At 43.5% G+C, this 72089-nt stretch overlaps 1 protein-coding gene across 1 annotated transcript; it reads left to right on the top strand.

The window, feature by feature from the left end:
- The first annotated feature begins 36923 nt into the window (after window positions 1–36923).
- Window positions 36924–65705, top strand: SAR1A (secretion associated Ras related GTPase 1A). Its single transcript, XM_073685726.1, has 7 exons — window positions 36924–37096; window positions 52810–52882; window positions 53191–53310; window positions 58617–58682; window positions 59508–59611; window positions 63472–63603; window positions 64591–65705. Exons 2-7 carry the CDS (start codon window positions 52825–52827, stop codon window positions 64705–64707), a joined length of 597 nt encoding a protein of 198 aa, XP_073541827.1. The 5' UTR covers window positions 36924–37096; window positions 52810–52824; the 3' UTR covers window positions 64708–65705.
- The last annotated feature ends 6384 nt before the right edge of the window (window positions 65706–72089 follow it).

The raw sequence follows: 72089 nt of genomic DNA, 5'->3' as shown, positions 1-72089 counted from the left end.
AACTATGAATTAACACATGTGGAATTATATACTTAACAAGAAAGTGTGAAACAACTGAAAATATGTCTTATATTCTAGGTTCTTCAAAGTAGCCACCTTTTGCTTTGATGACTGCTTTGCACACTCTTGGCATTCTCGTGATGAGCTTCAAGAGGTAGTCACCGGAAATGGTTTTCATTTCACAGGTGTGCCCTGTCAGGTTTAATAAGTGGGATTTCTTGCCTTATAAATGGGGTTGGGACCATCAGTTGTGTTGTGCAGAAGTCTAGTGGATACACAGCTGATATTCCTACTGAATAGACTGTTAGAATTTGTATTATGGCAAGAAAAAGCTGCTAAGTAGAGAAAAACGAGTGGCCATCATTACTTTAAGAAATTAAGGTCAGTCAGTTTGAAAAATTGGGCAAACTTTGAATGTGTCCCCAAGTGCAGTTGCAAAAACCATCAAGTGCTACAAAGAAACTGGCTCACATGAGGACCGCCCCAGGAAAGAAAGACCAAGAGTCACCTCTGCTTCTGAGGATAAGTTTATCCGAGTCACCAGCCTCAGAAATTGCAGGTTAACAGCAGCTCAGATTAGAGACCAGGTCAATGCCACACAGAGTTCTAGCAGCAGACACATCTCTACAACAACTGTTAAGAGGAGACTTTGTGCAGCAGGCCTTCATGGTAAAATATCTGCTAGGAAACCACTGCAAAGGACAGGCAACAAGCAGAAGAGACTTGTTTGGGCTAAAGAACACAAGGAATGGACATTAGACCAGTGGAAATCTGTGCTTTGGTCTGATGAGTCCAAATTTGAGATCTTTGGTTCCAATCACCGTGTCTTTGTGCGACGCAGAAAAGGTGAACGGATGGACTCTACATGCCTGGTTCCCACCGTGAAGCATGGAGGAGGAGGTGTGATGGTGTGGGGGTGCTTTGCTGGTGACACTGTTGGGGATTTATTCAAAATTGAAGGCATACTGAACCAGCAAAACTATGAATTAACACATGTGGAATTATATGCTTAACCAAAAAGTGTGAAACAGCTGAAAATATGTCTTATATTCTAGGTTCTTCAAAGTAGCCACCTTTTGCTTTGATGACTGCTTTGCACACTCTTGGCATTCTCTTGATGAGCTTCAAGAGGTAGTCACCGGAAATGGTCTTCCAACAATCTTGAAGGAGTTCCCAGAGATGCTTAGCACTTGTTGGCCCTTTTGCCTTCACTCTGCGGTCCAGCTCACCCCAAACCATCTCGATTGGGTTCAGGTCTGGTGACTGTGGAGGCCAGGTCATCTGGCGTAGCACCCCATCACTCTCCTTCTTGGTCAAATAGCCCTAACACAGCCTGGAGGTGTGTTTGGGGTCATTGTCCTGTTGAAAAATAAATGATAGTCCAACTAAACGCAAACCGGATGGAATAGCATGCCGCTGCAAGATGCTGTGGTAGCCATGCTGGTTCAGTATGCCTTCAGTTGTGAATAAATCCTCAACAGTGTCACCAGCAAAGCACCCTGACACCATCACACCTCCTCCTCTATGCTTCACGGTGGGAACCAGGCATGTAGAGTCCATCCGTTCACCTTTTCTGCGTCACACAAAGACACGGTGGTTGGAACCGAAGATCTCAAATTTGGACTCATCAGACCAAAGCACAGATTTCCACTGGGATAATGTCCATTCCTTGTGTTCTTTAGCCCAAACAAGTCTCTTCTGCTTGTTGCCTGTCCTTAGCAGTGGTTTCCTAGCAGCTATTTTACCATGCAGGCCCGCTGCACAAAGTCTCCTCTTAACAGTTGTTGAAGAGATGTGTCTGCTGCTAGAACTGTGTGTGGCATTGACCTGGTCTCTAATCTGAGCTGCTGTTAACCTGCGATTTCTGAGGCTGGTGACTCGGATAAACTTATCCTCAGAAGCAGAGGTGACTCTTGGTCTTCCTATCCTGGGGTGGTCCTCATGTGAGCCAGTTTCTTTGTAGCGCTTGATGGTTTTTGCAACTGCACTTGGGGACACTTTCAGAGTTTTCCCAATTTTTCGGACTGACTGACCTTCATTTCTTAAAGTAATGATGGCCACTCGTTTTTCTTTACTTAGCTGCTTTTTTCTTGCCATAATACAAATTCTAACAGTCTATTCAGTAGGGCTATCAGCTGTGTATCCACCAGACTTCTGCACAACACAACTGATGGTCCCAACCCCATTTATAAGGCAAGAAATCCCACTTATTAAACCTGACAGGGCACACCTGTGAAGTGAAAACCATTTCCGGTGACTACCTCTTGAAGCTCATCAAGAGAATGCCAAGAGTGTGCAAAGCAGTCATCAAAGCAAAAGGTGGCTACTTTGAAGAACCTAGAACATAAGACATATTTTCAGTTGCTTTACACTTTTTTGTTAAGTATATAATTCCACATGTGTTAATTCATAGTTTTGATGCCTTCAGTGTGAATGTACAATTTTCATAGTCATGAAAATACAGAAAAATCTTTAAATGAGAAGGTGTGTCCAAACTTTTGGTCTGTACTGTATATATATATATATAGTATAGTACATAGAAAAGTTTCACGGTAATGCATATGCACCATCCACTGTTTGATAAATGGTCTTTTTTTGAGATTTCAGGATGGGAACATTATACTTACCTATCTGCAGATCCGTGGTGAGCGCATGTGCGGGTGGTTTTGTCTGTGGTCTCCGTCCCCTTGGGCATCTGTACGGAACCGTGCGTTCCACGTGACGTCACAGGAAGCACTTCTTCCTGGAACGCACAGTGCTCCGAGATTCGCCTTCGGCTACACTATGAGGTTAGTTTGTTATTTGTTACTCCATCCACACATTCCATTGCATGTGATGCCACTATGGGTTGTACCTGGATTCAATTAGGAGGGGATATATACAGACAGACTGACACAGTTGATATTCAGGTCCCTTGAGGAAGCGAGGTACGCGAAATGCGCATCGGGGCTGCGTGACATCCAGGACATATTTATTACTCTGAGGATAAGCATGTCTAAATAATAGTTTTGGTCTTGTTTTCCGCTGCTCCATGCTTAGCGTATCATCATTTTAGCCGATTTTCATACATACATATACATGCACTTGCTACTTTTTCAGATAAAAACACTCTAAATTTACTTTATATCTGAAAGTTTGGAGCATAGTTTACATTAGGTAGGACCCTTTCTTCAAACATTTTGAAGGAATATATTTTTCTAGCAGTGATAACTATTTTTTTGACTTACTGCCTATTATCTTGTCTACTATTAATTCTATGTTACTCTGATTTACATGATTCACCTGTAATTGTCACGCGTTTTTTTCTTGTCATTACCGTGAAACTTTTCTATGTACTATACTATATATATATATATATATATATATATATATATATATATATATATATATATATATATATATATATATATATATATATATATATATATACACCTTTTCTATTCTTGATGAAGATTTTAATGTTTAATGTTTATGTATTAATAAAAAGGATATTTTTTAATTCATTCATTCTGATAATGTCTTTTTATACTGTGGGATGTTTGGCTCCAGCTCTTTTTCTCTGTATTTGTAATATACTGGTGGTTGTCGACTATGCCACCCGGTACCCGGAGGCTATACCGCTACGCCACACCTCGGCGAAACTGATTGCACGGGAGCTGTTTGCCATGTTCTGTCGCCTTGGACTACGTAAGGAGATCCTGACGGATCAAGGGACCCCTTTTGTGTCCAAGGTGACAAGGGAACTGTGCAAACTGCTAAAAATTGCGCACATCGGTGTACCACCCTCAAAAGGACGGGATGGTAGAACCGTTCAATAAAACACTCAAGTCCTTGCTAAAAAAGGTGGTTTCTAAGGACGGAAGGGATTGGGACATGTTGCTACCCTATTTGATGTTCGCCGTCCGGGAGGTACCCCAGGTACCCCTACTCGGGATGTTCGGCGAGCACTGAGCATTTCCGGGTTACTCGGGCGGGAGCTCGGGTCTCCGCCCTGCATGTTTGGCGCTCTTTACAGAGCCAATGAACATGCAGGGATTGCCAGCCAGTCACTGTAGTGCCGCAGCCATGTTGGTTGTGGGCATTACAGTGATTGACTGGCCGCACAGCGTCACCTCGAGTATTTAAAACCGGGCACCGCCATCTTGGACACAGTCGCTCCGGATCAGACAGTGTAGGGACAGCGCTGCTGATTTAGGGAGAGATATAAACTGCGAAATAGTTAGTGTAGGGTCTGTAAAGGCTGCCAGATCAAACAAACAGTCCTTCTCAGGACTAATATCCATCCCAGATATCAGGCAGGCAGGCTGTATAGGAGACGCAGTGGTTACACCAGCAAACGCTGCATTACAGTCCTGTGTGCAGCTCCTGTTGCTGAAATTGCTGGACTTAGCTCCAGGTCTCAGGGGACAGGAAAAATCCTTTTTTTTTTCATCTAAATCCTCTTTTTTTTTTCCTCCTTCACACTGTACAAATACCCGTCTTATTAACCTTTTGGTGCCCCCCCCCCCCCCAAAAAAAGCGTGTCTCTGATTTTTCAGACACAAATATATCTGTTGAAAATAGTCAGGTGTAGGCTAGAGAAACAGAAGTGTTGCTTTGCACTTCCATGGTTCAAACCTCTGTATTATCCACTTTTGGGCCATTTGTATCTAAAAAAAAACAGTTTGAGTGTGTCGCTCACAGTTCAGCCGCAAATATATCTATTTAAAAAAGTCTGGTATACCCCAGTGAACAATAACTGTGGTTTTGCCATCCCACGGTAAAAAATCTCTATTATTCAGGTTTTGGTATATTTCCGTAAAGAAAAACAGTAGTGTCTCCTGACTGTTGTGACACAAAAATATATCTGTTGAAAATAGTCTGGTGTAGGCTCGACAAATCCCAGTGTGGTTTTGCAGTTCCACGGGTCAAATCTCTGTACTATCCAGTTTTGGGCCTTTGGTATCTAAAAAAAAAACAGTTTGAGTGTGTCGCTCACTGTTCAGCCGCAAATATATATATTTAAAAAAGTCTGGTATACCCCAGTAAACAATAACTGTGGTTTTGCCATCCCACGGTAAAAAAATCTCTATTATTCAGCTTTTGGTATTTTTTACGTAAAGAAAAACAGTAGTGTCTCCTGACTGTTGTGACACAAAAATATATCTGTTGAAAATAGTCTGGTGTAGGCCCGACAAATCCCAGTGTGGTTTTGCAGTTCCACGGGTCAAATCTCTGTACTATCCAGTTTTGGGCCTTTGGTATCTAAAAAAAAAACAGTTTGAGTGTGTCGCTCACTGTTCAGCCGCAAATCTATATATTTAAAAAAGTCTGGTATACCCCAGTAAACAATAACTGTGGTTTTGCCATCCCACGGTAAAAAATCTCTATTATTCAGGTTTTGGTATTTTTTACGTAAAGAAAAACAGTATTAGTTTTTCCCTGATTGTTCAGATTGTTTAAAAGAGTCGGGTGTAGGCCAGAGAAATAGAACTGTGGTTTTCCTCTTCCACGGTTCTAATCTACTTTTTATTACCCTTTTTCCATTGATAGTGCAAGTGTAAGCTATTTTACTTCCTTTACAAGGCGCGTGGCAAAGAACGTGGAAGTGGACGTTCTGGTGATGGTTCGTGCAGAGGACGGGGCCGTGGCCAAGGTGAAAATGTGCCACAACCAACAGCCACATCTTCTCGCTCCCACTTCTTGACCGAATTACTAGGGAAGCACAGAACAACACCAGTATTGAGAACTGATCAGTGTGAACAGGTCATTAATTGGATAGCAGATAATACTTCCAGTTACCTGGGCACCACCACCTCCGGTCTGTCTTCCACACGGTCAACTCTTAGTAGCCGTGAGTCTCGACCGCATACTCCTCCTCACCCTGATGCTCCTTCCTCCCACCATGCCGAGTGTCGTCAGACAGCAATTGATCCCACACTTGGACACTCTGAAGAGCTGTTCACTGGTCTATTTCCATATTTGTGCCCCTCGCCTAATACGCTTGAAGTGGTGGAAGAGGAGATCCCATGTAGCGATGCCCAAATATTTGAACAGCCACGGCCACATGAAGTCGACGCAGGCAATTTGTCACAAGAGGTGGACGATGACGAGACACAATTGCCAGGAAGTGAGGAGGAGCATCGTGGTGCGCAAGTGGAAGATGAGGAGGTGGTGGATGATCTAGTAACTGACCCAACGTGGAAGGAGGACATGCAGAGTGAGGCCAGCAGCACACAGGGGGAGGGAGGCAGAGTACCCCAACAGGCAGGAAGAAGCAGTGTGGTGGCCGCAGACAGAAGGCGGGCAACCGTTCCCCGTAACACCAACATGAGGGACGTTGCCAGTACAACCGGTAGGTCTTCCAGAGTCTGGAATTTTTTTAAAGACTCTGCTGATAACCCCAAAAAGGCCATTTGTACCACCTGCCATGCCAGCATCAGCAGGGGTGACAAAACTACCAGCCTGACCACCACCAGCATGATCAGGCACATGGCAGCAAAGCACCCGACTTTGTGGGGCGAAACCCAGGGTCCATGACCAGTGTCAGCGGGTGTCACCACTGCTTCTTCCACTGTTGTGCGTGCAATAGAACCCCCTGTTGTGTGTGCAAGGCAATCCCCTGTCCATACTGCATATAAAGATGCCCCCTCCTCTCAGTCTTCACTTGTTATGGCAGTTTCTCAAGAAACAGCTTCAACGTCCACGTCCACTTCCCACCGCAGCGTTCAATTGTCCATATCCCAGACCTTTGAACGAAAGCGGAAATTCGCAGCTAAAGCCCCACAGGCCACAGTCCTAAATTCGCACATTTCACGACTGCTTGCGTTGGAAATGCTGCCTTTTAGGCTGGTGGAGACGGAATCCTTCCACAATCTTATGGCGGTGGCTGTCCCTCGGTACTCGGTCCCCAGCCGACACTATTTTGCCCGGTGTGCCATTCCCACACTACACAAGCAAGTGTCCCAAAGCATCTGCCGTGCCCTCAACAATGCAGTTACTGGGAGAGTCCACCTGACAACGGACACGTGGACAAGTGCTTGTGGCCAGGGACGGTACATCTCTCTGACGGCACACTGGGTAAACATAGTGGAAGCCGGGACCCAGTCGGACCTTGGGAGGGAACACGTCCTCCACACCGAGGATTACGGGCCCTATGTCAGTCAGAGTTGCCCCCACAGTTTACAGCTCCTGCGCATCATCCTCCTCCTCCTCCTCATGTTCAGCCTCCATCTCAGATATCACCACATCAGTTACAAGCTGGAAGCACTGCAGTACAGCCTCCGCCAAGCGGCAACAGGCTGTGCTGAAACTCATAAGCTTAGGTGATAAACCTCACACTGCTTGTGAGTTGTGGACAGCTGTGAAAGAGCAGGCAGATCTGTGGCTGAGACCGCTGAACCTACATCCCGGCATGATCGTGTGTGACAATGGCCGTAACCTGGTGGCGACTCTGAGGCGAGGTGAGATCACACACGTACCATGCCTGGCTCAAGTGCTTAACCTTGTGGTTCAGCGGTTTCTTAAATCGTACCCCGAGTTGCCAGATCTGCTCGTGAAAGTACGCCGCCTGTCAGCTCATTTTCGCAAGTCGGCTACAGCTTCCGCCGCCCTTGCTGTGTTGCAGCAGCGTTTGCAGCTTCCGGCACACCGACTGGTGTGTGATGTCCCCACACGTTGGAACTCTACCCTCCACATGTTGCAAAGGATTTGTGAGCAGAAGAGAGCAGTTGTGGAGTACCAGATGCAACAAGGCCGTCGATATTCAGGTCAGACTCCACACATAAGACCTCAGAAGTGGACCTGGATGTCTGACATATGTACCATCCTGACAAACTTTGAGGAGGCCACCAAGATGGTGAGTGGCGATGACGCCATCATTAGTGTCAGCATCCCACTTGTCTGTCTTTTGCAATGCTCTCTGCAGAGAATTAAAGAGGAGGCATTGCAGCCAGAGTATGATGAGATGGATCAAGAAGCCGTAGTGGGCGATTACACACAGCCCAGCCTCATCTCATCCCAACGTGCATTGGGGGACAATGAGGGAGAGGAGGAGGAGGAGGTGGAAGAACAGGAGCTGCTATCATGCGCTGTAGACGGTAGTACCTGTACAAGTGTCATACCGTCGGTTCAGCGTGGGTGGCCTGAGGACAGGGGGGAGGAGGAGGAGGAGGAGAGCATGGTCAGTCGTCATCTTGGTGAGGACACGGAATTCTTGCCCGTTACCAGTCTGGCACGCATGGCTGACTTTGTTACGCTGCCTTAACCGTGACCCTCGCGTTGTCAAAATGTTGGGTGACAGTCATTACTGGTTGGTGACACTTTTAGACCCCCGCTAAAAGGAAAACTTTCACTCTCTTATTCCTGAGGTGGAGAGGTCTATAAAAATGGGGCAGTACCAGAAGGCCCTTGCTGCAGAACTCTTAAAAAAATTCCCATCTGAACACGCTAGCGGCAGAGGTCACAGTTCGTTGCCCAGCCAAGGCGTACAGGCGAGAGAGATGCAACTCCAATCCAGCAGCGGCAGGGGAACACTGTCAACGTTCTGGGACAGATTTCTGACACCCGCCCAGCTTACAGGCCCTGAGGTGGGGGGTACTCTCACAAGGAGTGGAAAGTTTCAAAAGATGGTGAGGGAGTACCTTGCCGACTGTATCAGCGTCCTCCGTGATTCCTCTGTGCCTTTTAATTATTGGGTATCCAAGCTGGACACTTGGAATGAACTCGCTCTGTACGCCTTGGAGGTCCTGGCCTGCCCTGCCGCTAGCGTGTTATCGGAGCGTGTTTTTAGTGCCGCTGGGGGAATTATAACTGATAAGCGCACTCGCCTGTCAACTGACAATGCTGCTCCGTCCTAATTTTTGGAAGCTTTTGCTTGGAAGGCATAAGCAAATCCTATGGGAGACCCACTCCCCAATAAGGGGACTTATGTTTGTAATATGCTGTACTGCATGGCTCTTGTAAGGGGCATTGCAGTTCCTCATAATTTTTGGAAAGCCTTCCAGTCACTGCTTAGGCCAACAGTGCACAGGAGACACAGTTGCTATAAATGGAAAAAAAGGTTTAGTTAAGGTCCTCTGACCTCCATGTCATTTCCAAGGGGCATTGGAGTGCCTCGAAATTTTTGGTAGGCATTGCACTCACTGTATGCCCTATAACTGTGTAGCCTAACCACTCCTTTTGTTACAGAAACATATCCTACAAGACATATCTGGTTGACTGGCCTGATATTGATGTGAATGTTCCCTGTTCCTCCTGCTCTTTCTCCTTTGCCACTACCTCATCCATCATTTATCACCTGAAGCTTTGTTTTAGCGGGAGTCATAGAACTTGGATAGTAGCAGGAAAACATCCAGCAATCCTCGGAGGAGGTAGGATATGCGCCAAAACGCTGACCACCTCAGGCCTAGCCGCTACTACATACATGCGCTTGCATTCCAACAAAACAAAGCAGATGCTAACTTCTATCATCCTCATCATGCTCCTCACCTTGGCACTCTCAACTCCCCTGATGGAGAAGCCAGGGCCCACCGGAGGAGTCTGGTTGTCTGGTGGGCTCGGCCAATGCTGCCCTAAAGCAGGCCAGGCTAAGAAAAGTGTGAGAAAGGTTATCGGGACAAATAGGGGTGGCTGGGGACCGAGTATGGACACCCGGCCGCCCCCTGGAGGCTGGGGAGCAAGCTGGGACATCCGGCCACCGGGCGGCTGGGGACTGAGTATGAATACCAGGCCGCCGACGCAGCCATGGCATGGTGGCCAGATTCCGCCTCCACATGCCTAAAAGGCCAAATTTAAAGTGCAAGCAAGCAAGCAGTATGGTATTGCAGCCTGGGGGTGGGTGGGTGGCAGGCTGCATACTTGCGCTTGCATTGCAAGGAATGGGAGAGGCACAATTGAACACTGCCCTGGGACAAGGACTTGAACGGGGATAGTTGCAAGTCTGCAACGACAGGTGCAGGGTGGGAGGCATCTTCGCATGTACCATGAACAGGGGTTTGGCATGCACACACTACAGCGGAATAGGCTCTCCTTCCCACTAAATGCACTGGGGAGGGCACAGGTAATGTTTTGGTATACGCGCTTAATCTTATGTATAAGGCACACCAGGACAAATAGGGGCGGCTGGGGACTGAGTATGGATACCTCGCTGCCGAAGCAGCCATGAGGTAGTGGCCAGCTTCGGCCTCCTTCAAACTAAAAGGCCCCATTTCAAGTGCAAGCTAGCAGTATGGCATTGCAGTCTGGGGGTGGGTGGGTGGCAGGCTGTACACTTACACTTGCATTAAAAGAAAACAAAGCAGATGCTAACTTCTGTCATCATCATCATGCTCCTCACCTTGGCACTCTCAACTCCCCTGATGGAGAAGCCAGGGCCCACCGGAGGAGTCTGGTTCTCTGGTGGGCTCGTCCAATGCTGTCCTAAAGCAGGCCGGGCTAAGAAAAGTGTGTGGGGGGATGTTCCAAGGAGAAATAGGGGCGGCTGGGGACCGTTTATGGACACCCGGCTGCCCCCAGGCGGCTGGGAACCGTGTGTGGACACCCGGCCGCGGGGCGGCTGGGGACCGAGCATGGACACCCGGCCGCCCCCCGAGTATGGATTCCAGGCCACCAACGCAGCCATGACGTGGTGGCCAGATTCCGCCTCCGCATGCCTAAAAGGCCCAATTTCAAGTGCAAGCAAGCAGTATAGTATTGCAGCCTTGGGGTGGGTGGGTGGCAGGCTGCATACTTGCTCTTGTATTGCAAGGAATGGGGGAGGTACAATTGAACAATGCCCTGGGATAGTTGCAAGTCTGCATCTTCTGATGCGGCAAGGATCACTTATGATGGGCACACTTTTAGACAGTGACCTGGGTGTCAGAGATGCTTCCAGGGGTCTTCCCCATGCTGTTCCCATGTCTTTTCAGCACTTTATGCATGTGTCACACAGCACATGGCCAGATAAGGTTGTAAAATGTTAAAATAACATTTCCCGGTGAATGCATTTGTCACAGTAGAAAGCAATACAAAAGTGCAAAAATGCATAAAAAATGCTACTTGTGAACATAGCCCAAGGTGTGGAGGAGTATTTTTGTTTTTGGTTATTTATTTTACCTTATACACAAGTCTTTACCCTGGAAAAGAAATTCCTTAACATATTTCACAGGAAAAAAGTTTGTTTAGTTTTTGAACGTTTTATTGTGAGCCCGTAAAAGTGGCTTAATACCTCTGACCACGTTGTTGCAGCAGTGACCTGGGGGTCAGAAATGCTTCCTGGGGTGATCCCCATGCTGTCCCCATGTCATTTGAGCACTGTCACTATCGTTTTGGGCACTTGTTAGGCTTTTAAAAGACTGCCGGGGGTGCCACCGCAAAAATGCTTGGGTCTCCCATAGACTAACTTTGGGCTCGTTGCTCGGGTCGAGCACCCGAGTATCACGGCGAGCTCGGCCCGAGCTTCGAGCACCCAAGCATTTTAGTGCTCGATCAACACTAGTAAACACTGGTTTGGGCAGACAGTGAGGCTTGCAAGAAAAGGAGCACCATTTTGATTTTGGGACACATATTTTTTTAAATTAATTGTGGAAGTCATTAGCAAAACCCCAAGGCGATAGAACTGTCCTCCACAAATGAACCTATTTAGGAAACTAAATTACTGAAAGAATTCATCTGAGGGTGTAGTGAGTATTTTGAACCCACACGTGCTTCACTGTATATTAGAACATTGGCCTGTGGACATAAAAAACTTACATTTTTTTTTAACACTAAAATTTTTATTTTCACAAGCAGTAATCAGTAACAATGGACAACACAACTTGTTTCCCTATTTCTTCTGAACGCAGGGATGATGGAAGCATTTGGATTTGGGGGCACAGATTTCACAAAATTTTATTTTGAGAGAGGACAGCCATGTCGCTTTTACAGAGCATTTGCACTACCTGTGATCTGGAAACCCCCTATCTTTCCATTGATAGATGATGGACCTGAGTGGAGACTTATTTTTTTGTGCGATGAGTTGAAGTTTTTATTGGTAGCATTTACACAGTATTTTTTCATTGTCTTTATGGCTGCTTTCATACGCTGATTTAAGTTATGGTTTCCTTCTAAATCCCCCAAAAATGAGATTCAAATGAAGCCCAATAAGAAACCACTCACTATAATGATGAAAATGGAGTCACTATGGACTTCACACATTTTTGCACTAAAAAGAAATCTAAAAAGATGGACACCATTCGAACAGAGGCCAGAGCGAGTCCAAAGTGACTCCATCTGCCTCATTATAGTGAATGGTCCTGTCACGTGTTTTGTGTAAATTACAATTTGGGGATTTACACAGATATTCTAAAGTAAGTGCTTGGCATAAAGCACAGAATAAATGTGAGCCTAGCCTAGTACTCAGCTGTATAAGGGCTTTTTTTTTTTTTTTTGCAGAGCGAGATTACATTTTTATTGATTCCATTTTGGAGTACCTAAAATGTTATGATCGCTTTTTATTCAGGTTTTTTGGACACAGAAAGCACAAAACACAGCAATTTAGGCGCTCTTGGCCATGGTGCAGAAGCTACATAGAACAATGTGCCTACATAATGAGAACCCTTTGACTGGCACATAGTCATGAGCAGGGCCGCCATCAGGGCATTACTGCCATTACTGGTGTATGGGGCCCAGTGATCAGAAGCAAAGAGGGGGCCCAGATCTTGTGAGAAACGTGGTGTATGGGGCCCAGTGATCAGAAGCAAAGAGGGGGGCCCAGACCTTGTGAGAAACGTGGTGTATGGGGCCCAGTGATCAGAAGCAAAGAGGGGGGCCCAGACCTTGTGAGAAACGCTGTGCAGCCTGCGCTGAGGCAGCACAGCCGAGCCACTGTATAAGCGGCCTGGCAGACTCCGTGGCATGCTGAGACCCAGGCTAATTACTTTACTTTGCTTTATTAAGCCCCAGGGCCCCAGTCACTCACAGCTGCAGCTACTTACATTGTGTGGCCCAGCAGAGGTCACATAAGTGATGTCAGGTGCTACCGGCCCGACCTCTATTCCTAAACTGCTGGCGCGCCTCGAGCCCTTGTGGCACATTATATGTAGGAGTTGAGGGCCTGAAAGTAATGAGGTGCGTGCGCCCAACTTCCCACTTGCCTGTCCACTCGTCCCTTCGACCTCCCATTCCCATCTGAACTCCCATTCGCCCACCCGCTGGCCCACCCACCCACTACTCTTCTTGTGCACCCCTCCCTGCTCGTGCAGAGTGAATCTGGAGGCCGTCTCTGTCTGCTGCCTACCTCCAAACTACTACTAAGTTCAACCCTACTGACGGCTGACTGCAATAAGGTACAGTTGACTCTCTTAAAGGGGATATTCTATTAACCTAATACTTATCTCCTATTCCCCACAAATGGCATATTAGGGCCCTTTCACATGGCATATCTTCAAGCAGAACTTTGGCTCGGACAGCCACGCCGACTTTCTGCTGAATATCCACAGCGGCCGCTTCCTTTATGCCTTCCATTCTGGTCAAGGGGACAATTTTGCCAAGATGGGGCCCTGAAATTTGTGTGGCAGCCCTGGTCATGAGCACTAGTTACAATGGTCACTGGTCTTCTTGGCTCCAAGTCTGACAGCTGGCCATGATAACTCCACTCTCTCCTGGGGCCCATGTGAAAGGATATGTGCACTCTCTGTCTGATCAATCACAGTGAGTGTGAGTGGATCACAGTTTGTATGTAATTTTCCATCTCTAGAGTCACTGGGTAAGGCCACGGCCCCACTATCAGTATTTGGTCAGTATTTTTTCTAAGGATTGGGAGCCAAAACCAGGTGAGGAACATTCTCTCTCTCATTATTCTGGCATTTGGCAAATATTAAAAATGATGGTAATCCTAATTGACCTAAAACGGGAAAGGTTTATTCTGATTTCATGTCAGATATTGAGAAAAACATTCATATGTGTCTTTTTATATTGTATATGTAAACTTCTGGTTTCAACTGTATCTATCATGCATACCATAAGGGAGGCGTCTGATTAGCTCCAAATTTATTCTGCAGCAAAACAATGTCTGCAAAAATACTGTCAATGTCACTGAAGAGGACCTATCAGCAGAAGTGAACTTTTACTTAAAAATAAAAAAAAATATGTTTTTCTTTGATTTAGATGGATACTGACTTTAAAAGCAGTAAGAATCTATCTAAAACCTGTTGATTTGTATACCTAATTTTTAATGGAAGCGTGTTGTCATCTTGTGGGTGTCACATCTTCTCAATGATCCCTCTACACCAGACCTTGGCAAAGTGTGGCCCATGGGCCACATCCGGCCCTCTAGCTGTTCCAGTACAGAGGCCCAAGAAAGCTGATGGTCTGAAAACACTGGATCACGTACCGCACCATGTGGCCAGCCGCCCCCACCCATGTCCCTATTTTGCCGCTATCTGCATTCTCAGGATGTAAAAAGGGGTAAATAAAATGGAGGAGGGAGTCACTGACTCTTTCTTCCATCATTCAGCGTGTATGACTGAGACAGAAGAAGCGAAGACGTCACACGGTATCTCGTCTGCTGTATGGTGCGTTAATGCACTTAGCAAACACCAGAGCAGAGCACCAGGAGAACGGAAGCAAGGTGAACATGTGTTGTTTTTTTTTAGATTTGTGAATGTGTGTGGGATGTGTGTCTGTAAATTGGAGGGCTATAGCAGTGTTCAAAATAATAGCAGTCCAATATTACTAATCAGATTAATCACTGTTTTTGGTATAAGTTATATTACCACATGTCAAACAATTTACCAGTTGGTGCAGTAGATTCTAAGAAAACCAACAGACTCCGTATTCATGATCTGCATGTTTTTGAGTCTGTGTATTTAAATAATTAATTGATAGGGGGTGTGTTCAAAATAATAGCAATGTGGAGTTCAATTAGTGAGGTCAATCATTCTGTGAAGAAACAGGTGTGAATTAGGTGGCCCTTATGTAAGGGTGAAGCCAGCACATGTTGTACATGCATTTCTTCTTGAAAGCCTGAGAAATATGGGTTGTTCAAGACACTGTTCAGATGAACAGCTTACATTGATTAAAAAGTTGATTGGAGAGGGTAAAACTATGATAGGCTGCTCAGCTAAAATGATCCCCAATGCTTTAAAATGGAAAGCAAAACCAGAGAGATGTGGAAGAAAACGGAACACTATCATTCAAATGGATCGAAGAATAGTCAAAAAGGCAAAGGCTCAGCCAATGATCATCTCCAGGATGATCAAAAACAGTCTCGTTACCTGTGAGTACTGTGACAGTTAGAAGACACCTGTGTGAAGCAAATCTCTTAGCAAGAAGTCCCCGAAAGTCGCACTGTACATGTACTGAAGTGGATAAAATTTGCCAAAGAACACATCAACTGGCCTAAAGAGAAATGGGAAACATTTTGCGGACTGATGAAAGTAAAATTGTTCTTCTTGGGTCCAAGGGCCGCAGACAGTTCGCCAGGCGACCCCCAAACTCTGCATTCAAGCCACAGTACACTCTGAAAACAGTGAAGCATGGTGGAGCAAGCATCGTGATATGGGCATGTTTCTCTTACTATGGTGCCAGACCTATTTAACCCATACCAGGGATCATGGACCAGTTTACATATATTAAAATACTTGAAGAGGTCATGTTGCCTTATGCTGAAGAGGATATGACCTTGAAATAGGTGTTTCAACAATACCTGACCCTAAACACACCAGTAAACAAGCAAAATCTTAGTTCCAGTCCAACAAAATTGAGGTTATGGAGTGGCCAGCCCAATCCCCAGACCGTAATCCGATAGAACACTTGCGGAGTGACATAAAAAAATGCCGTTTCTGAGGCAAAGCCAACAAATTCCAAAAAATTGTGGGATGTAGTCAAAGCATCCTGGGCTGGAATAACAGTTGACAGGTGCCAGAAGTTGGTTGACTATGTAAACTGTGGGTATACAACTAAATATTAGGTTAGTGATTCACAAGAATGCTAAATCCTCAAAAAGAGAGTACATATTATGAGTTTGTAAAGAGAAATGCAGACTGTTATTTTTAAGAATAGCCCGATATTCATTTTTTGTTTTCTGTAAAATACTTAAAAATTATATACATTTCTCTTTATAAGGGGCTATGTGAGGACTTATACTGTATATAGGGGAAGTATGTGAAGGCTCATACTGTATATAGGAGGCTATGTAGGTGTTCATGCTGTATGTAGGGAGGCTATGTGGGCCTCATACTATATATAGTGGGACTGTGTGAGGGCTCATACTTTATATAGGGAGGCTATGTGGCAGCTACTAATGTATATAGGGGGACTGTGTGGGGGCTCACACTGTATATAAGGAAGATATATGAGGGCTCACACTGTATACAGAGACGAGCAAAAGCGCAACACGTAATGTTTTGAGAGCCTGGTGTGGGCGGGGTTAGCTGTTGTGTGGGCGGGGTTAGCTTTCTCAGCTCTGCTTCATTCTAAGTCTAAAAGCTCTGATTGTGTCAGAATGGCTGCACCCAGTAATCTAAGTGATACTTCATTGGATTCAACTTCTACTTGTCAACAGTATGATGCTCTCAGATGGGGTAGCAAAAAGCTGCTGACAGATTCCCTTTAATTAAAATTGAATACATAGAGACATCCCTTGATGACTTGCGACACTTAACCGGTTCCCGACCGCCCACTGTACATAAACGTTGGCGCTGCCTGGGCTCTGTGCAGCGCCGACGTTTAATAACGGTGGGTGGTCCCGCAGCGCTCAGGACCCCCAGGGTCCTGCTAGCGCTGCGGTACCGGTTCAGAGCGATAGCTCTGACATGTGGCATCATGGGGACCTGATTGGATCAGGTCTCCATGATGTTAACCTGTTCCTATCTTCTAGATGCCGCGATCCATAGCGATCGCGGCATTTAAAAGATAGTGACAGCCGGTGGTCGGCGATCGGGACCCCCCACATACCTGCCAGCGGCGGGGATCCCGGTGCTGTGACCTCTGACATCATCGATGTTATGTTCTGCTACCAGAGCTAAGGAAAGAGAGGAGATCTGTCCCTACGATAGAACTCAGCTGAATCCCTACGATGTAACAGGGAACCTGATCCTGCGATCAGACCTGCTAAAGTCCTAAGCTAGTCTGTACGGAGACCTATAGATGTGGGGAAGGAATCCCTACAAGTACTAAGGACTGGGAGGAAAATGGGACACCTCCTAACAGAAACAGTAGCAGACAGACAAACAAACAAAATATAAAGAACAAAGAGGTCCGTAGACCAAGCAAACTAACAGAGTTAGATACAGAGCACAGGCTAGCTAGAAAGTAGTTATACAATGAAGTCCAGCAAAGCCAGAAGGGCGGAGCAGGATTAAATAGGCCAACGAGGTCATGTGACCAGCAAAGGAAAAAACCTAAGAGCAAGGTTCTAAAAATCGAGACCTGATTGACTCAAGTCTCGATGATGTCAGCGTCACACCAGCCAATCAGAGAGATCACCAGGGAAGTTTGTTTTAGCAACAAACTTTCCCGGGCGATCTGCCTGATAAATACATTGTTTCTCCTCCGATCTCAGTGAGAGAGCAGAGGAGAAACACTGTGACAAGAGCTGTCAGCCTTGCCACAGTAAAAGTGAAAAAAATAAAATAAAAAAGAAAGTAAGAGTTAGGGTTAGTCAGTCCTGTCAGATCAGTCAGTCAGTCCTGTCAGATCAGTCAGTCAGTCCTGTCAGATAAGTCAGTCAGTCAGTCCTGTCAGATCTGTCAGTCAGTCAGTCCTGTCAGATCTGTCAGTCAGTCAGTCCTGTCAGATCTGTCAGTCAGTCCTGTCAGTCCTGTCAGATCAGTCAGTCCTGTCAGATCAGTCAGTCCTGTCAGATCAGTCAGTCCTGTCAGTCAGTCAGTCCTGTCAGATCAGTCCAGTCAGTCCTGTCAGATCAGTCAGTCAGTCCTGTCAGATCAGTCAGTCCTGTCAGGTCAGTCAGTCCTGTCAGATCAGTCCGGTCAGTCCAGTCCGGTCAGTCCAGTCCGGTCCCGTCCTTTCAGTCCGGTCCGTTCAGTCCAGTCAAAAAATATAAAAATAAAATGGCCCGTCAGACTTATACCGCAGAAGAGGTGTATGCCCTGCTATGTTCTGACACTGATGACAGTGCAATCTCAGATGGAGATATGGATTTTGAGGGCTTTAGTAGCAGCGACACTGAGAGCTCAGAAATGAGCAGTGATTCTGTTCCATCCTCAAGCCCAAGTACCAGTACAGCAATAGGGGCAAATAGCGCTACTGGAGAAACGTCTCCAAATCAGGGAACACTGCCCAGTACAAGTGCTGTCCCTGCTACTAGTGAATTGGCGCACGCCAGTGTACAAGGGGCGTTGCCACATGATCTAGCATTTCCCAGATGGGAGGCTTCGGATTCGGCTGCTCCATTCAGCCCTGATTTCAACGCCATTCCTGGTATAAATGTGGAGGTGGAAGATTTTGGACCAATTCATTTTTTTAATTTGTTTTTTACAGACAGCGTGCTTGTTTCTGGAAATCATCCATTGAGTTAAAATGGTCACTAAACCCATAGATGAATTCCCAAAGGGGTGTCATTTCCAAAATGGGGTCACTTCAGGGGGGATTCTTTAGCTCTGGTACTCTGAAAAGTGCCAGAACAGCATAATCCCCCCTGAAGTGACCCCATTATGGAAATGACACCTCTGTGGGAATTCATCTATGGGTTTAGTGACCATTTACCTATCTACTTATTTTCCCACCACTAGATTAATTTATACAGAGGAGTAGATTGTAAAATTCGGTCACTTGCGGTGGGTTTCCTCTGTTTAGGCACCCCAGGGGCTCTCCAAATGCAACATGGTATCCAACATGCTATCCATTCCAGTCAAATTTCTATTCCAAAAGTCAAATGGCGCTCCTTACCTTCCGAGCCATGCCGTGCGCCCAAACAGTGGCTTTGCACCACATATGGGGTATCAGCGTGCTCAGGAGAAATTGCAAAACACATTTTGGGGTCCATTTTTTCTGGCTGCCCTTGTGAAAATTAAAAATTTGAGGCTAAAGTAGCAGTTTTGTGTTAAAAATGTGTTTTTTTATTTTCACACTTCAACATTATAAAATTCTGTGAAGCCCCTGGGGGTTCAAGGTGCTCACCACACATCTAGATAAGTTCCTTGAGGGGTCTAGTTTCCAAAATGGGGTGACTTGTTGGGGGTTTCCTCTGTTTAGGCACCTCAGGGGCTCTCCAAATGCAACATGGTGTCCGCTATCCATTCCAGTCAAATTTCTATTCCAAAAGTCAAATGGCGCTCCTTACCTTCCGAGCCATGCCGTGCGCCCAAACAGTGGTTTTGCACCACATATGGGGTATCAGCGTGCTCAGGAGAAATTGCACAACACATTTTGGGGTCCATTTTTTCTGGCTGCCCTTGTGAAAATTAAAAATTTGAGGCTAAAGTAGCAGTTTTGTGTTAAAAATGTGTTTTTTTATTTTCACACTTCAACATTATAAAATTCTGTGAAGCCCCTGGGTGTTTAAGGTGCTCACCACACATCTAGCTAAGTTCCTTGAGGGGTCTAGTTTTCAAAATGGGGTGACTTGTTGGGGGTTTCCTCTGTTTAGGCACCAAAGGGGCTCTCCAAATGCAACATGGCGTCCGCTATCGATTCCAGTCAAATTTCCATTCCAAAAGTCAAATGGCGCTCCTTACCTTCCAAGCCATGCCGTGCGCCCAAACAGTGGCTTTGCACCACATATGGGGTATCAGCGTGCTCAGGAGAAATTGCACAACACATTTTGGGGTCCATTTTTTCTGGCTGCCCTTGTGAAAATTAAAAATTTGAGGTTAAAGTAGCAGTTTTGTGAAAAAAAGTTAAATGTTCATTGTTTTCTTCCACATTCCAAAAATTCCTGTGAAGCACCTGAAGGATTAATAAACTTCTTGAATGTGGTTTTGAGCACATTGAGGGGTGCAGTTTTTAGAATGGTATCACTTTTGGGTATTTTCTGTCATAAAGGCTCCTCAAAGTCACTTCAAATAAGATGTGGTCCCTAAAAAAATGTTTTTGTAAATTTTGTTGTAAAAATGAGAAATCGCTGGTCAACTTTTAACCCTTATAGCTTCCTAACAAAAAAAAATTTTGGTTCCAAAATTGTGCTGATGTGAAGTAGACATGTGGGAAATGTTATTTATTAGCTATTTTGTGTGACATATCTCTCTGATTAAAGGGCATGAAAATTTAAAGTTTGAAAAGTGCAAAATTTTCAAAATTTTCGCCAAATTTACGATTTTTTCACAAATAAGTGCAAGTGATATCGAAGAAATTTTACCACTATCATGAAGTACAATATGTCACAAAAAAAACAATCTCAGAATCAGGGGGATCCGTTGAAGCGTTCCAGAGTAATTACCTCATAAAGTGACAGTGGTCAGAATTGAAAAAATTGGCCCGGTCACGAAGGCAAAAACAGGCTCTGGCGCGAAGTGGTTAAAGTTCTTTGTTTAAAATCACATAACATCATTAACAATTATAACCTGTTACAAAATGTAATCAACTCCTAAAGTTAGCATCCTGCTGGAAAATGTATTTAAGTAATCCATATTTAACTCAAGATCCACCATATAATACACTGTATAATTCAGAAGGCATATAATTATAAATGAGTAGTACATCCAACCTTTATAGTGATGCAATGTTGTCACCAGACGATAAACTTGAAAACACTAACCTTTCCATATAGCTGAAACACAATTCACACTGAAAAATGGCAAGTCAATTTAAAAGGGCCAACACACCTGTCTTGAGACACAAATGGCCGTAGAAAAGATCCAAATATGGTAAATATACTGCAATTAATCCATTACAGTGTGAACTGTGACGGCTTCAGTGTGAGCCCAAATATAGTAAATATACAGCATCAATACCTTATCAGTGTGAACTGTCACGTCCTTAATGAGGACCCAAATATAATATACAGTACAGACCAAAAGTTTGGACACACTTTCTCATTTAAAAAAATTTCTGTATTTTCATGACTATGAAAATTGTACATTCACACTGAAGGCATCAAAACTATGAATTAACACATGTGGAATTATATACTTAACAAAAAAGTGTGAAACAACGGAAAATATGTCTTATATTCTAGGTTCTTCAAAGTAGCCACCTTTTGCTTTGATGACTGCTTTGCACACTCTTGGCATTCTCTTGATGAGCTTCAAGAGGTAGTCACCAGAAATGGTCTTGAAGGAGTTCCCAGAGATGCTTAGCACTTGTTGGCCCTTTTGCCTTCACTCTGCGGTCCAGCTCACCCCAAACCATCTCGATTGGGTTCAGGTCTGGTGACTGTGGAGGCCAGGTCATCTGGCGTAGCACCCCATCACTCTTCCTCTTGGTCAAATAGCCCTTACACAGCCTGGAGGTGTGTTTGGGGTCATTGTCCTGTTGAAAAATAAATGATGATCCAACTAAACGCAAACCGGATGGAATAGCATGCCGCTGCAAGATGCTGTGGTAGCCATGATGGTTCAGTATGCCTTCAATTTTGCATAAATCCCTAACAGTGTCACCAGCAAAGCACCATCACACCTCCTCCTCCATGCTTCACGGTGGAAACCAGGCATGTAGAGTCCATCTGTTCACCTTTTCTGCATCGCACAAAGACACGGTGGTTGGAACCAAAGATCTCAAACTTGGACTCATCAGACCAAAGCACAGATTTCCACTGGTCTAATGTCCATTCCTTGTGTTCTTTAGCCCAAACTTGTCTCTTCTGCTTGTTGCCTGTCCTTAGCAGTGGTTTCCTAGCAGCTATTTTACCATGAAGGCCTGCTGCACAAAGTCTCCTCTTAACAGTTGTTGTAGAGATGTGTCTGCTGCTAGAACTCTGTGTGGCATTGACCTGGTCTCTAATCTGAGCTGCTGTTAACCTGCGATTTCTGAGGCTGGTGACTTGGATAAACTTATCCTCAAAAGCAGAGGTGACTCTTGGTCTTCCTTTCCTGGGGCGGTCCTCATGTGAGCCAGTTTCTTTGTAGCGCTTGATGGTTTTTGCAACTGCACTTGGGGACACTTTCAAAGTTTGCCCAATTTTTCGCACTGACTGACCTTAATTTCTTAAAGTAATGATGGCCACTCGCTTTTCTTTACTTAGCTGCTTTTTTCTTGCCATAATACAAATTCTAACAGTCTATTCAGTAGGACTATCAGCTGTGTATCCACCTGACTTCTGCACAACACAACTGATGGTCCCAACCCCATTTATAAGGCAAGAAATCCCACTTATTAAACCTGACAGGGCACAGCTGTGAAGTGAAAACCATTTCTGGTGACTACCTCTTGAAGTTCATCAAGAGAATGCCAAGAGTGTGCAAAGCAGTCATCAAAGCAAAAGGTGGCTACTTTGAAGAACCAAGAATATAAGACATATTTTCAGTTGTTTCACACTTTTTTGTTAAGTATATAATTCCACGTGTTAATTCATAGTTTTGATGCCTTCAGTGTGAATGTACAATTTTCAAAGTCATGAAAATACAGATAAATCTTTAAATGAGAAGGTGTGTCCAAACTTTTGGACTGTACTGTATATATTGGAGAAAAAACTTGAATTTAATGTCCATTATAAAAAAACATCTAAAAAAAGGTATTACAAGTGTCTTACTAGTTCATGACATTAAACATAGTTTGGAACATAACTAAATTAAGTCAAGTAGATCACCATGTGAATGTCAATTATATGGTATAAATATAAGAAATGTTAAGATTATGGTATAAAAATTGACAATATTATGGTATGGAAAAGTGAAATCTCCTGAACATTCAGAACGCATAAAGCAAATCTGTTCTGAAGTTCATAACTGCAGGGGATCTTGTGCTGAGCTGAAGAATTCATAAGGCTTCACGGTTGAGCACTCAATTTTTCCGATTTCCTCCTCTATTGGGTTTATTGACCTTTTATACACCAAAAAAATCCATTTGTCCTTGATGTTACCTAATTAAATGTTTGGCTGCTCCTGATGCGTTCTTAGATCCTTTACTTCTATCTAACAAATCTTCTGCTATTCACACTTAATTTTCTTATAATGCAACGATACATAATTTTTCAAAAACCGTGCACCAGATACCATATATCACATGGCTGATGTCACAGTTTATGGAGTGATTTTGTATTATTTCTTCCCCACAATCTACTGACCCATTTTGTACTTGTTTCCTTTTGCATAGACATACACATTGCATTTGGTGCCTCCACAATGGATAAATCCTTACTGGATTAACCAAGTGCTGATACACATCCGGCGGGTCACATCACTAGGTAACAAAATGTCTCCCAATGTTCTTCTTTTCTTAGCCACTATCAGGAAAAACATATCTTTGTACCATGTCAGCCAGTAGATAGAAATATAGTCCTCCTCAGTGGTTGATACCTTTTAACCCCTTCATCCCAGAGCCTGTTTTCACCTCAGGGCTGTGGAGTTGGAGTAAGAGTCATGGAGTCGATGTCCATTTTGGTGGAGTCGGAATCGGAGTTGGTATAAAATGGACCGACTCCAACTCTTAAAATATATAATAAATTGGGTACAGTAGTTCAATGCAGTTTGTGGGGAATATTTTTTTCATAAGAATTTGGGAAAGTTATGAAATGTCCTATAAATGTCTGTCCTATTCCAGATCTAAGGGTCTAGACTTTTAGCTGAGATTAATCTGCTACAGTAAATTTATCACTTAAACATTAACCATGTATGAGGGAGTAGGAGTTGTGGAGTTGGTGTCATGGAAATTGAGCAGTCGGAGTTGGAGTCGGAGGTTTGGCTTATATAATATTTATATTTCACATGGTAAAATGGGTAAAAATGGCACCAAAATGTATCATCCAATTTCTGCTGAACGTGCTAATACCCAGATGTGGCAGTAGAGTACTGCTTAGCCCAACGGTGAGACTCTGGATGGAAGGAGCGCTATTTGACTATTGGAGAATACATTTTTGCATAATAGTTTGCGGGCTCCATATACAGAGCCCCTAAGTACCAGAAGAGCAGAATACCCTCCCTCTCAAGTGTCCCCCATTTTGAAATTATACCCCTCTGGGAATATATCTACAGGTGTAGTGATCATTTTGACTCCATGAGTGTTTTCCATAAACAAGAAGCAATGGATTTTGCTGAGTGAAAATTGAAAATCTGCCAGTGTAGTACCCGGTACATTGTAGTGCCTGTATATTATGCCCAGATTGTGCTTCTGGAGATACGCACCCCGTAAATTAAGCGGGCTCTCATCGCTACAGAAATGCCAAACATGCAGATGCTAAATGTGGTTTGGGCATACTATGGCGCTCAGAAGGGAGAGAGGCATGAGATCTTCTGGGAGTCGAGGAGCCGTAGCGCTTTTCCAGAGCCTTTATGCTGCCAGTAAAGTGGAAGCTCCCTAAATTTCCGTTAACAGATGGGGACTTGCTTTTTGTGTGGATTAAGTTGAATCTTTTATAGGGAACATTTTACATAAAATTTTGGATCACATTTATCCTGTGCTCTACACTGAGGACTTATATTGGGGTTTCCATCTAAATCTCCGAATGACATGAATCAGATGAAACACCCGACGGGTCCATTCACTATAATAGGGCAGCAGAGTTACTCTGGACTCCATCTGGCCTCTGTTCAGCATTGTCCTTCTTTTCAGAGGTGCACAAAACTGTGGCCAACCATGCTTTTATGCACGCTTAAAAAGACGGACACCACTGGATCACAGGACAGACGGCGTCCAAAGTGTTTCCATCTGCATCATTGTAGAGAATCTTCCGCCCTGAGTTCCATCTGAATCACGTATTTCAGAGATTATAAGAAAAGGAGAGAGAGAAGCACACCTTGCGTAGATTAAACAGGACAAGTAAGAGACTCAACGTAGGTAGTAGTACTCACCTGAGTGAGTTGAGCATCTCAGGCACAACAATGAGCCAGGTTTGGCATAGAGACTTGTTGGCTGCTGCTCCACCCGCTGGATCCCATAGAGATTTACACAGAAACCCTGATGTAAGTGCGCAGCGTAGAGCGCAGGACAAATGTGAGCCGAGCCTTACCACGTTCTTTGGGAGGCAGAGTGAACAAATCAACAGCAGGTCAAGAATTGATTTTATTTTTTACACTGTTCACCATGCAGTATAAGTGATAATACGACTTTATTCTTCAGGTTGGGTTTCCATGGGAACAATAGGGCCCTTGCGAAGATGTTGCAAAGGCGCCGATAAGAAGGGAGAAGGAGCCTCTTCCCCAGCCCTTTAAATGCAGCGATCGCTATCGATCGCGCCATTTATGTGGTTAAATGTTCCAGGGCAGTGCAGGAACTGCTTCTGGCTATGACAGCTGGAGCACAGCTATCATTTAAGCGGAACTCCTGTCAGCGATCGTGCTTCTGTGCCCGCATGATCGCCATGAGGTAAATTTACGTCATTTTGAGGGAACCCCTTCTCGACCATGACATAAACTCCCGTAAAATGTTGTGAAGGGGTTAATGGCTAACTGAAAAGATGGTAACAAATAGAAATCTTTCGAAAGCTTGCGATTTGTTACCATCTTTTCAGTTAGTCATTAAAAATTATCAATCACTGAGGACTCTCAAATTTTTATATTTTTTTGCCACTACCATACACCCATTAGACAGAATCTTATACAGGTTTTCATCCTAGTACAGGATTGGAAGAAATTTCTAAAACAAAAATTATTCCTAATTTCTCCAAAATTACTACTAAAAGGAGTAGACAAAAACGAATTTAGGTGAATATTTTTCATATTCCAATCTTCTTTGAGAATTAGAGAATTTTTTGACTTGTCTCTGTCCACGATTTGCACTTGTTCCAGCATCCACTTTTGAATTCACAAACTTTTCTATTTCCATGGAGAACAAATGTTCATCAGAGCAAGTTTTCATAGCTCGAATAAACAACCCTGTGAATATACATTTAATAGTAAGTGGCAGATGGTAACTTCTAAAATCACAAAAAAGAAAGTTGAAGGTTTCATATAAAAAGTAGTAACCACTCTCCCTTTTGTTAGATCACCTTCTAAAAATAAATCCAATAAATCTAAAAAATCTACCTTATGACCAGATATATTTCCCTTTTAATTTTAAATGAACATTATTACTAGTAATGTATGTTATAAACGATGTCACGAACGTCACAATTCGATCCTATAAAAGTAGGAAATCATCAATGTAACATCCGTACCATATGTCCTGGTGAATGTAGTAACTAAATTCTACCTCCCACCAGGACATAAACAAATTAGCTATAGTTGGTAAAAAGTTCAACCCAATTGGGACTCTTTCAGTTAATGGTAAAAAAAATAATAACTCAAAAGAAAATCAAAACAAGATCACATAAATTTACAGAGATCTCTATAAGAACTATATTTTTTGAGAACAAGAGAAATAGCTGTCAAAGCTAAATCATGTGATATACATGAATAACATCCCACCACATCACACTATCCAAACTTGTTCATATGGCCAATGAAAATTGACAAGCTATCCTTGAGGTAACCTGTATATCTCCATTTTAAAGGTTGTAAAAGATTATCAACCCATGAACTAAGTCATTCCATCAATGACTCAATGGCCGAGATGATGGATCTAAGAACAGGTGGGAGTTCTAGTAGTGGCACCAGAATCTCCTAGACATTTAAAGCATATGCTTTTCATATGCCAAAATATAGTACCCCTTTAAGCTTTATTGTGGCCCTTGGAAATTGTTGAATATGTCAATGTGGACCTCAGACTAGAAAAGGTGGTGCACCCCTGCTTTATACCCATCTGTTCATCTATTAAACATTCTTCCTGGAGGTATGGTTAACTGGTCCTCCAGATTACTTCTACATCTTTTAAAGGCAGTTCACTGTCTAATTGCTGCTGGAAACAAGTATGGTACAACAAATGGACTACTAAACATTGTCACTCAAAATCCAGATTGATCTCTTTGACATGGTCTGGGATCAATTTTGGGTTTAACAGGGCAATTGATTTACTATAGACTCATTCATGTAAAGTCTGTCTCAGGCCATTGGCTCAAAAAGCAAACCTTGGACAGGCTTGGCACAAGCCACTACACCTAGCAGGTCCCAGAGGAACCCACGGTCTTCACAGTTTGAACCTTATACAAAGATCTGGATGTACAATGAAGCCCTCTAGGTTGCATCCACAGAGTAGCACCTGGCTAGAGGAACACGTCTGAGGTACGGGTAGTTGAACTAAGCTAGGACAGTAACTGAAGGGTCAGAATCAGTAAGCAAAAGTCAGAGAAACAGTCAAGGTCAGATACCAGTATGTAGACCTGAGCAAAGTACAGGGCTAAGTCAAGATCAGGGAGAATCACAGAGACAAACTGTCAGGGATACAAGCTTGGTCAGGATCAATAGAGAAACAGCAGGAATATGACACCAGAGCTCAATGAATAAACCAAGTACAATAACGTAGAATTCGCAGCAGTATGCTAGGAGTTTAAGAAGGGTGTTGTTCTAGCAGTGAGTTGATTGTGCTGAGCTGCTGGACAGCACACACACCAATTCTGATTTTTTTTACCTTCTTTCTGTTTGATGACGCTTTGTTTGAGAATCCCAGTGCATGCGGGGATACTCAAACGAGATGTCATCAGGTGGCAGAGGATGACACTGCCGCAATCTCTGCCCACACCCTGAAACTAAGCGTCATCAGTAACATCCGTTTCAGGGGTTGGGCTAGTCCCTGCTTTACTGAGCATGCGATATGCACATTAAAAGTGCACTCCTTGACCGGCTCTGATGAGAACTGATGAGCTGGCAAGAAAGCTCACTGTCAGTGCACATTGTAAGGAGAAAACCCTGTTTGCAGGAAAAGCAGAGACCAGCCCTACCCCCTTGCAAGTGACGTTACTTTCTGGGGCGGGGCTGGTCTCTGCTTTTCCTGCACGCTGGGTAATCTCCTTACAATGCGCACTGACAGTGCGCTCTCTTGCCGGATTGTCAGTTCTCATCAAAACCGGTGAGGAAACACACTGTCACTGTGCTCACCGGTTTTGATGAGGCGCACCGCTCCTCACAGACACCGCTCCTGGCACTGAGTCCCAGGTGTCAGCTGTGAGAGTCAGCTGACACCTGGCGTCGATCGCCCGCGCACAGCCCACTGTAATCCATACACGATAACTAAGGATTTCACTGATGGATAGTCCACTAACATATAGATATCAGGAACGATACAATGAATACTAGCTTGTATCAAAAATCTTTCCTTTAACACTGTCCCTGCCTATGCCGCGGAGGTTGGCACCCTTAGATAAATGCAAGATGGTGCCCCCGTTCAACCGTGGCCGGCCCTACAAGGACCCTAGCCTACCTACTACAAACATACAAGATACATATATATCTATAAAGAATCATTGATATGAGCTCTGAAATTCTCTAAAAGCTTCAAATCAAAAAAATCTCAGAATCTAAGAAAAAAGAGCTGGTGTTTAGAGAATCAACTATATAATCATTGACATAGACAATTGATGTTGGACTAAAAATTCTATATTAGATAGTTTACTATATGTGGCAGATAAACAAATAAGTGATAACTCCTTATATAAGTGTAAACGGAACTTGTGTCTTATATGTATTAAAGTCTACATGTTAATCAGATAGTCTTTATTCCTTCAAACCCAAAAACACAAATCATGTGTCAATAACACTTTGGTGTTCACATGATGCGCCTCAACACATTTCTCCTTGTGGTAATGGTTCATCAGGAGGCCAACTTGAAGGCTTTCATGAATACAGGGGCATCTCACTAAATTAGGATATCATCAAAAAGTTAATTTATTTCAGTTCTTCAATACAAAAAAGTGAAACTCATATATTATATAGAGCCATTACAAACAGAGTGATCTATTTCAAGTGTTTATTTCTGTTAATGTTGATGATTGTGGCTTACAGCCAATGAAAACACAAAAGTCATTATCTCAGTAAATTAGAATACTTTATAACAACAGCTTGAAGAATGTTTTTAAAATGCAAAATGTTGGCCTACTGAAATGTATGTTCAGTAAATGCACTCAATACTTGGTCGGGGCTCCTTTTGCATCAATTACTGCATCAATGCGGCGTAGCATGGAGGCGATCAGCCTGTGGCACTGCTGAGGTGTTATGGAAGCCCAGGTTGCATTGATAGCAGCCTTCAGCTCGTCTGCATTGTTGGGACTGGTGTCTCTCATCTTCCTCTTGACAATACCCCATAGATTCTCTATGGAGTTAACATCAGGCGAGTTTGCTGGCCAATCAAGCACAGTGATACTGTTGTGTGTAAACCAGGTATTGGTACTTTTGGCAGTGGGGACAGGTGCCAAGTCCTGCTGGAGAATGAAATTTCCATCTCCAAAAAGCTTGTTGGCAGAGAGAAGCATGAAGTGCTCTAAAATTTCCTGGTAGATGGCTGTGCTGCCTTTGGTCTTGATTACACACAGTGGACCTACACCAGCAGATGACATGGCTCCCCACACCATCACTGATTGTGGAAACTTCTCACTAGACCTCAAGCAGCTTGGATTTTGGCCTCTCCACTCTTCCTCCAGACTCTGGGACCTGTATTTCCAAATGAAAATTGGAACTCTGGGACCTTGTGAAGTGTGTCAATGACTGCCTTCTGGACATCTATCAAGTCAGCAGTGTCTTCTCCGTGATTGTGGAGCCTACTGAAACAGACTAAGGGACCTTTTTAAACCCCTAGGAAGCCTTTGCAGGTGTTTTTTGTTAATTACTTTGATTTACTGAGATAATGACTGTGTTTTCATTGGCTGTAAGCCATAATCAACATTAACAGAAATAAACACTTGAAATAGATCACTCTGTTTGTAATGACTCTATATACGAGTTTCACTTTTTGTATTGAAGAACTGAAATAAACTAACTTTTTGATGATATTGTAATTTAGTGAGAAGCACCTGTAGGAAATGGTGTCACTGTTTATGCCTTCAGAAGTATTGGTAATCAATAGGAAGTGAGTGGCCAGCCGCAGCTCCCACCCCCTCTTGATTAAGTATATGTCAGAAGGTGGGGACAGTGATGCCAGCGCAGATTGGGCGCAGGGCTCATGTGTCATAACAACTGCACAAGAGCCCCGGGAATGCGAATGCTAACACTGCTGGAACTGCGCCGGCACGGGAAGTGACTATAAGCGTTTTTATTTTATCAGGGCCAAACATGGGGAATGAGAAGTTGTTATCCCAGTAGTGAACAAGCCCTTTAAAGGAAAACTACTTAGGAAAGATGTTCCACATTATTAAGCAGACCACAGGCTTCAAACAATATGAGAAAGAAAAAGGATCTTTCTGGTGACGAAAAGCATGAATTAGTGCAATGCCTTGGACAAAGTATGAAAACATGAGACAGTTCACGAAAACTTAAGTGTGTACATCATACTGTGAAGAGATCTGTGGCTGCTACAGAGCACAGACGAGTTCGTGCACATAAAGGCATAATGAGGACGGTTTCTACCAGACAAATTCATCGGATTGAGAGAGCAGTTGGTAAAATACCATCATAAAGCAGCAAACAGGTATTTGAAAATGCTTGTGCCTCTGGAGTCCTGCAAACCTCAAGGTGTAGGATCCTCCAGAGGCTTGCAGTTGTGCTTAAACCTACTATTCAGCCACTCCTAAACAGTACTCACAAGCAGAAACGGTTGCAGTGGGCCCAGACATACAGTACAGACCAAAAGTTTGGACACACCTTCTCATTTAAAGATTTCTCTGTATTTTCATGACTATGAAAATTGTACATTCACACTGAAGGCATCAAAACTATGAATTAACACATGTGGAATTATACACTTAACAAAAAAGTGTGAAACAACTGAAAATATGTCTTATATTCTAGATTCTTCAAAGTAGCCACCTTTTGCTTTGATTGCTGCTTTGCACACTCTTGGCATTCTCTTGATGAGCTTCAAGAGGTAGTCCCGGAAATGGTCTTCCAACAATCTTGAAGGAGCTCCCAGAGATGCTTAGCACTTATTGGTCCTTTTGCCTTCACTCTGCAGTCCAGCTCACCCCAAACCATCTCGATTGGGTTCAGGTCTGGTGACTGTGGGGGCCAGGTCATCTGGCGTAGCACCCTATCACTCTCCCTCTTGGTCAAATAGCCCTTACACAGCCTGGAGGTGTGTTTGGGGTCATTGACCTGTTGAAAAATAAATGATGGTCCAACTAAACGCAAACCGGATGGAATAGCATGCCGCTGCAAGATGCTGTGGTAGCCATGCTGGTTCAGTATGCCTTCAATTTTGAATAAATCCCCAACAGTGTCACCAGCAAAGCACCCCCACACCATCACACCTCCTCCTCCATGCTTCACGGTGGGAACCAGGCATGTAGAGTCCATCCATTCACCTTTTCTGCGTCGCACAAAGACACGGTGGTTGGAACCAAAGATCTCAAATTTGGACTCATCAGACCAAAGCACAGATTTCTACTGGTCTAATGTCCATCCCTTGTGTTCTTTAGCCCAAACAAGTCTCTTCTGCTTATTGCCTGCCCTTAGTAGTGGTTTCCTAGCAGCTATTTTACCATGAAGGCCTGCTGCACAAAGTCTCCTCTTAACACTTGTTGAAGAGATGTGTCTGCTGCTAGAACTCTGTGTGGCATTGACCTGGTCTCTAATCTGAGCTGCTGTTAACCTGCGATTTCTGAGGCTGGTGACTCGGATAAACTTATCCTCAGAAGCAGAGGTGACTCTTGGTCTTCCTTTCCTGGGGCGGTCCTCATGTGAGCCAGTTTATTTGTAGCGCTTGATGGTTTTTGCAACTGCACTTGGGGACACTTTCAAAGTTTGCCCAATTTTTCGGACTGACTGACCTTCATTCCTTAAAGTAATGATGGCCACTTGTTTTTCTTTACTTAGCTGTTTTTTTCTTGCCATAATACAAATTCTAACAGTCTATTCAGTAGGACTATCAGCTGTGTATCCACCAGACTTCTGCACAACACAACTGATGGTCCCAACCCCATTTATAAGGCAAGAAATCCCACTTATTAAACCTGACAGGGCACACCTGTGAAGTGAAAACCATTTCTGGTGACTACCTCTTGAAGCTCATCAAGAGAATGCCAATAGTGTGCAAAGCAGTCATCAAAGCAAAAGGTGGCTACTTTGAAGAACCTAGAATATAAGACATATTTTTAGTTGTTTCACACTTTTTTGTTAAATATATAATTCCACATGTGTTAATTCATAGTTTTGATGCCTTCAGTGTGAATGTACAATTTTCAAAGTCATGAAAATACAGAAAATCTTTAAATGAGAAGGTGTGTCCAAACTTTTGGTCTGTACTGTACATGAACACTAATTTTAAAAGTCTTGTTTACTGATGAGTGCTGTGGACGGACGGTCTAGATGGATGGAGTAGTGATTGGCCACAATGTCCCAACAAGGCTGCGACGTCAACAAGGAATTGACGGAGTCATATTTAAGACTGGAATCATGGGGAGAGAGCTGGTAGGCCCCTTTAGGATCCCTAGAGGTGTGAAAATGATCTCAGAAAAGTGTATAGTTTCTGACTGAACACTTTCTTCCATGGTACCAAAAGAAGAACCGTGCCATTCATAGCAAAATCATCTTCATGCTGTAAAGCATACCTCTGAGTCATTGGCTGTTATGGGCATAAAATGAGAGAACCTCATGGTGTGGCCACCATCCTCCTCAGACCTCAACCCTATTGAGAACCTTTAGTGTCCTCAAGTAACAGATCTATGAGTGTGGGAGGCAATTCACATCTAAACAGCAGCTCTGGGAGGATATTCTGACACCCTGTAAAGAAATACAAGCAGACACTATCCAATATCTGACAAGTTCATAGGATGCGATGTCAACATGTAACTTGGCCTGTTAAGTTGTTTTGGATGAAAAAAATTATATCTATTTTAAACCGTTTTTATTCTTTCAAATAAAAGCATTATATCAGTTTGGTATCACTATAATAGTACTGGTCCCATATAACCTTAAAGGGGTTGTCAGGTCTAAACTGATAAGTCAGCAGCCACTCTGTGTGACTGCAGACTTATGAATTCCCCCCAGAGCACGAACAGTGCACTGTGAGGATTCCCCGGTTTCTGAGTCGGGAACGGCGTTGATGTATGCAATATGTATATTTCCGGCAAGAGCCCGTCCAGTGGGCGCGACCTCACTCCATACACTTGTACTGCAGTTAGGCTAAATATTACTACACGAGACCTCAATGGGCTGGGACAGGGGATAGTGGCTACTAGATGTTTTGAGCCGTCAGGCTTGTTGGTTAAAAATAAATAAAAAAACAAGCTTCACACATAGTAGCTGTAAAAAATTTTTTTGCAACAATGGTGCATGATGGGAATACGCTTTTGAGTTGCCACCACTTCTTTGATTTGTTTTTTTAACCTTACCACAACTGATGTACCGCCAACTTTTGAAGACTCATGTCCAGGAGATCCTTGGTAAAAATATTTTCCATAAACACACCTCTATTTTCAGGACACACAGCCTCTATGCCCCATTTTACACCTCCTGGGTGTTTGTTTGTACTTAGTGGCTCCTTCTAATTACAGGATACAGAACATCCGGGCCTTGAACATTTTGGAAACACTGCTTACCAGTAGGTGGCCAGGAATATTGCAAACTCTCTTAGGCCTGTTTCACATGTCCTGATATTTCCGGTACTGAAAAAACAGATATCTGTGTCTGTGTGATAAGGATAAAACATGCCGGCACCTGGTAATCAGCGGTAGTTTGTGTTGTAGGCATCACTCATCATTGTCCCCTGCTTGTGCTACGATCAGCATCAGCAGGGGACAATGTTGAGAGTTGTATTGTGCCCCCGCTGTGTCCAGCAAGTGTTAAAATAAGAATAAAATAAAAAACACATTATACTCACCTGTCCGACATATTGTACCATGCTGTAATCCATCTGACTGACAATTCTGCATCAGCGTCGGTTGCAGTGTGGAGTCGTACATGTGCCATGACAAGTGGATCCCCGTGTGTGCGCACTGAAGCAAGCGCAGGTGCGGCTCCCCGCTTGACACTGTGCAAGAATGGCTCCCCACTCGACACTGCACAAGTGTGGGATTTTACAGTGGATTCGAGTGACGTCAGAGCAACCACCCGGAACATCAATCAAACTGTGTAGGCGGCGATGCCGGTGACTGAATGAAAAGGAAGCACACCCCTATGACTGAGTGAGAAGGCACTATCTAACTACAGTAGTGGTCAAAAGTATTGGCACCCCTGCAATTCTGTCAGATAATACTCAGTTTCTTCCTGAAAATGATTGCAATCACAAATTCTTTGGTATTATTATCTTCATTTAATTTGTCTTCAATGAAAAAACACAAAAAGAATTGTCCTAAAGCCAAATTGGAAATAATTCCACACCAAACCTAAAAAAGGGGGTGGACAAAAGTATTGGCACCGTTTGAAAAATCATGTGATGCTTCTCTAATTCGTGTAATTAACAGCACCTGTAACTTACCTGTGGCACCTAACAGGTGTTGGCAATAACTAAATCACACTTGCAGCCAGTTAACATGGATTAAAGTTGACTCAACCTCTGTCCTGTGTCCTTGTGTGCACCACATTGCGCATGGAGAAAAGAAAGAAGACCAAAGAACTGTCAGAGGACTTGAGAAACCAAATTGTGAGGAAGCATGAGCAATCTCAAGGCTACAAGTCCATCTCCAAAGACCTGAATGTTCCTGTGTCTTCCGTCCGCAGTGTCATCAAGAAGTATAAAGCCCATGGCACTGTGGCTAACCTCCCTAGATGTGGACACAAAAGAAAAATTGATGAGAGATTTCAACGCAAGATTGTGCAGATGGTGGATAAAGAACTTCGACTAGCATCCAAACAAGTTCAAGCTGCCCAGCAGTCCGAGGGTACAACAGTGTCAACCCGTACTATCCGTCGGCGTCTGAATGAAAAGCGACTGTATGGTAGGATACCCAGGAAGACCCCACTTCTTACCCCGAGACATAAAAAAGCCAGGCTGGAGTTTGCCAAAACTTACCTGAGAAAGCCTAAAACGTTTTGGAAGAATGTTCTCTGGTCAGATGAGACAAAAGTAGAGCTTTTTGGGAAAAAGTATCAACATAGAGTGTACAGGAAAAAAAAGAGGCATTCAAAGAAAAGAACACGGTCCCTACAGTCAAACATGGCGGAGGTTCCCTGATGTTTTGGGGTTGCTTTGCTGCCTCTGGCACTGGACTGCTTGACCGTGTGCATGGCATTATGAAGTCTGAAGACTAGCAACAAATTTTGCAGCATAATGTAGGGCCCAGTGTGAGAAAGCTGGGTCTCCCTCAGAGGTCATGGGTCTTCCAGCAGGACAATGACCCAAAACACACTTCCAAAAGCACTATAAAATGGTTTGAGAGAAAGCACTGGAGACTTCTAAGGTGGCTAGCAATGAGTCCAGACCTGAATCCCATAGAACACCTGTGGAGAGATCTCAAAATGGCAGTTTGGAGAAGGCACCCTTCAAATATCAGGGACCTGGAGCAGTTTGCCAAAGAAGAATGGTCTACAATTCCAGCAGAGCATTGTAAGAAACTCATTGATGGTTACCGGAAGCGGTTGTTCGCAGTTATTTTGGCTAAAGGTTGTGCAACCAAGTATTAGGCTGAGGGTGCCAATACTTTTGTCTGGCCCATTTTTGGAGTTTTGTGTGAAATGATCAATGATTTGATTTTTGCTTCATTCTCTTTTGTGTTTTTTCCTTGCAAGCAAATTAAATGAAGAGAATAAGACCAAAGAATTTGTGATTGCAATCATTTTCAAGAAGAAACTGAGTATTATGTGACAGAATTGCAGGGGTGCCAATACTTTTGGCGACCACTGTATATAAAGTGAATTTTGGACATGATTACAGGCTCAACGCTGTTTTTAATGAAGAAAACGTGTTAGTGATGCACACTGAATCATAACACACCAGGGACAGTTTGGATGCTAAAAATTACATGATAGGTTCCCTTTAAATGAGATGGCCAGAATGTATGAATCCCATATTAGTGAACCCCCACTGTCTGTACAAATACTCTAGCGGGGGGCATAGCACGGGAGGTGTTGGCATAGGGTCAGTGGCCGTGGGTGCAAACATTTTTGAAGTGCAATACTTCAAATGAAAAAATGTAAGTAGTAGAAGCATCGCTAGAGTCAAAGATTCGGGTGAATACACATGCCCGGGCTTCTCGCTGGGTGCCCCAGACCCACAGGCGAGCCCCTCATTGTACTATATCGGTGACAACATGATGCGGATACAGCTGGATCCCGTGATAGAGCCATTACCTCCCTGCCCCCATTCTCTGCCCTGTAGGCTGCTGTAGTCTCGTGCCTACGTCAGTGACATCACTACATTGCGCCGTATGTGCCGGGGGGACAAGAGGACTCCCATTAGGTGAGAATAAACTGTACTTTTTTGTGGGTGTTTGCATTGTTAGTTTTGGCAGGGACACTTGGGGGCATCATTACTTAATAGGGCACTATTATTACTGGTTTAGTGGGCACCAACAACTCACACTACACCATTGACTGTAGCTATTGTTACCAGTTATTCCTGCATTTTCTGTGAGTTTTTGGAACACACTCTATGGAGGAGGCCTTAAAGTAAAAGTACATGTTAACCATAGTCCAGATTAATGGGTGCAGCCGATAAAATGTCCATAAATCACCTTAATCTATGGGAGCAGTAACCCAGAGCCGCAGCTCCGACATGAACACCCTCCAAGCGCATTACAAGAACTAAGGGAAAACAAAAAGTCGGGAACTCCCTGTGACTTTCTGTCCTCTACGTCATCACTGTGTCACATGACCAGAGAAGAGCCACGCAGCCGAACCTCTCGCATTGCCTCAGGCTTGCACTTCTTGCCTGCGTCGATGGGTGACACGCATACCTATAGCTACTGCGCATGCTCAGTTCGCACTCTCACGTTGGCCAAACCCCGCACGCATGCGCAGTGCAGCCGGATGAAGCCGTTCTACCTCCCGCTGTCAGTCCGGGCTGCCCTTTTTTGCTACGTATTTCCGGTGTGCGGTGTCTGTTTTCTCTTACTAGCTAGTGTCCAAGGCCCCGGGCCGGGAGAAGAGGAGGAGTCGTCGCTGCCGCCACCGGGTACGAAAGGGGAGAAGCGGAGAGACGGAAGAAGGTAATGTAATCTGTGCGAGGGAGGATCATGGTGGAGGAGACCAGCGCTGGGGAGGCCGCATGCAGCAGGGCTGTGTCTGTAACATCAGACGGACGTGGCTGCGATCACACCGGGGCCGGACGGAGTCAGTGCGGACAGCAGCCCCGATACCGGGGAGTGGGAAGCGCAACCTGGCACTGGTGTATAGGGCGCCCGGGGCTGCTCCTGGCACTGAGTACGGGGGCGCCGAGGGCTGCTCCTGGCACTGGTGTATCGGGCGCCCGGGGCTGCTCCTGGCACTGAGTACGGGGGGCGCCGAGGGCTGCTCCTGGCACTAAGTACGGGGGGCGCCGAGGGCTGCTCCTGGCACTGAGTACGGGGGGCGCCGAGGGCTGCTCCTGGCACTGAGTACGGGGGGCGCCGAGGGCTGCTCCTGGCACTGAGTACGGGGGGCGCCGAGGGCTGACCCTTGTCCTCATGACCTCTGTATACACACTGATGAGACTATCATATTTGATTATTTGTATAAATATGTCTCTTTTTATTTAGTTGGCACCTCTAATGTGCAAAACTGTTTGGGCATTGTAGATCTTCAGCGTGGCCAACGTGTGCCACAATCGTAGGATATCATCCATGTGTACCCACATTCTAATGCTTCTGATCACAGTTCCCATGGTCCACGGTGACTGTATCCTGGACCTGTCAAAATGATGGGCCTTTGGGTCAGGTATCTGCCTGCGTGTCCCTGTCTATCACATTTCTTGGCTCCAGACCCCAGATCGTCACTACTGGAGCATTTAGTTGACTTTTATCTACTAATTCTGCATCTGCTCTAATCTAAAATCTTTATTTAGTTTTAATGACTAACTGTAATTGGTGATCCTCCTCTGTGCTGTATACACATCATATATACCGTCATAGTCCGCACTGTTAGCCTCTTACGTCAGTACCCTTTATCCTGGTGATACTTGGCAACGTTCAGCAGGGGATGCTGGTTGCCATTATTCAAGCCAACATGGACTTTTTGTCTCGTGTGTGCGGTGGTAAATTCTGATGTCTGTTTTCATGTTGGTAACTACAGGCCCCATGTACACTCCTCGGATTCCACCTCAAGTGCAAGAAAATGGGGTACAGCCGAGCCAGGGATTACCCACATGCAAGACATCCTTGTGTGGATCTCCTGATACGTCCACTGCACATCCACAGAGCGGCCACCTCTGGTTTCAGCTAGTCATCCTCTAGTACATACATATTGGTATAGGCGTCCTGTAATAGTACATGTATAACAGAAATTGTATTCTCCTTAAGTGGGTGCAAGATTGTTCACCAAAAATCATCTCTCCCCTATGACGAGATGGGCGGACAGCGGTACACCCTGGCTGCCCCGTGACGTGATGGGCGGACAGCGGTACGCCCTGGCTGCCCCGTGACGTGATGGGCGGACAGCGGTACGCCCTGGCTGCCCCGTGACGTGATGGGCGGACAGCGGTACGCCCTGGCTGCCCCGTGACTTGTTTGGTTGGTGGAACTTCCCCATTTTGTCTACCTTGCCTCCGTTAGTACTAGAAACAAATGGTGGTTACGCACCTTTCCTAGTGTCCAGTGCTGAATTTCCGCTGCTCCTGGTGTCCAGTGCTGTTGTCTGCAGCGTTGACATCACATATACAGCACTGCAGTCAATCTGTATGCTATGTACATCGGTAGAGCCGCTGAGCTCAATGATTGGCTGCAGCGCTATTGATGTGATGTCAGCAGTACAACAAGCACAGGGAGACTGCCATGGACCCAGGAAGGGTGAGTAAAGAAGCGGTTTTGTTTTGTTTTTTTCTACTAACAGAACTTATAGGAAACACTTTTCTAAAGGGCACTACCCTTTTATGCTATTTGGACTGGGTTCAGAATACCATATTTCTTGGTCTGTATTCGGGCTACATTGCCCAAACTGATCGCAGGTCTCCTGACCTAAACTCACTATTTCATAGACATGCCATATATAAATTTGTAAGTTCCTCTTTTTCTCTGAAGAGGCAATTTGCATATTATGTTTCCCAGAAGAGCATTGCACGGCGAATAAGCCTCCTTACCTTGACATGCCAGAGCCGGTATGTCACTCCACCATTACCCCTTAGACCTCAGTCCAGAGCCTCTCATGCAGCCAAATCAGTTCTCATACTTTGCACAGATGAGGGCCAACAGCCCGAGACACCATGTCTGCAAATTGAGATTCTGCTTTGACTTTTATCCTAAGTCATATTGCACGACTCGTTAAAGGGTTGATTGTGACTTGTAGGATTGCGGCTTCCAATAGGTGGCGCTATAGAGTTCAAGTCCTCTTTTTATTCACCATAGAAGAATTAATAAGGTAATGTGCAGAGCCTCATGAGGGTATGCGGAGGTACCCCCATAGCCACATGGAGTATAACCCTACCATGTAATTGTGATGTGAATTGTTAAGGACTATTAACGCCCAGTTGTATGTGTGTGATGTTATAATGATGTCTTGAGCTCAGACACTTGGCTACCTGGGCTCTGTTCACGTCATATTAAGACACTATGGCGTATACATTTGGAAAGCTCCCGCATATACGGCAAACAGATCCATAGTGCTCCATTCACCCTACAACAGTTGGCTCGGCATGATCTGAACAGAGCCTTGTTGTTAGTAAAGTGCTTTGCGGAAGTAGTGGACAAATCCTAGGACGCTGGTAGCTGATATGCTTACAATATGGCTGGGTGAGCACTAAGTCAGTTTGCCTCCTGGAGGAGCCTACATGGTATTTAAAGTCTACAGGTTTTGCTTCTCTTGATCTATGGCATTAATGATTTTGGGAATTCCTTGGCTATACGGCATTAATGATTTTGGAAATTCCTTGGCCATACGGGATTGATGATTTTAGATTGTGTTCATCACTTTACAATAGTTTTTAAAAGGGGTTTGCACAAGTACGATATTGATGACCTTTCTTTTGGATAGGTCATTAGTATCGGATTGTTGGGGGTCTGACACCCGGCAGCTCCACCGATCAGCTGTGAACAGCCTTGGATGCGGCCAGGAGTAGACCGTGTACGGAGCGGAACCACCGCTCCATCACACTATGTAGCATCCGCTGCCAGGTACTGCAGATCAGCGCTTACTCCATAGGAGCGGATCTGCTATACCCGGGAGCAGCCACGGTGTACGGAGTTGTGCTGTTCCACTTTGTGCACTGGCTACATCTGCCTGCAGTCGCATCTGGTAACAGCTGGTCAGTGGAGGTGCTGGGCATCAGACCCCCTCTATGATCCTTTACTGATGACGTATCCTAAGGACAAGTCATCATTATCTTACTAGCTGTGAACCCTTAAACTTTCATTTTGTATTGCATTTCCAAAAGTGAAAGAAGGCGAAAAAATTTTCACTGTACACTGTGTGCAGAATTATTGGGCAAATGTGTATTTTGATCACATGATACTTTTATACATGTTGTCCTACTCCAAGCTGCATAGGCTTGAGAGCCAACTACCAATTAAGTAAATCTGGTGATGTGCATCTCTGTAATGAGGAGGGGTGTTGTCTAATGACATCAACACCCTATATAAGGTGTGCTTAATTATTAGGCAACTTCCTTTCCTTTGGCAAAATGGGTCAGAAGAGAGAGTTGACAGGCTCTGAAAAGTCCAAAATTGTGAGATATTTTGCAGAGGGATGCAGAAGTCTTGAAATTTCCAAACTTTTGAAGCGTGGTCACCGAACAATCAAGCGTGTGCGATACTCAGGGACATGGCCAAGGTAAGGAAGGCTGAAAAACGACCACCTTTGAACAAGAAACATAAGATAAAATGTCAAGAATGGGCCAAGAAATATCTTAAGACAGATTTTTTCAAAGGTTTTATGGACTGATGAAATGAGAGTGACTCTTGATGGGTCAGATGGATGGGCCAGACGCTGGATCAGTAAAGGACAGAGAGCTCCACTCTGACTCAGACGCCAGCATGGTGGAGGTGGGGTACTGGTATGAGCTGGTATCATCAAAGATGAACTTGTGGGACCTTTTCGGGTTGAGGATGGAGTGAAGCTCAACTCCCCGACCTACTGCCAGTTTCTGGAAGACAACTTCTTCAAGCAGTGGTACTGGAAGAAGTCGGTATCGTTCAAGAAAAACATGATTTTCATGCAGGACAATGCTCCATCACATGCATCCAACTACTCCACAGCGTGGCTGGCCAGTAAAGGTCTAAAAGAAGAAAAAATAATGACAAGGCCCCCTTGTTCACCTGATCTGAACCCCATAGAGAACCTGTGGTCCATCATAAAATGTGAGGTCTACAGGGAGGGAAAACAGTACACCTCTGGGAACAGTGTCTGGGAGGCTGTGGTGGCTGCTGCACACAATGTTGATCGAAAACAGATCAAGCAACTGACAGAATCTATGGATGGAAGGCTGTTGAGTGTCATCATAAAGAAAGGTGGCTATATTGATCACTAATTTTTTTGGTTTTTGCATGTCAGAAATGTTTATTTCTAAATTTTGTGCACTGATATTGGTTTACCTGGTGAAAATAAACAAGTGAGATGGGATTATATTTGGTTTTTATTAAGTTGCCTAATAATTCGGCACAGTAATAGTTACCTGCACAAACATATATCCTCCTAAGATAGCCAAATCTAAAAAAAACCCACTCCAACCTCCAAAAATATTAAGCTTGTATATTTGAGTCTTTTGGGTTGATGGAGAACATAGTTGTTGATCAATAATAAAAATAATCCTCTAAAATACAATTTGCCTAATAATTCTGCACACAGTGTAATGTGGATAATGAGATCCCCCCCTTTTTTAAAAAAAAAAAAAAAAAATAGTTGCCCTCTTTAGATAAACCCTACTTAATGGAAAGGTCTCCTTTTAAAAAGGAGGTGATCATTATGTGTCCTATTAATGGCACCACCATTGATGAAGTGTTGAAATATCCTGCAGCGCCACCACAGGAAAAGTTGAGCATTATACATAAATGGATGGCCTGTGTAATACAGGTCCTCCAGAGTGGGTAGTCACTTTCCTCTTTAGATAATCCTGTATTGGCTCACAATTTACTATTTGGATACATGCAAGTATGTTTTCTAACCTTGAGAACCTCCTTTAAGCAAAATAGCCATAGTTTTCATTATTCATGTGCCACCACTGAGATATGACGACGAGTAGACCAAAGATAATCGCTTTCATGTCTATGGTGTTACTTATCCTACAGGTGAGGGCTCCAGCTTTATGTCACACTGTTTTGCATGTGGTTAATGGGAATTTCTAGAAGTACATTGATTTTATGTAGCATCCATAGTGCTGCCATATAGTAGGAAACTGTACCGCCACCACCTACACCTACAGCCACCTGAGATCTCCGGGAAAGGATTAGACTCCTAAGTGGATGTCATTGTGGCTGGACCAGGAACGCCTCTTGCATAGACAAATGGAATGGGCGAAGGAAACACTAAACTTTGTGTGTATCTCGCTGTATACATACAACAATTGTAACAGGATACTAAATCCTGGTGCTAACCCAGATCTGATGTGGCGCGATCGGCTGCACAGTTTTACCGTGTGTCCCTGTCCCCAGCTGCTATCTATGTAGATGTAGAAATCCAGATGACCCTGAATGACTAGAGGATCCGGGAGATGAGTTGTCATGACCGGGCTCTATTCACACTTGTAATAGTTCTGCTCCTTTGGTTTTCCATTGCTTTGACAATGCTGCACTGTGATATCTGGTAACTTAAAAAATAAAAAAATCCATAATCAGACGGACCAGTTATACATCTCGGGGGCCTTATATCGCCACATTTTTTTGTTATTTTTATCAACTTTATATTTTTTATATTCTAAACAAAAACTGATCCATTGTAAAACTGGTGCAAATGGATGTGTTTTAAAGCGAGTACATCTGTTTGAGGTTTTTTTTTTTTTTTTTTTTTTTTTTTTTTAAATGACATGAGGGGAGTGTATTTATTTATTTTTTTTGCAAAAAATAAATTTTTATAAAAGTTTACATGACTATACGTGTGCATGCATCTTAAAGAAAACGGACACACCGCAACAGACTGCGTTTTTTTTTTTCTTTATACATCCTGTAAAAAAAAATGTTTAGAAATGTGCAGAAATACGGATACCCATGTGACCTAGGTTTTTCCTCAATATATTCTATGTAAATACAAATGTATCTGTTTCACAAGGTTTTGTCTTTACAGTACAAACAAATGTCAGGTATACCACAAAAACATGGTGTGAAACAGTTTAAAGAAAACACATGTCATGATTTAAAAAACTAAATCCATGATCCCAGTGTGAACAGAGACTAAACTTTACACCATTGCAAAAGTGACACATTGTGTAATTGCAGGATGTGATGCCCAAAGTGGGACTGTAAATAAGCCAGGGGTGATGTGGAGATGAAATCCAATCCTGATAGTCACAGGTCACACATAAATGTATTCATGAACGGTCGTGACTCGGGCGCTCCGGCCAGTGTACTGACATAACCCCCCGGGCTCATCTCTGCATATGACCACCACTCCGCACATCTGACTCCTTGTTCTTGTGCCCCGTGTCTCCAGGATGTATGGCTGACACCCCACAAGGAGTCTAGAGCAGTCTGTGGATGCGCTGCATATTATAGGGGAGGGGAGTTTAAAGTCCGCAGTAGGAAACAACAAACTGGATGACATTTTAACAAATCTCGTCCACACGCTGTCAAAAATTTCGGGGCAAAATTTGGCAATTTGTGATGCAGATTTTGAACCCTTACTGCAACATAAAGGATAAAATCCACGCCGAGTTCACAACAAAATCCTTTCAATCATTTATGCTGATTTTTGCTATACATAGGTGACAAAATTTGCAAAGGATTTTTTTTTTCCATCGCATGTGAGTGTACCCTTCAGGGCTCGCTCACACCACTGTATTCATCGGACTAGTGTTATCCAAATCCTTTTATCGGATAGCACTCCGGCAAATGATATGTAATGGGGCAGTGCTGATCAATGTGTTTTTTTTTGTTTGTTTTTTTTTTTCTCATACCGATTCGGCATGAGAAAAAAATCGCTGCATGCTGCAATTTGACTCGCAAATCAGATGCCACTCACACATTCAAGTCTATTGTTGCGTGGAAAACATCAGACTGCTCTCGGATGACATCTGATTTCCGCACACTGATGCAACAAAGAAGATGGAGAAATTAAGTTCTCCATCTTCTCCTCGCCTGTGCTACGGATTTTGCGTCCGAAAGAATCGGATCACACTATGTTGATGTTCTGATCAAACTCTGAACAGATTGGAGTGTATTAGCATAATCGATCTGATTCTCTCTGATGGGAGAATCTACTATCAGCCCGAATGGGAAAATTGCCCATGTGCATTGCCATGCTGGCTCTAAGGAATCCGTGGTGCACTCAGACATATTCTGGTCGGAACGAGCCCTAACACTGTAATTCCTACAGCAAATCTGCATTGAAATTTCAGAGAAAATTTGAAATCCCGTCATAAGGGTAAATTCACAGGTGGCCAATTTTACAAATATCGTTCACATGCTGCTGACATTGCTGTGGCTGGATCTTAAATCTGCTTGCTGCTTTCTCATTTTATTCCAGAAACGCAGTGGATTTTCATTGTGGATGTCACCACTTTTCTGTGTAACACATTAGTGGTGTTGTAACTGATCCTCTTTACAGGAAATCTACAATCCATATGTCCAAGTAAATCACTGTAGGATGTTCTACATCTTTTGCTTTATGTCTCCTTTTCATCTTACCCATTTATGTCCATACTTGGTTATGCAAATGGCCTTTTCAGAGAGAAAGAGGGCAGGACCTCTAGTGCTACCTATTGGAAGTAGCAATCTGAGAAGATAGTATCTACCCTTTAAAAGGACCTTGCATTATAACTTGGGATAAGAAGCCAAAGCAGAAACTCCATTTGCAGATACCGTATATTCCGGCGTATAAGACGACTTTTGAAGACTGAAAAATCTTCTGTCTAGTCTGGAGTCGTCTTATACGCCGGTAATGCTTTTGAACTTTCAGAAATTGACATGCGGGGATACTCTGGGGGTGTTAATAAGCTGCCGTGGCCGTATCCCTGCCACGTCGGAGTTAATATAAGGTGGAGGGAGTTAAAATACGGTGGCGGTAGGTCCAGACGGTCAGCGCTTCTGTGCTGAAACTGACACATCGCTGCGTATTCCCAGCTCCGGACACAGCGCAGGGCTTCTGTGCCGACAGCTTTCACTTGTCACAGAAGCGCTGCGCTGTGTCCGGAGCTGGGAAGTTCGCATCGCTTCTGTGACAATATATGAAAAGCCGGCAATTCAGCAGCGGCATAAGCCGGCACCCGACAATTTAGAATAGAAAGAATAGAGCATCACACACAGATTAGATAGATAGAAACATGTCAGTCACATATATATGAAGTACAGTGACAGTGTTGCTTACTGTACTTGTCATTTAGTGTAAAGGATTTATTAAAAAAATAGTGTTTTCATGCACCGTCTCTTTAAGAAAGCCGGCCGGCAATTCAGCATCTGTACCCGACAATTTATAACAGAAAGATAGAGCATCACACATAGATTAGATAGATAGAAACATGTCAGTCACATATATATGAAGTACAGTGACAGTGCTGGTTACTGTACTTGTCATCTAGTGTTAAAATAACGGATTTATTTAAAAAAAAAATTGGCGTGGGGTTCCCCTTAATTTTAGTCTCTAGCGGAGGTTAAGCAGACGGCTGGGGCAGATGTTTGAAGCCTGGGAGGGGGGTAATACCCACGGAGCTTCCCAGGCTACTAATATCAGCCCCCAGCTGAATACCTAGCCTTTACTAGCTATTAAAATGGGGGATCCCAAAAAAATGACGTGGGGTCCCCCCTATTTTAATAGCTAGCAAAGGCTAGGCAGACAGCTGGGGGCTGATATTAATAGCACAGGAAGGGTGCCATTAATATTGGCCCCCTCCCAGGCTAGAAACACCAGCCGTCAGCCGCCCCAGAAATGGCGCATCCATAGGATGCGCCAATTCTGGCACTTAGCCTCGCTCTTCCCACTGCCCTGTAGCGGTGGCAGTGGGGTAATAGGGTTGGGGTTGATGTCAGCTTATAATGCCAGCTGACATCAAGCCCAGGTTAGTAATGGAGAGGCGTCTATAAGACACCCCCATTACTAACCCCATAGTAAAAGTTAAAAAAAACACAAACACCCAGAATAAAGTCCTTTAATTGAAATAAACACACAATTCTTTATTGTTCTAAATTAAACCATACTTACCATCACGCCCATTCCAGCTGAAGCCAACGATCTCCTGCAATAAAAGTAAAATAATAAAGCAACCTCATCCTTACCTTTCCATGGTTCCCAGGACAGCTTCAGCTCTGCTACATCGAGATGACAGGCTGGACCGCAGCAGAACGCTGCCATCCAGCCTGTCATCCCGCAGACACTGAGAAGCGCAGGCATGCTTGCGCTCCTCAGTGTCTCGCTGTGACGGCATCCAGATGAGCCGACAATGAATTCAGCTCACCTCCTGGACGTCCGTCACTGACAGCGTGGGAAACTTCTACTGCGCATGCGGGGAGCAGGAGAATTTTCCCACGCTGTCAGTGACGTGCATGAGGTGAGCCGAGTTCATTGGACATGATCTCGGCTCATCTGGATGCCGTCACAGTCAGACACTGAGGAGCACAAGCATGCCTGCTCTTCTCAGTGTCTGCCGCATGGCAAGCTGAACGGCAGCGTTCTGCTGCGGTGCAGCCTGTCATGTGAATGTAGCAGAGCTGGACCGGTCCTGGGAACCATGGAAAGGTAAGGATGAGGTTGCTTTATTATTTTACTTTTATTGCAGGAGATCGTTGGCTGCAGCTGGAATGGGCGTGATGGTAAGTATGGTTTAATTTAGAACATTAAAAAATTGTGTCTTTATTTCAATTAAAGGACTTTATTCTGGGTGTTGTGTTTTTTTTAATTACTTTACTAGAAATTCATGGCGGTCATGTCTAATATTGGCGTGACCCCATGAATTTCGGGCTTAGGGCCAGCTGATAATGCCAAGCTGGCCCTAACCCCTTTATTACCCAGTGAGCCACCGCACCAGGGCCTTGGATGAGTTGGGTACAGCGCCAGAAGATGGCGCTTCTATGAACGCGCCATTTTCCGGGGTGGCTGCGGACTGCAATTTGCAGCAGGGGGGGGGCCAGAAAGCTTGGGCCTCCCTGCGCTGCAGATTCCAGCCCCCAGCTGCCTAGTTGTACCTGGCTGGACACAAAAATAGGGCGAAGCCCCACGTCTTTTTTTTTTTTAATTATTTCATGAAATAATTAAAAAAAAAAAAAGGGCTTCCCTATATTGTTGTGTCCGGCCAGGTACAAATAGGCAGCTGGTGGTTGGGGGCAGCCCGTTCCTGCCTGCTGTACCTGGCTGGACACAAATATAGGGCGAAGCCCCACGTCAACATTTTTGGGAAAAATTAATTACAAAATTAATAATAATTTAGGGACTGCATCTTTATTAACCCCTCAATTGTCATTTAGTGTTAAAATAAAGGATTTTTTAAAAAGAAAATTGGCGTGGGATCCACCATCATTATAGTCTCTAGCGGAGGTTAAGCAGACGGCTGGGGCAGATGTTTGAAGTCTGGGAAGGGGGTAATACCCACGGAGCTTCCCAGGCTACTAATATCAGCCCCCAGCTGAATACCTAGCCTTTACTAGCTATTAGAATGGGGGACCCCCCCCCCCCCAAAAAATGACGTGGGGTCCCCCCTATTTTAATATGTTTATGAGTGACAGTTTTCCTGCTATATACCTGCATGTCATAAGAATTTAAATTAAAAAAGGACCATGTTAAATTCAAATCTGTTTTTTTAAAATGTTTACCGGTGTTTGGTATGCGTTGGAAAAGGGGTAGTCTTATACGGTGAATATATCCTAAACTCTATATTTTAACAGGAAAGTAGGGGGGTCGTCTTATACGCCGGAATATACGGTATGTGTTTTGTGGGTGTTCACTCTCATCAGTGCAAAACAAGAGTACTAGTTTGGCTGGGTGAGTGGCCTCTGACAGAGGAGCTAAGGGGTAAAGCTTCTGATTGTGGAGAGTCGGCATAAGGAGACTTAAAGAGAACCTAACAGTTGATACAACCTGCTTAATCCACCAGCAGCATGTATTGGACACTGACTGTATGAACTCAGCCAGGTATGTTTTACTCCAGAATGCTGCGGTGTTTCAAGAAAGATTCACTGGGGACCGAGACCGCACTATAGACTAGACGGACAGATGGGTCGACAGCATCTCCTCCCAGCCCGCTGACCTGGATCGGCAGGTCTCTGCTTACAAGCACATACGGTGAGACCTGTCAGTCACTGGCTGCAGGCGGAAGACGACATCAGGGACCCACCTGCATTTTGGAAAACGCAGACATTGTCCTAAGTGATGATGCCGTCTGACAGTACAGTATATACTGAACAGGCAACGTGTAGAATTGTGAAGGTGGCCATGTATGTGAACGCAGAAACTCCTCATAAGCATTTGTAAAGTTACACAACTTTAATGTAGATTTAAGATTAGATATTGAACTGATTCTATGTTTTGCTGACTATGGATCGTGTCTTTTTTACTGTCTATTCTTGCAGCGGTATCATGTTTGCTTAGGGCCCTTGCACTGTGTTCATGTGAGTTCAACCATGGCACTAATATTTTCTGCATGTGTTGAGTCATTGTGCAATAAAGGGTGTCCTTTGTGGATTTAAACTGTGGCAAATGCCAAATGTACAGCGAATGCTCAGATTATCTTCTGTATAATCAGATGCTTCATAAGGTTGATTTTATAGTTCGGGTTTGTTGTTTTTTTTTAACCCAAATCCAGCTGCCCTTCTCCCAGTAACATTAATTTTCATCTATAGTTACTGTTACTTTGTTCTTTTTATTTAGTCCTAAAGGGGTGAACAATAGGGTCTGACCGCTAGGACCCCTCTCCAGTGCCTAGAAGAAATGTGCCACCTTTTGGCATTTTTTTTTTTTCTGTGCATTTTTTTTCTCAGTGTTTTTAAGTCCTACAGAAAATCCTATGGATAAATTCACACAAGTTGGATGTGAAGTGGATTCTCCGTCCATAGTTTCCTTCTGTGTGTTAGAATGCTAGAATTGTGGGTAAGAGCTTGTTTCAAGAATAACCATCGTTCTAATTTTTCTTTCATACATCAATAGTACACATGAAATCTTATCAGAAAAATTATTCTTTCGCTGCCAGAATTGATCAGTGATTATTAGTGATAAGCACAAGCAGAACTGTGGAGGTGGAGTCTGAGTCGGTGTCCATTTTGGTGGAGTCGGTATAAAATGGACCAACTCCTAAAATATATAATAAATTGGGTACAGTAGTACAACGCAGAGAGTGCTGTAATTTTTTTTTCATAAGGATTTGGAAAAGTTATGAAATGTCTGTTCTGTTCCTGATCTAAGGCTCTCGACTTTTAGTTGCAATGAATCTGTGCTGCACTTTATGTACACGCTCAGTAGTGAGGCAGGGAAATTGAGGAGTCTGAGGTTTTGCATTGAGTATCGCGGGTGCTCGAGTGATATGTTCGAGTCCCCGTGGCCGAAGGTTTCACAGCTGTTATACAGCCACAAACCATGTGGTGATTGTCCGTGTATGTCAGGTAATCCCCGCATGTTTTTTGGCTGTCTAACAGCCACAAAACATATGGCCGCGGGGACTCGAGCATGTCACTTGATACTCTAGAAATTAGAGGGGTGAAGGAACATCTTCTCTAATCTTGTGTATCTCTAGTCCCATGTTCAAGGCTGTGTTATAGGCTACGTTCATACGTCCGTCGGGCAGCACAGTGACCCACAGAGTGTAATGGAACCATTCATACATCCGTTTTTTGTTTTTACACATCAGTGTGCTTGTTCCTATGTTCGTTGTGCTTGTCCTATTCTAAGGCTGTGTGCCCACGATGCGTTTTTTTAAGCGTTTCCGCAGCAGCAAAAACTCTGCAGAAACGCTTCAACGCTTGGTAGAAGGTCTGCCATGTTCCCCAATGATAATCCGTATGCTGTGCACATGCTGCGGAAATTTCCGCTGCGGATTATCATTGCAGAAAAAAACGCAGCACTACCAATTATTTTGCGGAAGCGCTGCGTTTTAGCTGCCATTGACTTGCATGGAATCCGCATCACTGGATCTGAACATGTGGAATCCATGGTACCCGGGTCTGGAGGACAGGAGACTCTCCTCCGGACCCGGGTACCATAGAACCTGTGAAAAAAAGAATAAATAAAAAATAAATATTATATTTACCTTCTGATGGCCCCCAGTGCGCTTGTCTTCGCTTGCCGGCAGATCGCGATGGACTGAAGGACCTGCGCTGACGTCAGTCATGTGACGGCAGGTCCTTCACTGTACCACGAGCTGCCGGCAGCCAGGACGGAGCGAATAAAGACTCCGGGGGCCATCAGAATGCAAGTATAGTTTTATTTTTTTATTCTTAACCATTCTTTGTGGTTACAGTATATAAATCCACGCCATTTGCATGGATTTATATAGTGTGATCAAGTTGTCAAGCACTTTCCAAGTGATGCTAAATTCGCTTGGAAAGCGCTTGACAACCCGCATGCGGAAATGCATGTGAAGAACGCTTCACATCCGCATGTCCCTGGCAGGAAAACGGATGTACAATCCGCATGCATTTTTTTCTGCCAGGGAGATGCAGAAACGCTCAGGAAAAAATCCGAAGCATTTCTGCATCGTGGGCACATAGCCTAATCCTGTTTTTAAGGATCAGACTCAACCTTAGATTAGTTCCCATGATGAGTATTTGGTGAGTTTTGTGCATAAAAACGCAGCGTCTGTTCCTGTAAAGTGGATGGGATTTATAGAAATCTCGTGTCCACTGTGCTTTTTTTTTATTTAATGCATGACATACAAAAAGAGGCAAAAATGAAAAAAGGCACGTAGCATAATTTAGCTATTGGGGGCAGAAATGCTCGTCATGGCAGCTTCGGGGATCTATGGAGGACATCCATTTTACTTCAGTTTTCTGTCCACATGCAAGTGATCCAGACAGTATATCCTCATGTTTTTAGAAAATGAGGGAGAGGAGCAAATTGATGAAACAGAAAAAAAATGGTCTGTTTTAGTTGTAAATGAATGTGTGAATGAGGCTTTCTTCGTCCAGTGGGTGGCATGTGTAATAGTCTCCTTCACATGTGGCATTACAGATTACTACGCCGCACCTCGTGAATTGGGACATGGTACCGGTTCTGCTGATAGTTTAGGCTGAGTAACCATTTCATTGCAGGGCGTGGGGAGAAGTAGCCGGTAGAGCAAGTTAAAGAAATGTTAATGCAAGCGACTGAGGCGCGGGCGATCCTGTGACCTCTGCTGTGTGGAGATTTTGTTCATGAGTCATTACCAAGTACACGCGGGTGTCACATATCAGTCAGTGGGATTCTGTACCCCCTAATTTTACGCCTTGTTTGTGTCTCGTGTACACGGCTAGTGCAGCAGATGACTAGAAAACAAGCGCTGGCAAATGGCCGATCGTGGGCAAATCACTCTCCAGCTGATCCCATATGTTCCTAGGAGAGAGACTGTTAATCATAGCGGCTCTTCATTCCCTCAGGAGAGCTCTTTACACTGATTTCATTAGCAAACCCCTTTCTCTCACCAGATTTCTGTCATTTTACATCAGCCCAAATTCAGGACCCTAAAGGCCTTTGAATGAAGTTATTTAGTACATACGTCAAGAGGGGTTTTTCTTCTAGGATTTTAGGGGTTTTAAAATAAGCTGCATGATCCAGTCACCAGCCAGTATCTAAGTGCCGATACCAAGTGCTATTGGGTGCATGGAGGCCGATGAATAGTAGGGAGCAGATTCTGAGGAAAAATTATAAGGGGGAACAGGAGAGAGTTAGGTCAGTGAGTTGAGGTGATAGGTCTGTCTACAGAGATGTGTTTTTAAAGCACGCTTAAAAATGTGGCAGCTAGGTATTAGTGGGGTAGCGCATTCCAGAAAACTGATGCAGCATGTGGTTCTGCCATAAAGGCTCTGGCAGAACCGCCGGTGTAGGTGTGAGCAGAGACTTACTACCAGTCATTGTAACTTATAGCAGACTTGTGAAAGAAGCACTTAGGACAGATGTTTGGCAGCTAAATGTTTCCATCACTCACAGCAAGCAGTGATCTTGAAATGGGAGACCTCGAAAAAGTTCATTAGAAAGTTGCTGAACTTTTCAGTGTATGTTTAGACGGGAAACAAAAGTGATTCCTTACCTGTAATCAATATGTCACTGCTGTCTCAGGATACGAATAGTGAAATACCAGGCAGACTGGTAGTCCAACCTTTTCAGAAGTACAGCTGCTCCAGTCTCTTGTGTATTAGCTACAGCTAGTTACTAAGTTTGGTGACTGCTGATGTAGATGGCATGTGCCGCCAAGCTCTGTGATCGGCTGCAGTGGTAATGTACGCTGTTACTGCTGCTAATAAAACACAGAGCCACAGGGGAGAACTGTTGTCTTACAAGTAAACTATCCTCTGAAGACCACCTTTTTTTTTTTTTAATTATTAAAATATTCTAGGCAATTTCCAGGTTTTGCATTAAAGTTTTAACAGGAAAACGACATTAACCCCCTGTGCTGTATTCTAGTATTGTGCCGGTGTGATCACGCCTTTTCCCATTTTAATACTAATCTTCCTTGTTTTTTTCTTCCATGTTTCAGGACACAGATTCGGAAATGTCTTTCATATTTGAGTGGATATACAACGGCTTCAGCAGTGTTCTGCAGTTTTTAGGTAAGTGACTTTTGGAAGTCGTCTTTTTTATATTTTTCTGTGGGCTTAAAGGGGTTTGAACCAGATTAGAAAACCACAACTGCTTTCTTCAGAAATAAATGGCACCACCACCTCTGTCGGTGTTGTGTCTGGTATTGCCGCTCCGCTCCATTGACATGAATATTGTTGAGCTGCAAAACCACAAACAACCTGTAGACAGGTGTGGCGCTGTTCTTGGAATAAAGCAACCATGTTTTTCTAATCCTAAAAAAAAAAAAAACTTTAATATTTTCTTACTTTCTTTTTTAAAACTCGTCACTTTCTTCCAGGATTATACAAGAAGTCTGGGAAACTAGTATTTTTAGGCTTGGACAATGCTGGTAAAACAACGCTGCTACACATGCTGAAGGATGACCGGCTTGGTCAGCACGTCCCCACACTACACCCAAGTACGTACCTGCAGCTGTTATGTCCTTTATGGGTCGATCTGCTTTCGGGACATTTTAGTACATTTACTAGGGCCACTTATAGGATTAGAAAACAATGACTACAAAGGACATGTGCTGTGACCCTGGTGCAGATAATCTGGTTATACAGTCCTCACTCTCTGGCCAGGAGCAAAGTATTTTGGTTTCATGTTATTGTATAACCCTATAGAATTTCTGAATATTAGGTTTCTCATGAATATATTCGGTGTCATATACGTTTTGCAGACTAATGGTTACAGCATAAACCTAGTCCTGGCAGCCTGAAGATGGGGCATATTTATCTCAGCGGCTGTGTGATGGATTGGTGTATTTTCTGTTTCCTACATTTTTCGGCGCTCACAATCTGTGCCTCCTTTGTTGGACACGTTTGACACTTTCTGAGATCTATATGTAATTAATAATCTGCTCTGGCACATTGTCCTCATGTGAGTCCGCGTATGACAGAGTACACAGTGGTTAGCGTGTCAGCTAAAGATGGACAAACTCTGCCTTTTCTTCATTTAAAAGCAGTATTGCAGCAGCTGAGACAGTTTGTCATTATACACAACCATCAATGGTGTCAGGTAGGCAGAATCGATGATGGTACAGCTGACCACAGCCACTACAGCAAATAACTGCTGATCGGTGGGGGATCTGTTATTAATGACATATCCTAATGGTACACCATCAATTTGAAAAGTAGAGGACAACCCCCTTAAGGAACCTCTGTAACTGGCTATGTGTAAGGTGCTTTTCTGTGGTTTGCTATGCATGCTTCGGGCAAACTCTGGTCTAGAATGACATCAGAGAGTGTGAATCATTGGTACCTGTGGAAAGGGTTGTCCACAATTTGATGAGCCCCTCTTAATAGCTGCAGTCTGGTGCTGAAAATAACTGAAAGAAGGAAAAAAAGATGCACTTACCCCCCTCCCGACAGACACTGCTTCTACGATCTCAATGCTGTAATGTGACCGCTGCAGCCTTTACTATTGCAACTTGAATCCCAGATGAAATACTGAAAGGCTGCAGCTAATCAGTGGCTGCTGATTGGCTTCTGAAGTCACGTGACTACAAATTGAAATGATTTCGAAACGCAGGAGTTACGTTTTTTTTTCCTTTTTCTTCTTTTTTCATCATTTTCTGCACCAGGTATTAAAAAGGGGACGAGCCCTTTAACAGTGGGGTAGTTATCAGTTTTTATTGTATCACATGAGTTTTTGACATGGTAAGTGTATTTATTCATAGATTAAGTGGAAGGGTAAGATTGTGTGATAAGTAATTTTTATTTTTTTTTTTTTGTCAGATAGTATGAGGAAATAGTGTGTCTAGGCCTTGTATTGGCCCGGATGACCCTTTTAGGCTACATTCACACCATGAGGTTTTGTTGAGCTTTTGACACTGCAGAATTTCTCCACCTATTATTTAAATTGGGTTACTTGCGGTTTTTCATTGCGTTTTTGTGTGTGTCTTTTTTAACGTTCATTTTTTTATCTCGCTTTTGTCTCTGGTGTATCATGCTTTCCGCACGGAATTGACCCTGAAAACACATTGCAAACCTTATCCTAGCATTTTCTATGGGATTTTGCAAGATCTGTGCACATGATCAGGATTTTTCCTTACAGAATTTCATGTGTGTTAAAAGAAGCAGCATGTCCATTCTTTTTGCGTTTTTTGCCTGCGGTTTTCCTATACAATGCGTTTGAAAAAACACATGGCAAATCCGCAGACAAAAACACCTGAAAATGCATCAAAAACGTGTGGAATTTCTGCAGCGTTTTTGCTGCCAAGAGGTGCAGAAACTCTTCAGAAATTTCTGCAAGCAAATACTGATTGTGCGCAGATAACCTAAGACGCTGCGTTTGTGACGTAGTGAAAACACGCAGCATCAAAAAACGTGCTAAAAGTAAATGTAGACTCCCTGGCCTTGTTGGGGGGCGCGGGGTGTAGCTGCTGGGGCAGCTCTGCAGTAGTCACACATCAGGTTTTCTCTCCTTGTTGTACATAGTAAGGAATAACTTACGATCAATGGCATCTTTATGATAAGTGGGAAGAAACTGTGTAAGGGTTTTTCAGTTTCATTCAGCGATGAGAGGAAGCGGCAGTGTCTCCCGGCAGCTGCTCATGTTCCACACACGGCCACATTTAGCTCCGTTCTATACTTGGGTGTTTGGAAGATCACATTGATAATGTCCTGGACACCGGATCTGGAGGGATTAGGAGCAGGCCGCGTTCTTCTAGATCTGCTGATGGCACATGCCTGTATGTTTATCTGCGACTTCAGTATTTGAATGTTGTATACTTCTTTCATGGATTTATTTTCTCAGCTTCTTGCCTTATATTTGACATTGGCCCATTTATTTCCTATTATATGAGTTGGTTATCTACAGCTGGTGAACATTAAAAGGGGATTCACAGCTTCAGAAAAGCCATGTTCCCTCTGTGACAGTTTGTTTAAAAAACAAACAAGCCAAAATGGTGCTTTGCTCATACTCCCCAGGTCCAGTGCAGAAGAGTCCGCTACTACTCCCCGTGTCTGTTATTGTCTAAAGTGCTGACTTAATGTCCACATCACTGCAGCCAATGGGTGAGTTCAGTAACTAAGTGGCTTGTCCACATCGGCTGAGCTCAGCTATTCACTGCCAACATGATGTCAGCTCTACAGACAACGAGTGTAGATAGATAGATATAGATATACAGTACAGACCAAAAGTTTGGACACACCTTCTCATTTAAAGATTTTTCTGTATTTTCATGACTTTGAAAATCATACATTCACACTGAAGGCATCAAAACTATGAATTAACACATGTGGAATTATATACTTAACAAAAAAGTGTGAAACAACTGAAAATATGTCTTATATTCTAGGTTCTTCAAAGTAGCCACCTTTTGCTTTGATGACTGCTTTGTACACTCTTGGCATTCTCTTGATGAGCTTCAAGAGGTAGTCACCGGAAATGGTTTTCACTTCACAGGTGTCCCCTGTCAGGTTTAATAAGTGGGATTTCTTGCCTTATAAATTGGGTTGGGACCATCAGTTGTGTTGTGCAGAAGTCTGGTGGATACACAGCTGATAGTCCTACTGAATAGACTGTTAGCTGCTTTTTTCTTGCCATAATACAAATTCTAAGTAAAGAAAAACGAGTGGCCATCATTACTTTAAGAAATGAAGGTCAGTCAGTCCGAAAAATTGGGCAAACTTTGAAAGTGTCCCCAAGTGCAGTTGCAAAAACAACCAAGCGCTACAAAGAAACTGGCTCACATGAGGACTGCCCCAGGAAAGGAAGACCAAGAGTCACCTCTGCTTCTGAGGATAAGTTTATCCGAGTCACCAGCCTCAGAAATCGCAGGTTAACAGCAGCTCAGATTAGAGACCAGGTCAATGCCACACAGAGTTCTAGCAGCAGACACATCTCTACAACAACTGTTAAGAGGAGACTTTGTGCAGCAGGCCTTAATGGTAAAATAGCTGCTAGGAAACCACTGCTAAGGACAGGCAACAAGCAGAAGAGACTTGTTTGGGCTAAAGAACACAAGGAATGGACATTAGACCAGTGGAAATCTGTGCTTTGGTCTGATGAGTCCAAATTTGAGATTTTTGGTTCCAACCACCGTATCTTTGTGCGACACAGAAAAGGTGAACGGATGGACTCTACATGCCTGGTTCCCACAGTGAAGCATGGAGGAGGAGGTGTGATGGTGTAGGGGTGCTTTGCTGGTGGCACTCTTGAGGATTTATTCAAAATTGAAGGCATACTGAACCAGCATGGCTACCACAGCATCTTGCAGCGCCATGCTATTCCATCCGGTTTGCGTTTAGTTGGACCATCATTTATTTTTCAACAGGACCATGACCCCAAACACACCTCCAGGCTGTGTAAGGGCTATTTGACCAAGAAGGAGAGTGATGGGGTGCTACGCCAGATGACCTGGCCCCCACAGTCACCAGACCTGAACCCAATCGAGATGGTTTGGGGTGAGCTGGACCGCAGAGTGAAGGCAAAAGGGCCAACAAGTGCTAAGCATCTCTGGGAACTCCTTCAAGATTGTTGGAAGACCATTTCCGGTGACTACCTCTTGAAGCTCATCAAGAGAATGCCAAGAGTGTGCAAAGCAGTCATCAAAGCAAAAGGTGGCTACTTTGAAGAGCCTAGAATATAAGACATATTTTCAGCTGTTTCACACTTTTTTGTTAAGTATATAATTCCACATGTGTTAATTCATAGTTTTGATGCCTTCAGTGTGAATGTACAATTTTCAAAGTCATGAAAATACAGAAAAATCTTTAAATGAGAAGGTGTGTCCAAACTTTTGGTCTGCACTGTATATGGATATAGATATATGGGTATGGAGACAGCATACAATGAAGGTGAAAAAAGTTTATATTATTTAATAGTCCATGTGGCGATGTTTCGGTCCCACACGGTGGACCTTTCTCAAGCTTCCGAAAGGTCCACAGTATGGGACCGAAACGTCTGCACATGGGCTATTACATATGAAAAAAGTTGATATTATTTATCTATATATGCTTTTTTCATACGGTAATACATAAACTCAGCACTTGTGCCTGTGGTTTGAAGGATCAGTGGGAGTCTCAACACCCAGCCCCATAGGTGTTTAGCCTCATAACACTTATGAGGCTAAAAAATGTTTTCAAAGTTTAGTTACTTTAATGAAAATCCTTTCTGCTCTGTTCACATGGCTTTCACGCATTTCTTCAGAAATTATATTTTCCAACCAGAAAGATCCTGCTTGCTTACAGACCTGTATAGATGTACAGTGACCTGTCACCCATAGGTTTCTATGTTTCCAGGGGCTTCCTGCAGAATATTCCAAGCAGTTATGTATCAGTAACAGAAATGACAAGACAAAATAAAATCTCAAAATCAATAAAGGGAAAAAAAAACAAAACAATCTGAGGCAGGGTGAAAAAAAGAAATACAATGTGTACTTACCTGCTCTAACCCCCGTGGCTCCAGCACTGGTCAGTCTGGTGGTATCTGGAACGGGAAATGATTTGGATAGTCCTCTGCTCCTTTCCTGTGGCCTGACTGCTGCTGACAATCACAGGCTGCAGTGGTCTAGTGCCGTCTCTCCCCAGAAACCACCACGAGGGTTAGAGCAGGTGAGTATTTATTGTTTTATTTTTATTTTTTTAATGTTTTAACATTTTCACTATAATGTGATTAAAATGCAATTGAAAGTGTAATGGTGCTTTACCTCTTGCTGTGTTGTCTTGGCTTTTCTTTGCATATTTTACAATAGATTTCTTAATTCTTCACCCACAGCATCAGAAGAATTGACGATTGCTGGAATGACCTTCACAACCTTTGACCTTGGTGGGCACGAACAAGGTGGGTATTCTCAATGTCACATGCATTTGGTCATGGAGGAGTAAGATTATAAAGCATGCCACATTCAGGAATCCTTATTATATCCCCTAAACCTCGGCTAGAATACGGCTTTATAGGGAACCTCTCTCTTGCAGAGTCTCAATCTATTGAGTGACTTTTAACTTTCGGCCTTGTAATTTAAATCTTGTTGACCTCAAGGTTAAAAGGAATTTGTGAGCAAGATTTTGCCATTTAGTCTGAGAGCAGTGTGATGTAAGGGCAGAGAGCCTGATTCCAGACATGTCACTTCCACAGCAGCTTATTTTAATTTTAATACAATCCGTGTTTTATCAGCAGGAGATTATCACTGCAGGACTAGGTGTCACATACAGGTAGTGCAGCTAATCTGTGTGACCCCGCCGCCACCACTGACTGGTAGATTGCTGACTGCACAGTTTACACAGAAAGCTGTCAATCAGTGGTGTGAGAGCGGTTACACACAGCTCAGCATTCTGATCACTGCTACATCTACATCAGAGTAATCAGGGATTCTATCAAATCTGCACAAAGCAGTCCAGTAAGTGACACATCGCTGGAATCAGGGTCTCTGTCCCTACGTCATGCTGCTCCATTCCGTAGAAAAATACCAAAAACCTGTTGACAGATTCCCTTTAAGGGAAAGAGCTTACTACTTAACTATTGTACATTTAACTGTTCTGTTGAATGTATGTGTTGTTTTGTTTTATATTTTTTAAATATTTTTCTCTTAACGCATCAACTGCATTGACCTATAAGACCGAGTTTTGTATAATTAGAAATGATATGTTTGTATTTTTTTTTTCTCAGCTCGGCGTGTTTGGAAGAACTACTTACCAGCAATCAATGGAATTGTGTTTCTTGTGGACTGTATAGACCATTCGCGCCTTATGGAGTCCAAAGTGGAGCTCAACGTAAGATTAATCATTTACACATTTGAAATAATAAAAAATACTAAGACTGGGCAATTAACCCTTTAGCACAAAATGACTTGCATGTACTCCTCATGACACGTGTATCAGTGGTGTAGAGGGCAGCGTGTGTGTAGAGGGCATGAGCGGGGCTCCCTCCGCACCCGGTAGATGCCATGTTACATAGCCGGTATCTGTATCTAACAACAGTGTCCGGAGCTGAGCTCCAACTGCTGCTCTTTGCCACTTAGATGCAGCTGGCAATCTCTGACAGCAGCATTTAAATGGAGCAATTCAGGATCGCAGGGCACCAATGGGTGACAGTATAAGATTGCTGAAGACCCCCATTGCTTCCATTTTTGTGCTCCTGTGAAGCTCAATCACAGTCTGAACTTCGTAAGAGGTTTCCATTTTCACAGTATACCGTAATACCGAGAGAGTGCCATATATATTATAAGTGATCAGACAAATGCAAAAATTAAAAATATATGAAAAAAATAACAGTGGGCATTGCCATATTCTTAAAAGTCCAGATAGTAGTAAAAATCTCGGCACACCATTAGCTGAATAATAGGTAATATTTTATTTAAGCAGTCCACATCAAATGATTCTGCCCCTTTTACGGACCTTCGTCAGTGTACAGATGCTAATAAGTAGGGGAGCGGAGGGAGGAATAGGGAGCGCAGTGCCCTTGGAGGAATGCTGGTTAATGGTGGATACCGCGATTGTCTGTCTGGAGGCAACTATTCTCCGTGCACCAGGACATTCCTCCAAGGGCACTGCGCTCCCTATTCCTCCCTCTGCTCCCCTACTTATTAGCATCTGTACACTGACGAAGGTCCGTAAAAGGGGCCGAAACGTTTGATGTGGACTGCTTAAATAAAATATTACCTATTATTCAGCTAATGGTGTGCCGAGATTTTTACTACTAACTTTATGGTCTTGGATTCCTCTCGTGCACCCTGGTCCAGTAGTGCTACGTGTTCTATTCCTAATTATCTTAAAAATCCAGAGTCTCAAAATATGAAAATGCATGTTATGGAAAACACTGCAAAGAGGAAAAATATCAACACCAGAATTGTGGGTTTTTGGTCGCCACAGCTCCCTAAAAAATGCAGTAATAAGTGATCAAAATACCTTATGAACCTTAAATAGGTTTCAATAAATCTGTCTGCTCACAACACAAGAAACAAGCCCTCACACGCACACTTTTTTATCAAGCTTCTGAATCTTATTTTTTTGCCATGACTTGGAGAATCATGTTTCCAGGTCATTTTTGCAATACAGTGAATATCAGAGCATAACACAAAAAACAAGGTGGAATTGCATTTTTCTTTTACCAATTCATCCCATTTGAAATGTATTTTTTTCCATGTTTTTCCGTTTGTTATATGGTAAGTTGGATGGTGTTATTCCAAACTACAACTCCTCCCACACAAAAGAAAAAAACAAGCCGTCATATACCTGTGTATTTAGAAAAATAGAAAAAAAGTTTTGGATCTTGGAAGAAAGGGAGTGTGGTGGAAATACAAGCGTAAAAATGAAAGTTGTGAAAACAAAGCTACTTACCCCTTATTAAAAATCCTCTCTGCCCTTAAGAATGGTGGGATTTTTAATTTTCTAGTGTACAGCACGTTGTCAAGGCCACCGGCCACCCTGCGGTCTCAGAGGAGCCGTTTCCTATGCAAGGAGTTCGCTTGGCTGCAGGGTCTATGCTTTCGATGCTCTGAACTTAGCCGGATCGTTGGATATGATCAGCGTTGGTCCACCTCTGCTTCTCCTCCAGCGTGACCATGCCATTAGTCCAACCTGTCAGTCTTCAGGAGCGCACCGCTTCAGGCAACTTGGAGATTGGGAAGCTGAGGAGTAGTGGTTCACTCCTGAAGAAGCAACATAAGAAAACCCCTTGAGTTCCATTAACTTGCCATTTCACTTCAGCATAATTCTGATTTTGGTCAAAACCATGAATTTGCTTTTAGCTCTGCTCCTGTAGGCACGGGCTAATATCAGGGCGAGTTGAAGCCACAGCAGAGTGTGGAGGAGGCCAGGGAGCGTGATACTCTGCTGAAGAGGTGGAGAAAGAGGGATGGTGCTGACAGAGGGAGATGTTAATAGAGAAAAGGTGACCGGACGTTGACCGCCTACAGATCAATCTTATGTAGGATTCTGTACTTTCGGGTCTGCGGTTGCTCTACAGAGGCTCCGTGTGAGTTATTCATGCAGACTGGGTCGTGCTGTCAGAGTTCATCGGCTCCACCCGATCTGTATAAGGGTATGTGCACACGGTCAGTACTGTCAGTGATTTGAACGCAGTATACTCTATGCTGCGTCCAAAGCGCTGCACGCAGGTGAATCCCCATGTGTTCATTGAATCATGTAGATTCACCGCATCCTATACATTGTATTGATCTAATTTCTCTTGCGGAGACTAGCAACTCCGCAAGAGATATTGACATGCTGCGGTCTAGAAAGATGTGCCGCATGTCCGTGTCTGCGGGTGAACCTCCGGTGCACAGACTCATAGGGTTTGTACAAGTCACATCCACTATGCTGTAACATCTGGCCGCTGCGGGTTGCACGCATCCTCATTGATTACTGATCGTGTGCACATACCCTAAAAGTTCAGTACTGCAATAACTCACACCGAGCCTTGGCAGAGCTACCGCAGACCTGACCATACAGGATCCTGCACAGGATTGACCAGTAACCTGAGCCTGGCTATATCACTTATTATATAAAAGGTAATGTGTATCTGGTGACTGACATCAGATATTACACCACTCACATGATCACCCTGTATATAGTATACTATGCACAGACATCAGATGTTACTCCACTCACACATCACCCTGTATATAACATCGGATGTTCATAGTCCTGTATATAGTATACTGTGCACAGATATTATACCACTCACATGATCACCCTGTATATAGTATACTGTGCACAGACATCAGATGTCACTCCACTCACACATCACCCTGTATATAACATCGGATGTTCATAGTCCTGTATATAGTATACTGTGCACAGATATTATACCACCCACATGATCACCCTGTATATAGTATACTATGCACAGACATCAGATGTTACTCCACTCACATATCACCCTGTATATAACATCGGATGTTCATAGTCCTGTATATAGTATACTGTGCACAGATATTACACCACTCACATGATCACCCTGTATATAGTATACTATGCACAGACATCAGATGTTACTCCACTCACACATCACCCTGTATATAACATCGGATGTTCATAGTCCTGTATATAGTATACTGTGCACAGATATTACACCACTCACATGATCACCCTGTATATAGTATACTATGCACAGACATCAGATGTTACTCCACTCACACATCACCCTGTATATAACATCGGATGTTCATAGTCCTGTATATAGTATACTGTGCACAGATATTACACCACTCACATGATCACCCTGTATATAGTATACTGTGCACAGACATCAGATGTTACTCCACTCACATATCACCCTGTATATAACATTGGATGTTCATAGTCCTGTATATAGTATACTGTGCACAGATATTACACCACTCACATGATCACCCTGTATATAGTATACTATGCACAGACATCAGATGTTACTCCACTCACATATCAACTATACTTTCTGAATTTTTTTTAGCCACACAAGTCACAGCTAAGTAATATAAACACTATGGAGGGACATGACCATATTTAAAATGCAGTAAATTAGAGAAATAAGTAAGCTGGCAGCATTGCAAATTTTAGTGCAAAACCACCAAAGGATCACTGGCTAAGGGTCCTACTCAATAAATCTGAAGAATAAGTGATTCAAGACTTGTGTGTTCTTGTCATTGCAGGCTCTCATGACAGATGAAACAATATCAAACGTGCCAATCCTTATCCTCGGTAACAAAATTGACAGACCTGAGGCAATCAGCGAAGAGAAACTGAGAGAATTATTCGGACTTTATGGACAAACCACAGGAAAAGTAATGACATATTAACTTCTAAGTGGGTTGGCTAGGACATCACTCGCTTTCCAGATCTTCATCTTAGCAGTTGATTTCAGGGGATCACGCTGCTCGACAGCAGTGATATCAATTATCAATATATGGCTGTGCATTGTTATAGGTATCAGAGCCTGGCTGCGCGATTGCAGGTATGTTTTCTCTCCAACGCTCCAATGTTTCAGAGAAAAGATAGTTTAAAAGGAACCGGAGAGCGCTTACATCCTGCCCGACCCACAGACAGCTTATATCGGACACTAGCTGTATGATCTCAGCCCGGCATGTTTGACTCTGCCCTACTGCTGCGTTTCAGAGAAGAACATACTTTAATAGCAGCTGGGAATGAAGCCGCACTCGAGACTAGTCGAAAAGACTGATCCCTGGCGGCTTCTTCCTGCTCGCTGCCATTGACCCTTTACGCGCATGCAGGGAGAGACTCTTTGCTCAAGGCAGCTAGTGGGGAGAAGTCACTGGAGACCCACCTGTTTGACTAGTCTCCCATATGGCTTCATCCCCAGAGGATTTAAAGTGTGTTTTTGTTTCAGAGCCAAGCATACATGTAGATCTTAGATTGAACAGCATGTATCAGCTGTCAGGTTCTCTTTAAACATCTGGTTGGTGACCATAGGGAGAGGTGAGACTAGTCCAGTGCGGCCCCCAGCTGCCGTCTTCTCACTCTAGCTGATTGACAGGTCTTTCCCAATGTACATGTTTTTTTCAGAAAAAAAACCATACATGCAGCCAAGCTCTGATTCATGATGCTCATGGTTTTAGCAGCATGAATTGACTGACAGGTTCCCATTAAACAGTTCATTATTTTCCCTGGCTGCCATTATGCTGAGTATGACTTTTTGCCTATGCGGATAAGGATTTCCCCAGTGGTTCAGTCCCCTAATCCCTTCTGCGGACGTCCCCTATAGGATAGTATTTTGCTTCATACTTGTAACTTGCTTATCCTTCCATCCGCAGGGTAACGTGCCACTGAAGGATCTAAACGCTCGGCCCATGGAAGTGTTTATGTGCAGCGTGCTGAAGAGGCAAGGCTATGGAGAGGGCTTCCGCTGGCTCTCGCAGTACATTGACTGAAACTCTTTCCCCCCCTCTCCAACTCTTCCCTTTGAAACAACAAGAAAACAAATAAAAAAACAGATTATACTATACAGAGTTCAACTCCTCCGGACCTGATCCAGACGGACTTCTCTCAGTGTGGGGCAGACTCACGAAGGCAGTGATTAACACATACAACAACCAGGAGTCTTGTGGGGCGCCCCTCCTCTGATCAAGAGTCAAATCAAAAGACCATTCTATTTTTAAGAAACGTGTCAACTCAAACAGTGTCCCTCCCAGTTTTTTTGTCCCTTTTTTATTTTTTTATATTTTTTTTTTTATTTTCCTCGTTTAAGTAGTTTATTTGGTCCGGAGTTCTATTTTTTTTTTTCTTTTTGTTTGTTTTTTTTCTAAATCTATTTAATGGTATTTACATTTATCACTAAATACTGATCCACGTATCATAACTTTAGACGTCCACAATAAACATAGTTTTTGGGCTGGCCTGCTCTCTAACAATGATTTTGCTGTAAACCTTTGGGTACTGTGGATTTGGAGCGTGGTTGAGGCTCCTTGAGGGATGATGAGCATTTTGTGCTTTTGCTTTTTTATTTTTTCACTTGTGTGAAGTGAAAAGTGCCCTTTGAAGCAAAAGTATTAGTATTTTCCAGACATGCTGTTCTGCGTCTTCATTTCTTCACCGCCCTTTAGATAGTTGTTTGTGGCAATTCTGCTCTCCTCGGCCTGAGAAATGTGTCCGGTGTCCTTTATTTGCCTAAAATTAACGTTCACTATAAAGTGTTCAATGGGTCTAATGGAAATCAACAGGTTTTGGTGCGGCTTTTTTATTATTTTCTCCCCAGACCTGAGTGTACTAACAACAAAAAGAATATATGTAAAGAAATGTCTATACACAGTTTACATCATATTTTCTCAAATTTATTGTTTTAGTTGCATTTTAAAAACCACCGGTTTGTCCAGTTCCCACTTTGCAACCTATATAGAATTTGCAATAAAGTAAAAACACTCAGATATTACTTGTGAATTGGTTTTTGCCACCCGGTTTGCGTTATGTATTAGAATTTAATAATGAATTGCCGGATCCACACAGTTATGGCCTAATGCAAAGGCTGTGTCTATTTTTTTTTTTGGGGTGATACTGTGCAATATCCCTGATCCCTGCTAGAGCTGACTGATCGCGGGATTGAATTTCTTCAGGCTCTGTGCTATCTGCATCTATGTGTTATGTCTATTCTATCTAAGCCTTATTTACTTACCCCTTTCAAATCAAGCCATTTTTGGCCTTAAGCACTGGAGGAATTTTTTCTTGTTTTCTCCTTGCAATCGGGCAGCAATAGCAGATTATGTATCGGTTAAGTAGCGCTACATGGTCTTGCTTTGTAATGGCCTTAGCATAAAGCTGCTGTGCCTTCCAGATCATTGAGATAAGTGTAAAAAATTAAGACATTACGTAGAGTAACGTTATGGTGCACCAATGGGTTAAATGGCGATGCCCGTTAAAAGCCAACAGTGCTAGAGTTCACGACCTGAGATTTACGCATATCAGCCAAGCTTTAAGTACAGAGTAAAGCTGCCTATAGATATACCGGTGCTTCTCACAAAATTAGAATATCATCAAAAAGTTAATTTATTTCAGTTCTTCAATACAAAAAGTGAAACTCCGATATTATATAGAGTCATTACAAACAGAGTGATCTATTTCAAGTGTTTATTTCTGTTAATGTTGATGATTATAGGTTACCGCCAATGAAAACACAAAAGTCATTATCTCAGTAAATTAGAATAATTAACAAAAACACCTGCAAAGGCTTCCTAAGCGTTTAAAAAGGTCCCTTAGTCTGTTTCAGTAGGCTCCACAATCATGGGTAAGACTGCTGATTTGACAGATGTCCAGAAGGCAGTCATTGACACACTCCATAAGGAGGGTAAGCCACAAATGGTCATTGCTAAAGAAGCTGGCTGGTCTCAGAGTGCTGTATGCAAGCATATTAATGGAAAGTTGAGTGGAAGGAAAAAGTGTGGTAGGAAAAGGTGCACAAGCAACCGGGATAACCACAGCCTTGAAAGGATTAAGAAAAGGCCATTCAAACATTTGGGGGAGATTCACAAGGAGTGGACTGCTGCTGGAGTCATTGCTTCAAGAGCCACCACACACAAACATATCCAGGACATGGGCTACAAGTGTCGCATTCCTTATGTTTTCAGATGAAAGTAAATTTTGCATTTCATTTGGAAATCAAGGTCCCAGAGTCTGGAGGAAGAGTGGAGAGGCCACAATCCAAGCTGCTTTGAGGTCTAGTGTGAAGTTTCCACAATCAGTGATGGTTTAGGAGCCATGTCATCTGCTGGTGTAGGTCCACTGTGTTTTATCAAGACCAAAGTCAGCGCAGTCGTCTACCAGGAAATTTTAGAGCACTTCATGCTTCCCTCTGCCGACAAGCTTTTTGGAGATGGAAATGTCATTCTCTAGCAGGACTTGGCACCTGTTCACACTGCCAAAAGTACCAATACCTGGTTTACACAACAGTATCACTGTGCTTGATTGGCCAGCAAACTCGCCTGACCTTAACCCCATAGAGAATCTATTATAGAGAATCTATGGGGTATTGTCAAGAGGAAGATGAGAGACACCAGACCCAGCAATGCAGACGAGCTGAAGGCTGCTATCAAAGTAACCTGGGCTTCCATAACACCTCACCAGTGCAACAGGCTGATCGTCTCCATGCCACGCCGCATTGATGCAGTAATTGATGCAAAAGGAGCCCCGACCAAGTATTGAGTGCATTACTGAACATGCATTTCAGTAGGCCAACATTTAGGATTTTAAAAACATTTTTCGAGCTGTTAGAAAGTATTCTAATTCACTGAGATATTGACTTTTGTGTTTTCATTGGCTGTAAGCCATAATCATCAACATTAACAGAAATAAACACTTGAAATAGATCACTCTGTTTGTAATGACTCTATATAATATGAGTTTCACTTTTTGTATTGAAGAACTGAAATAAATTAACTTTTTAATGATATTCTAATTTTGTGAGAAGCACCTGTATATGTGTCATCTATTGTTGTTAGAAGTCAATTTAAAGTTCCTGTTATTTCAGGTAACTTCAGAATAAGCTTTTGTGTTTGTGCATGAGGAATAACACCTCACCATACTGGATGAATGCAAGTTGCTGTGATGTCTCTTGTACAACAGAGAGTAGGGATTCCTGCTCTTCTTTATCTGTGCAGTGCATGTTCGGCATAGAGGACATTATTCAGCAATACAGAGCATTGTAGCTGTGAAGTCAGCATTTAAAAAGGTTATCCGGTATTATTTTATTTTTTTCCCTCATGGGGCTAAGAACCGACAGGCATGCAGTTCCTAACTACCTGTGTGTTTTGTCCATTGCTGCCACACTGACTGCACCTGTCGGCAATTCTGCTACTTCATTTGACCTCCCGTCAACAGATCAGCTTTATCTTATTCGGGCTGCTCTGTCAACGGGGCGTGACTGCCGACGACATGTGATTGACAGCCTGCTCCCCGCAGTTAGGCATCGGGAAGCTGGCTATCAATCAGCATGACATCAATGGCCCCTTCCCATCAATAGATCAGAGCAGAAGAGAAGCAGCTGCTCTGTCGATGCGACATTATTGGAAACTGCAGAACTGCCGGCAGGAGTGGTCCATGGCCCCTCTGAGCTAGCGCCGGACAGATCAGGCAGGTAGTTAGCAACTACCTGCCTGTTTGTTCTTACACCCATAAGAAAATAATAAGATAGTACCGGATAACCCCTGTAAGCTTTGGATTTGTGTGCCTATGCCAGTGTCAGTACCTCTCCCTGCTCCTTCACCTCCCCCTACATACGCTCTCCATAATGTTCAATAGGCTCTGAATTCTGATACAAGGGCACATTTAGATGGGCCAGCATTGGCCACCAGTCGGCTACATGGAAGGTGATTCTGTTGTTTATTGACTTGTTTAGACAGTTCAACCACACTTTCATGTGCACAGAACAATCATTAAAGAAGCACTCCTCACATCAAAACTTGTATCCTCTTAATGTACTGCAGTCATATTATATAGCACTGTGTACTTACAATTGCTCATTTTGCCTTTCTACCCAGATAATTCTTCTGTTTTCCATTATATCTGTCATCACGTGATTAAAAACTGACTATCTGAATCCTTCTAAGCTCTAAATATAAACAGGAGGTCAATTTTCCCTGTATGACTCATGTCAGGAGTAGGAGAGGGGAATGATAAATGCAGGAACAAGAGACTTCCTGTTTCTACATTGAGATGAGAAAAGTGAAACGTTATCTGGGTAGAAAGGCAAAATGAGCAATTGTAAGTACATAGTGCTATATAATATGATGACTGCAATCTATTAAGAGGATAAAAGCTTTGATTGGAGTGCTTCTTTAATACATAAGTGATGTGTAGCCAGAACATGTTCTGTTTGCACAGGACAATGTGCTCCCAAGAACAATGATTTTTAACCCTTAAAAATCACCTCCACCCTGATGAATAAGTGACTGCTGGTCTGTTTAGACAGGCTCTTCCCCTAATACAGACCTGTCCAAATGGGCCTTAAATTGATATCTTTGGTCATCTGACATTTCCACAGCTTGTTTACTCTATTCCACAAGGGGTTTTGGCACCTAAGTATCTGAGATTTTCTGTTTAAAAAAAAAAGCAAACCGTTTTGCTGTACTTACATGGTCTGATAGAATATCTGCTGTGTGTATTGATCGGGGTGGGGGTCAATCATATCCGTTAATGCACGCGTCCTGCTCTTTCGAGTGACGCGTGGCTTATCTGCACCATCTTCGTGACAATTACCTCTGTAATGAGAATTAGTATCTGTATGTAGGGAAATCCAGCATAAATGGTTAAATAGCTGAAATTTGTTCTGTGAAACCGTTTTGGGGTGATTGTATACAGGGTGTGTCACCCAGTGGAGGAGGCCATTGTGAGCTGCTGTTCTCTGCTAGTCCGCACTATTCAGTGTTGAATCCAGAAGCTGACAGGCAGGACATTAAAGCTCCTACTCAATATTCTCAACATTAAAACGCCTCTGACCTGACGAGGCATGGACTTCTAAAGGTGTCCTGCTGGGATCTTGTGCTAAGACATTTGTAGCCGATACCTTTGAAGCAACTCTCCAAAGTGGCACTGAAAAGTGACTATACATTTGTCATTTATAGCCTGTTTGGTGCCTAGCTGGGCTTTTTGGCCCTACTGCATTCAAAATAGCTGCCACAGTGGCATAGAGAACTGAAGAAACCATGCACCACAGCGCAGGGGAGGCATGGTTCAGTCCCACCTCGGCTCTCCCTATACTGTTACGGCAGCCATCAAGAATGCTGGAGCACTAACGCTAACCTCAGGAGGGGATAGCGGGAGGTAAATGGAGGTCAGGTAGGGTGACTACTACAGATAAATATATAGTCGCCTTTCTGTGCTGGAATAAAGGGTCGCTTTAAGTCCTTTTCAAAGGTAGGGTCTCCATGGATCAGACTTAGACCAGCACTTTCTACACCTGCTCAATCTGATTGAGATTGTGGGAATTTATAAACTAAATAAGCCCTTTGATTTTTGGGCTGATGTGATGATGTTTGCATTGTTTTAGGGGGCATTATCCACGGCCATTAAAGAGCCTTTCCTAGAAATTTTCTTTTTACTCTATTCCCTTCTAAATAAATGTGTAGTGTAAGTGGATGAGAATACTTGCTGGTTGCTGTCTTCCCTGGATCCCATCGCTGCTCCTCTCCTCTTCTGGCTCATGTGACCACTTTTCAGTTTTTCTGGCTACTGTGCACAGGGTCCTTTTTCCCAATGTAAAATTAAGCAATTCAGCACAAGGCTCCATAGACTTACATTTAAAAAGTGACTTCTGGTCCACATATAAACCCGTGTCAGCTGGCTAGTTGATTTGAGGTGATATGGTCCAGAAGAGAACCAAAGAGGTGCTGGATACCAGAGAAGACCGATTAAGTATTTTAATGCATTTACACAACACTACATACATATTTTAGAGGATTTAGGGAAACAAAAAATGTTGGGAATACTACTTTAAGGAAGGGTGTACTTAGTTTGCAGCATGGTTTAGGTTAATGGTACACGTACTTGTGAATGAAAGGACCCATGTTTTCCCAGCAGAACATTGCCCTGCGCATCACATGGCCTCCATTTCTTTGCCTATGCCTGGTGTTTTTTCAGATCTTCTGACCTGGTTTTCTGCCCATCACCATTTTGCCTACATCCTAATGATTGATTGTTCATTTTTCCTGGTTTCAGCAGAACTGAGTGTTGATTTAACGCCTATCATATCCCACCCCTTGACCGCCGCTGCTGTTCAATTCGTCAATGGTCTTGAAATGTTACGGCTTCTACTTGTACGTCACCACAATGGTGGTTTAAATGCTCCTCATACAGTGACGTGTGCCGCTGAGGTACAGAAGAGTGAATCGGGGATTTTACAATAACTGAGAAAGTATTACAAAGAACACAACCTTGTAGCTCTGGAAAATAATTTCTACAGCTTAACCTACGTGGCATTGCCATTTTTTTAATTAGCCGGCAGGCATGATGAAGTATTTTGATGCTGATAGTTGGCCCTGTACAGTGGAACTCCAAAAACCAGCAACGTTCAGCTACCATTTTGTATAGTCCAATCAAAAATATTTAACCCCCTCATCTCCATCCAATCAATAGCCGGTAGAACAGTTGTGGTTAATTGCCTCTGTAGTTTTTAGATGCACCTTACACTAAAGGGCCCCCAAGCACATTGGATAAAAGTCGGCCAAGCAATCCAATTTAGGTAGAACTGGTGAAAAATTTAATTTGTATAGTAGAGCCTGTGGCGGAGTTTCCCGACTGTCCCTAATTATGTCGGGAAACAAGCATTAGACGGTTGGAATTCTTATTTGGCAGGGAGATAAGCTGCTGCCAGAAGATTTTGGCAGATTAGAGCGGCTCCCTCCTAGACAACACAAACCCTCATTCTAGCCGACCATTGCTGTGTAGGGGAAAGTCTGAGGAACCTGACAGCCAAATGATTGTCCAGCTGATCTAATGTGTATGGTTTGTTTAAAAGGGCTATGCCAAATTGGAAGCTATCCCCCATCTATTGAGTATGGAATAACTTCCTTATTGCTGTGGGTCCCACCACTGAGAGCCACTTATTGATCACTTTTGCCTTGTGACATGGTCTCAATCATGCTGGAAAAAGCGTTGTTGATCATCACCAAATAGGTTCTGGATGGTTGGGAGATGTTGCAGTTTGAGGATGTTTAGATCCCATTCTTTATTCATGGCAGTGTTCTTGGGTAAAATTGTGAGTGAGCCCCCTCCAATAAGAACACTCCCCAGACATGACTGGTCTCAGGATACATCACTGTTGGCATGG

This window comes from Phyllobates terribilis, unplaced genomic scaffold (assembly GCF_046119375.1).
Source record: "Phyllobates terribilis strain yellow unplaced genomic scaffold, ASM4611937v1 Scaffold_5__5_contigs__length_657084704, whole genome shotgun sequence".
NCBI lineage: Eukaryota > Metazoa > Chordata > Amphibia > Anura > Dendrobatidae > Phyllobates > Phyllobates terribilis.
The sequence above is the reverse complement of the archived record's forward strand: the minus strand, read 5'-3'. Positions and strand labels throughout refer to the sequence as shown.

What these genes read in the sequence shown, in the direction of transcription:
- SAR1A (XM_073685726.1), top strand. Translation starts at nt 52,825, where the DNA reads ATGTCTTTCATATTTGAGTGGATATACAACGGCTTCAGCAGTGTTCTG. An exon ending in CAGTGTTCTGCAGTTTTTAG is followed by an intron (nt 52,883 to 53,190) that starts GTAAGTGACTTT and finishes ACTTTCTTCCAG; the next exon opens with GATTATACAAGAAGTCTGGG. An exon ending in ATGGACAAACCACAGGAAAA is followed by an intron (nt 63,604 to 64,590) that starts GTAATGACATAT and finishes TTCCATCCGCAG; the next exon opens with GGTAACGTGCCACTGAAGGA.